The sequence below is a fragment of the Cygnus atratus genome, chromosome 1 (genome assembly GCF_013377495.2).
Source record: "Cygnus atratus isolate AKBS03 ecotype Queensland, Australia chromosome 1, CAtr_DNAZoo_HiC_assembly, whole genome shotgun sequence".
NCBI classification, from domain to species: Eukaryota; Metazoa; Chordata; class Aves; order Anseriformes; family Anatidae; genus Cygnus; species Cygnus atratus.
Window position 1 is genome coordinate 29,835,271 of NC_066362.1, and position 72,089 is coordinate 29,907,359.

A 72,089-nucleotide genomic window follows, 5' to 3' on the forward strand; every position below is an offset into this window, starting at 1 on the left:
ACAAGGATTTGCTGGTCGGAATGTATTTTGTTCTTTATTCAAGAAACATACAATTTTCACAGACAACCAATTAAGCCCCACTAAGTTCAGTTGCTGAATATCAGCTGCCTGTATGCAGTGACCTAGAACTTGTCATTACATGAATAATAGGGGCTAAACAAAGAACACAGGCATTAATTTCTGAAGTGGAAGAAAAGAGCAAATTGTTTTAATTTATCTGTACTTTGAATAGCTTTGCCTGAAGAATTTTCAAGCTCAGGATGAAAAGGAAATTCATTCACTTATCCACTTTTTTCTATTCTTCTGCATGAGCAATCAGATCTACTGAGAGTGGTAAAAGCTAGCAAATAAAAAATGTATTTGACAAAGACAAATCCTCTGTGCTATGTAATAACCTGTGAATAATTATGTTGTCTGGAAAAATAATAGTTTAAAAATTCAGGTGTAATTACTTAGGGTGCTGATATCTGATATCTAGTGTTATAATAGCAAAATTAATATTTGGGATTAATAAATGTTGTAGTTATGCACTGTATAGCAATATAAGCTGATTTTATTATCCAGGCTGCACTGAGTAGGATTTAAAGAAAATGGAGACACTGTCCTGAAGGATGAATTTGGTAATATGCTGTCCATTTATTATAAAACAGTCAGGAATGATAACACAGGACAGGACTTCCACATATAGGTAAGCCTTGAATGAGAAAATCTGTAAAAATGTGCCAGATAACTAATTAAAACAAATTAGTGGAAATATGTTTTCAAGAGAACTGTGGAGAAAATTCACTGCTTCAAATGGCATGTGACAGTACCAAGAGACATGTATTTGTGTGAGACAGGGAACCAGAGAGTGCGTTATTGTCTGCCTGTCTCTAACAAGGAACACCAGGACCTATGTGGAGAACGATAACCTTGTTGGAAATGCTTGCTCTCCACTCCCGAAGCAAACACATATTTCAGCCCTGGAAACTGGAGAAATGCAAGGGTGATGCTGAGCTGCTGTGAAACATGCATGTAAATGAGACTTCTAGTGTTGAAATACATCGAGGTGGCTGAGAGTTCAGAGCAGAGACAAGAGAGAGAAAAGGCCACAAGCAAATGCAGGCCTGGCCTGACTGCTTCCCTGCTTTGTTCAGCGTGGGGATGCAGTGTGAGGGGAACTTGCTGGCAGATGTGTAGGCAGGGGAGAAAAAGTGAAAGGGTAAAGGTGGCTACAAGCCCCCTCACCACAGGGGAGACCCTCCCCACTATCAGGAGCATATCAGTCACAGCATTGTTACTCCTGGAAGCAGAGTCCCTTCCCAGAGATCCAAAGAGATGCCACGAGAAAAAAAAACTGGTGAGAGTTACAAAGGAAGCAGAGCCAGTTTAAAGTGTAGTTACAACAGATGCTTGCCTGCATCTTGATGGTCATAACAAGACCAGTGCTCAGAAATCTTTTTAAAATTGAATCACACACATGGCCTTTATGGATACAAAAAACTCTCTGAAATTGCCACTGAAAGGTAACTGTTGAAGTGCTCTGTGTGTGTGCATCTCTAGACAGGCTGGTAAAAATAGCTCTGAGCTGCCTGAGGTGTCTCATTTGGTAGCTTATTCAGGAAATTAAATGAGTTAGGTCACAAGTGAGACCCAACAAAAGGCATTCAGTACTATACTGAAGCTGAAAATGGGAAGAATAGAATAAAACAAATGGAATTTATTAACAAAACAAATACTTTGGAGGCTGCTGTGTTGATGATTTTATTCAATTCCATATCTAATTAAATGGAGTTCTTGAGTATAATTTTAATTTATTTATTTTTTTGAATAAACACCAGACAGTCCACATGAGGCCGTAATATCCAAGGACTGTGCCTGAAACTTTACAGCCAGCTCTCACAGAATGTATGAAGGCTTGCCTGTGGGATGTGGGCCACACACAGACTCAGTAGGGATGCTGCCCACCACCCAGCAATAGAGTAAATTATATTCCCTGTGTGCATGCACACACATGCGACTCCAGACCAGTTCCTCTGGGGATCTGATGGATCCTCACCACTTTATCAGATCAGTGATAAGCCTGGGAGAGGGCACCAGGGGATCTTAACAAAGTGTATTGCTTAAGCTTTTAGGAGAGCCAGATTTCTGTCTCTTGTATCTTGTGATTTTCCTTCAATGAAATACTACATTTAATAAATGTTTTTTTTAAAACCCACTGAAGCAATGAAATCCACAGTAAAAGACTTTCAACATCTAAGCATGCTACGTGTCTATGTAGTATTTCTTTTATAAATTAATTCCCAGCAGCCAAAAATACACTGGATGCAGAGCAGACAAAAAAAAAAAAAAGTATACTGGAGCCCATAAAACTCAAGGATTTATTTAGTGAAACTACCGGATAATACACCAAGGAATAAATTTTCAGTGCAGTAACAGGAGTTGTATAGCTAAATTCCCATAAGCACTACTGTGAAAATATAAATGCAAGAACACATAAAAACAAGAATTTAATAATTTAATCACTTTTGTGATAAATTGTAATTAATTTAACTGTGATTCCATTTAAATTTAGTATCACTGTACTGAAATCAAAACTTATTTTCATTGCTAAGTGCACACCTGCCAAAAGACAAATTGCTGGCTTTTTTGATTCTAAACGTCTCTGTCTACTTTATGAAACAGTGATCATGAAGGTATCTGAATGCCTTAGAGTTAACAATAAATAAATAAAACCTTTCATACTGAAGTCTTCCTCTGTAGATCCTGTGTCTGAGTCAAGTGATAGCAGCCACAGCTGAATCTGCCTGGGACACCAAATTCTTATTCTGACATGAGGATTGTGTCTGACCAGCAGTGATATCTATTTGAAGCAAGGAACATCATCTTTCCAAGGTGAGTGCATTCAAGCAAAATCTACTATTAACTGGTTTTATTAACTGTGGACTGGTTTAGCTCTACAAGAAAATGTGAATGGGGAATGAAACAGTCAATGAATAATGTAATGTAAATTAAAGGTAGATACAAATCTGCAGTATATGTTCCTGTGATCTCATGCACCAGAAACAAACAAATAAACAAACAAAACAACAACAAAAAGCAAACAATAAAAACCAACCAACCAACCAACCAAATGAAAAAAAAAATCAAACAAACAAGTAAACCCCCTGAAACTCAAGTCTCTTAAGAGAAGTAAGAAACAAAGAAGAGATGCCAATCTGCCATCAAAAGGCATGCACTATTAGATTCTTTGATATGGCCTAGCTGCACAGTATTAGTGTATTTTTGAGACAGGGAAGAAATGTGCAGAGGATTCAACATGCAGAGGAATCCCTAAGTTCGTTCCTCTCACTGTTTTCCTTCCACCTTAATGCAGATCTGATGAACATCTTCACTGACTCAGAAGATCCTATACTGATCTTGTACAACATGAGTTAACAGGAACTGAAGACAGCAAGAGCAGACACTTAAAAAGAGGTCACCAGAGAAAAGGCCTTTGCTTTACACACAGCAATGTTAAGATCTTTATTACAAAAAGATAACCCATTCTTAATATGCAGAATGTTTCTCTTTGGTATTATCTTGATAAAATCTGAATGGCTAGATACTTGCAGAAATGTTAGTCTTCAATCTCTACTTAATTTGACCTACTTCTGTGAAATATGTAATTTGGAAGGTTATTGAATATCTGTAGAAAATGTTCTCTATGATCATAGAAATATAGAGTGACTCACCATGTGTAATGGCTTTTTGTGCCTGTGACGGTAGGGTGAATGTACATGGGAGCAGAATATATCACGGGGCCTTTCTGAAGTATTTAGTATGATACTTCATTATTTCTGACAAGAATACCATTTGATCATATTCTTACACTCAGTAATTTATCTTTTTTTTTTTTTTTTTTTTTTTTCCCCAAAGCAAAATATCAAATTATCTTCAAGCAGATTTAAAACAGATATCACGGAAAAAAATTCTCAGATTATTAACAAAGGGAGTCTCATACTGTTGGCCATGGATTCACAGGGCTGTAAACAAAATCCCATTAACAATTGGCAAGATGTCCTCTGGTACTACTGACCACATATTTTTCATTTGTTGGTTCAAGGGATCCTTAAGCATGAGAATAATGTATCTCCTCAAAATACTAGCCCATAACTTTCAACATCTGGCACAATACTTGATGAATTTGTTATTACTATAACCATAGAAATCATAAATTTAGATACTGTACTGAGTTAATGGAAAGAGAAGTTCTGGCTGCCTATTGGATAGGAGAATCTGTTCTCAAGACCACAGAAAATTTTCTCTAAGCAAACATGACTGAAGCTTAGGAACAAAAATATATAAACCTGAGAAAGGCTTCAAAATTTTCTTACTGATTCCCTGCCCTAGCTAGATGCAGAAATCCCAGATACTGGTTAGTTCAGTCAGAATCTAACTGCTCACTACCTTCAGAATCAGGCTGTTTTAATTTTAAAGACTATTTATAGACACACTAGCTAACTTCTAGTGAACCAGTTTAGAAACTGCCAGCCTCTCCAATCTTTCTGTCCCATTCTCCTTGGGTGTTACTACTGTCTCACAGGTCTACACTTTTTTCCCCATCAAAAGTAACCCATTTATTAATCCTGATATCTCTGCCTTAAAACATTCTCTTGTACTTGTTCTCTAGGGTGAATATCTTCTTTATCTGTCATTATGACTCATGTCACTCTGACTGTAGTTCATCAATTTAAACAGTTTATTCAAGCCCATATATAATTGTCCTCATGCTTAGACATTTTTTTCATATCTGTTTCCCTTGTTCTTTGTTCAGCCAGCACAACCAACCCTAACATGTTCTTCATGCATGTTTTAAATGAAGATATGTTTTGTTTTCTGTATTGCTTTTGAAACTCTTTCTTCATTTCAGTTTTCTTAGTGTGGCTGACCATAATCTCCCGTGGTTTAAAATTTTTCTTGATATTGCTCTCTTAGCTATGCAAATACAAACATAATGACAGAATCTGGGACTGTCTATATAAATTTATAAAAATCAGGAAACAGCATATATAAGGAACTTCATCATGGTTGCCATGGTGATGCCTTAAAAGTTAGAGGGTACCACAACTAAGGTTGTCTGCAAAAATATTCACTTGCCTCTATCTGTTCCCAGGTCATGAGAAAGTTGATTATCTTATCTTATATTTTTTTCCCTAAAAAAAAAAAAAAGAGATCTGCTTCATTCAGGATACAGGATGGACTGTACTAACTAGAAAAAGCAAGTACCCACTACTTTGCTTTTTCCTATTTTTGCCCACGTTTGGACATCTTATTTACAGCAAAGCATAAAAATTATGCACTGAGGACAGAACCATTAATTTCCTCTTGGGTTTTTCAAAGAATCCATCTCTACAGTGTTACTAAATGCTTTAAAAAAGTTAACTAAGTTTCAGCTCCCACTTCTCCATGGATGGATTATCTGGGTTGCAGATTAAGCATTGCATGGCTGTGGAGATGTGTAAGAGCCAGCATGGGTCCAAGCAGGCTCTGTCTGGAGCATGCAGAGCACCCCACGGCCAGAGCTGACTCTATGGCAAGCTCAGGCTTGGCAGCACAGTTGTTCTAGCACAGTGAAAAAAAAAGAAAAAAAAAGAAAAAAAAAAAAAGCCTTTCACTTGCAGAGCGAAAAACATGAAAGCCAACCCTGCATTATGTGTGCTAGTGATGCGGGATATTGGTGCGGGTGTCTCTGAACTGTCTCCTTAGAAGCAGGAGCACTGGTGCACTGGTGGGCGTGAAGGAGAAGTGGCTGACCTGGCTCCACATCTGACTGCTTGGAGCCCAGCAGGGCTAATTGGCTTCAGTGTCAATAACAGCCCTGCCAGAGCTGGGCTGTGAGGTGTCTCTAAGCTGTGCAGTTTCTCTAGTGGCTAAACTATTACACCAGTTTGCCTCCCTCCCCAGTGCAGTCAGTCAATCCCAGCCCCCGACCCTACCCTCAGCATTTTGTGAAGCTGCACTGTAAGCTTGCTGATGGAAATGAGCAGGGTGAGAAACAAAGAGATAAAACTGAATGCCCGCCAAAAAGGTGTTATTATTATTTAATACCCATGATTTCACTGGTCTGGCTCACAGCATGAATACACAGGCACAGCTGAATCAGCTTAACTGAGTGGGTAGTAAAACGTGTTATGGGGGAGGTTTCAAACAGTCAGAGTGAGGGAAGGTCAGGGACCTCAATTAACCAGCTTTGTTATTGCACACAGGACAACTTCAAACTCTTCCCTAAGCAAGTCATCCCAGATACCAAATAGGACCTGACTTGTTAGAGCTCTTTACACAAAGCAGGGTTGCCTTTGACTTTGTCAGAGTTGTGAGAGCTGAGCACTTTGGATCCAATTTTCAAGTCAAACCACTGGTATAGAGGACCTGATAATTACTACTTGCCTATTACAAGTCTAACAAGAACTATTTGGCTGCCCTAATTGTCAAGGCATCTTTCCTATCACCACAGGCTTCTGCCTCTATTGCAAAGTTATGATTTTGTGATAAAACAGGAAAGGATCCTACAAATAAACATTTATCTCCCACTTTTTTTTCCTATTTTTTCTATTATTTTAGAAAAAACAAGATGTGTAAATAAGTAAAACTCACTATAACATTGTAAATATCATCATGTTTGAATGTTTACCTCTGTATTCTTAATAATGTTATTTCAGCATCTCTCTCTCTCTCTCTGTATCTCTGTAAGTGTGTATGCATGTGGGGGGTGTATGTAAGGACTTTTGACCCACAAGCCATGACATTATAACTCTGTCATCATGGAGGAACTCAGCTTCTCCTGTTCATTTCACTTAATTTTGTTCCCTTTTTCCATGTTATCCCATAATCTTTTTTTCTTATTCTATGGTATTTATCTCCTTCTGTGACAAGGTGACCTATGTAGCGAATGAGGGAAAGACTGTGGATGATGCCTACTTAGACTTTAGTAAAACTTTGACACTGTTTCCAACATCATTCTCCTGGAGGAACTGGCTGCTCATGGCTTGGACATGCATATGCTTCACTGGGTAAAAAAAATGGCTGGGTGACTGAGCCCAAAGAGTTGCGGTGAAGGGAGTTAAATCCAGTTGGAAGATCGCCACCAGTAGTGCCCCCCAGGGCTCAGTACTGGGGCCACTTGTCTTTAATATCTTTCTCAATGATCTGGATGAGGGGATTGAGTGTACCCTCAGTAAGTTTGCAGACAACACCACATTAGGCAGGAGTATTGATCTGCTTGAGGGTACGAAGGCTCTACAGAGGGATCTGGGTAGGCTGGAGGCCAAGGCCAACTGTATGAGGTTCAACAAGGCTAAATGCTGGGTCCTGCACATGGGGCACAACAACCCTATGCAATGCTACAGGCTGGGGGATGAGTGGCTGGAAAGCTGCCAGGTTGAAAAGAACACGGGATTATTGGTCAATAGTTGGCTGAATGTGAGCCAGCAGTGTGCTCAGGTGGCCAAGAAGGCCAACAGTATCCTGACTTGTATCAGAATAGCATGGCCAGCAGGTCTAGAGAAGTGTTTGTCCCTCTGTACTCAGCTCTGGTGAGGCCACACCTTGAATACTGTGTTCATTTTGGGCCCCTTACTACAAGAAGGACATTGAGGTACTTAAGCATATCCAAAGAAGGGCAACAAAGCTGGTGAAGGGTGTAAAGAACAAATTTTATGAGAAGCGGCTGAGGGAACTGAAGGAACTAGAGAAAAGGAGGCTCAGGGGAAACCTTATCACTCCCTACAACTGCCTCAAAGGAGGTTGCAGCAGCGTGGGGGTTGGTCTCTTCTCCAGAGCAACAAGTGATAGGACAAGAGGAAATGGCCTCAAATTGTGCCACGGGGGGTTTAGGTTGGATATTAGTAAAAGTTGCTTCACTGAAAGGGTTGTGAGGCAGGTTGGAACAGGCTGCCCAGGGTAGTTGTTGAGTCACCATTGCTGGAGGTATTTAACAGCTGTATATATGTAGTGCTTAGGGACATGGCCTAGTGGTAGACTTGGCAGTGCTAGGTTAATGGTTGGACTCGATGATCTTAGAAGTCTTTTCCAATGTAAATGATCTCTGGGATAAAGATCTTTCATTTAGTGACTATGCTCGATATATTTTTTTAATTTTTTTTTTGGGGGGGGTGAGGGGGGTGGAGGAAATTACTACTATTACTGTAGGATTTTTTAAAATAACTTCAAATGAACCAATTTTTCCTTCTGTCACCATATGATGAATTAATAAAGACAATGAATAGTTATTTTACATTGTGCAAGCAGCATAAAATGTTAGGTTAAGTTGTGTGTAATCTGTTATGCAACTAAAAATTTAACAAACATTTTGGAATTGGAAAAGGCAATTGAAAAATTTCCCTTTACTGTTGGTATTACTCTGAGGCCTTTTTCTTTTAAAATGACTTACTATATGCAGTAACTTACTATATTATTTCCCCCCGATTCAGGATCCCTTTAGTCTCTGCAGAAGTTTGGAAACATGACATTATCATATTATGCACAAGCTGCAATGGTGAAAGTATTTGATTCAACCCCCTAAAGAGTTAGTTCATGGGAAAAAAAAATCCATCAATGCCTGTTGACATAAACATACACAGAAAAAAAGATACAAGGATGGACCCAGGAAGCCCCTAAGCTTTAAATTGCTGAAAATGAGGAATTGTCATTTATTTGTGCTGTTTTCATACTTACTTTGCAAAAGCAACCATAATTTGTCTACTACTAAAGTCTATATAAAATATCTACATTTTAAAATATCTACATCTACAGATATTTTGTTTGGCCCAGCACGGATGTTCTGCTGTTTTGGTAAGTGCATTACATTGTTGCATATTATCATTTTCTTTTTCAAGGCACTGCAGTGGAAATTGAATTATTTCACTGTTAAAAGATTTACAGTGGAGTCTGATTATCTGAAACATATTTCCATAAAAGTCATTGCTTTGTTAAAGCATTAGCTTGTTTTCTTTATTACCTTTTGCAAATGCAATTAACTCATGTACCATAGTAATAGCATCAATGGATGAGGTTATACTTTAGTACAGTTGAATAAATTCTCAGTATCTCCTATATTATAGTTTATCCTGTATTTTCTTTTAGCTGCCATAAAGCCTGAACTAGAAGTTTAATGGAAATAAAACACACAACAGGAATACAAACTGGAGTTCTCTGCTCCATATAGTAGAGTAGTTTGAGATCCTCTGCAAACAGAAATACATTATACAATATACATATACAACACAATACAGACTATGTATTGTTCACATGTAATTCCATACCTAGTGTTTGAATTCATTAGTGCTATGGCTAACATAACTGAATGGATTGTAGAAAAACACTGGACACAGTTTAAGAAAGTGATGGGTATGACATTAGCAGTGAAAACCTGACAAAAGATACAAGTAGTGCCATGACGTTGTATGCTGGGGAGCTATGGGAGACAAACTTCACAGATAACTGGGGGGACTAGCGGTGATCTTTTGGGAATTAAAATCCTCAGAAGAAAGAAGTTCCTAATAAAATGGTATCAATGTAAGTATGGCATCAGTGTAATGGTATCATGTAAGGTGGAGATTGCCAAAGTAACAGACATACTGAAACTGGGAACAATGGAGATAAAGTAGTCATCAGTATCAGTATCAGTATCTTTGGGATCAGGGGTGGAAAAATGGAAGTACAAGGGTGGTAAAAAGGATCTGCAAGAAAACAAGAAGAGAGATAATACAGTTTGAGAATCATGCAATTTGTGCTGTTGAGGGTACTTGCTGGGAAGCCCTGTGTATTGGGTTTAAGTGGCAAAGTTTTGGTAGCAGGGGTGTTGCCAGAGTGGCCTCTGCGAGCAGAGCTCAGCAGCTGCCCCATGTCAGATCACAGCCAGCTCCAGATGGCTCCAAATAGACCCTCCACTTGCCAGAGCTGAGCCAACGAGCGATGTTTGTGCCTTTCTGGGAGCACATTTAAGAAAAGGAAAAAGAAAACAAACAAACAAACAAACAAAAACAAAACCGAAAAACTTGCTGCACAACAGAAGCTGGGAGAGCAAGGAGTGAGAAGCAGCCCTGCAGCCCCCAAGGTCAGTGCAGAAGGAGGGCAGGAGGTGCTCCACGCATGCAGCACAAGTTCCCCTGTGGCCTGTGGAGAGGCCCCTGGTGGAGCAGGCTGTCCCCCTGCAGCCCATGGGTCCCACATGGAGCAGATCTCCACGCTGCAGCCCGTGGAGGAGCCCCCGGTGGAGCAGGTGGATGTGGCCTGGAGGAGGCTGCGGCCCATGGAGAGCCCCCGCAGGAGCAGGCCCTGGGCTGGAGCTGCAGCCTGTGGAGAGGAGACCACGCAGGAGCAGGGGGTCTGGGGGGAGCTGCCGCCCGTGGGGGACCCGTGCTGGAGCAGTTTGCTCCTGGGGGATGGACCCCGTGGTACAGAGCCATGTGGGAGCAGTCCTTGAAGAGCTGCTGCCTGTGGGCAGCCCCCGCAGCTCATTTCGGGAAGGACGGCATCCCATGGGAGGGATGACTGCAGCCCCCATTCTCCTGCACTGCTCAGGGGGAGAAGGTGGGATGAAGGTGGATGGGGCGAAGGTGTTTTTAGTTTGTTTTTAGTTTCTCACTGCTCCAGCTTGTTAGTAATAGGTAATAAATTATATTAATCTCCCTATGGTGAGACTGTTTTGCCCATGAGTGAATTTTTGAGTGATCTCCTTATCTCAACCCTTGTGCTCTTTTCATTGCATTTTCTCCCCCTTTCCCTTTGAGCAGGGGGAGTGAGAGGGTGATTGTGGTGGAGCTCATCTGCCCAGATGAGTAAAACTACCATACCCTGCATTTGGCCACTGTAGTCTACATCAGAAAAGCAAAACCTGTTGTTATGGCCACACCACAAGCGTGAAACCTGTTTCTGCAGTCAGAAGGATGGGAAAGGTGTCCTTGGCTTGCAGAAGAAAACCTGGACTTTACAGATCACCCACCCTAATATCACTGCATCAGCGCCTGTTCCAGGCCTCGCAGCATTAGTATCTTTCCAATAACTGCCTGACAGAAGTAAGCACACAGGAAGGACAACTTTGGGGCTGGTGAGAAGCTGAAAGTGAAAGGAACAGTAGGTCTACTTCCACTTACTACATAATTGATCTTGTTAAATTGCCTTTTTATTTACTACTTGCTTAATGATGCTTTCAGCTCATTTTTTCTTGCATTATGCTCTGCAGAGCTTCAGTACAATAAATAATATTTTTCTGGGTTCTAAGTTATAAACCTTGACATTTTCTAAAGTTTATATGTCATAGGTTGAAGTCAGACAAAATAGTATGATTACATGCCTGCAATTTTCATATAATTTTTCATACTTGGTATGCACACAGAAAACACAGATGAGCATCAACTGCAATAGAACTAGTTCTCAGATTGGGGATCTTCTACTATAATACATTTGCATATAATGACCTGAGAAAGCGTGGATTTGCCTGTGTTCTCCAGGTCTTATTACCTTAAAATAATACAGAATTGAATCCCTTCCTTGATTTCAAATTGAGAAATAGGCAAGTACCTGTATTTTCCCATCTTTGTCTGGACTCTCACTGGTTTCTTTGTTCATCAATCCTGTAACAAAATCACTCTCTCAATCTGCAGGAGCTACATGGCAATCACCACTTGCAAGATTACTAAAATATATTCATATATAATCATATCCCTACTAGATATTTGCTACTTTATGTCATTTAACAAATAAAGATTAAATATATTTGCATAGGTAAATAGAGTAGACTGGTAGCCCTGTGCTACTGAATAGAGAAATAGACTCTTAAAAGCATCAGTACACATGAATGCCTTTTTCCACAGGCAGTTGGCTTATCTTTCCTGGTTTAATTGAAAAGGCTCAGAGAAAGTTTGTTGTGTATGCAAATTGTAGTGGTAGTGATAGAGTATCAGTGACATTTTATGCTGAGCACTGCAGTGATTTTTCAACTGACCAGCTGCAAGGCATTTTTTTATCTGGGTGCTGTAGAGCGCCTGTGAAGCACAGCTGGTAGCCTTTTCAGTTCCATCTGGGATCTGTTCTTTGTCACACTTTAGGGGCTATACATAGCAAAACCATGGCCTAAAATGGTCTTATTGTCACTCAGTACCTCTTCTTAACACTCTGTTTCTCCTCTTCCTGCCTTCTCTCTTTACCATGGGAATGCTTGACATCCTTTCTGGAGGAATTGCTCTTTTTGTGCCAACAGAGCAAATAGACTTGGCAGGTAGTTTGGCAATAATTGATCATACCCAAACAGTAATTGAATTTTGTTTGCTGTCAACACAGAAGAAGCCAACATCATGCTGTCTCTTCTGTGACAATAAGCACCAAATTACATTACTTATTTCATTGCTCATTCTCCAATCCATTTCTCTGGGTGTGAAACTTCACAATCTACCTGGATGGGAAAGGGAGAGAGAAGGAAACGGCTGAAGAGACAGTTTGGCTGTGACTGTACCAAGTGGCTTGGTGCAGTCAGATTAACGAATGAAGCTGTGGCCCCCTTTCTGATATCTTCTCCTGAGAAAATCCACTGTGCTTTGGTTTCAGCCAAGCATTTTTTGCTCGCTTCACATTATCATCTCCAAAATTTTCAAGGCAATAATTTCAGATTACTGTGAGGGGACCTATCAGCAATATTTATTTTTCAATGGGCCAGACACTGAACTTTGGCAACTCTGTCAAACACCAGCTGCAGCTTGGGCTCAGTTTTTCTTAATCACAAACAGTACAATGTAACACAAGAGACAATTTTTCTGTCTGTTACAATACAGTGCTTGCCACCAAATTTTGTGCTTTATTTTCTGACACTTTTGGATGTGAGTAAGGATAAAGTAAGGAGCCTGGCAGTCCCCCCTTCAAAGTATACTTAATTCCTGTTAGGTTTGCCATCTGTTTCAATATATTAACAGGGACTAAAGAAGACACGATTTCTTTTATGGGACCCTTCTGGTAGAGGGAGGAGAGTAGACTGAAGTCAGAATGAAAATGCATATGTTCATGTATCTTGAAGTCCCCTTCTGTGTGAACAAGTGTGAATATGTCCTACCTATATCTATGGATGAGAAAGAGCTGGCTAAAGAGAGGAAAAGCATGAGATGAAGGGAAATGTGTGAAAGTGTACTGGAGACTTGTGGTGCTGTTACATCTGCAAGAAAGGGAAGAAGACCCAGAGTTTCCTGAGTGTGTATGCAACCACCGTCACATGCTAGCACTGGCAAAGAGCTGTGCAGGTCAGACCACATCCATGGTGACAGTGGTGGCTCTGTGCAGTCAGAGGCAAAAGGACTGTGCGTGCCACGGAGGAGCAAGGCACCGTGTGAGAGATTTTCTGAACACCCACCTTGCATCCACTGGCATGCCACTGCAGCCCTGCACTGCTGAGCAAACATCAGGGCTGTGAGTGACGCATGTGACAGAGAGTGCATGTGTGAGAGCAGTGGGAGGGAATAATCAGATGTACCCTGTGAATACTCATCTGCTTATTACAACACTGACTTAATAAAATATATTCCAATAAATATTACTGTGGTCTGTATATCCTCCAACTCAATCCCCAGTCAAGAAAAAGAGAATTTTCAACACATACCCACTCACTATTGTATGTGTAAAAAGGTCAAGAGGTATTTACTGCAGTAGGTACAACAGCCAGAAAAGATCTTCATGGATTCTGTAGAGCTTTCCAATGCTTTGCAGAATCAACTACCCTCCTGAAAGCAAAAATCTTGGGTTAGCATTATAACTGACCTAATGTTGTGAGTTAGATTTTAACTGTCTTGACTGAGATTGAAAGGAAGTAATTTAGGACAGGAATTGTTGGTAAGTGTAATGGGTACATTACAAGCTGGTTTCAATTTCTGCTGTTGAAGAAGTTGTAGAAGTAAAGTCATTTCAAAGCAAACCTTTTGCATTTGGACCACATGAAGAGGCCATCCTGTATTTTCTTCTAATGCATCTGTGCTTTGTAGCTCTTAAAATCATTTGGCATTGCAACTGCCAATGATAAAACAAAAAGAGCAGTTACTAGTGAATAAAACAGTGGACTTATTTTGGAAAGCATGATATACTGTACCTCTCTTCCTTTTGAAAGAAAATTACCTAGTTATGTCTGAACATGAAACTGTGATTTCTGTATGATATGACAGGATTAAAGAGTTCTGTTTTTCTTTTTCTTGAGTCTTCAGGGTTTCTAAACTGTGGAGGTGAATGGAATTGACTTGTGAGGTCAATGTATTATCCCTGTTAAGACAAGGAAACCTCTGAGAAAACCCGATAAACACTGGTACTCCTGATTCTCTTTGAGCCATAGAAGAGGGAAAGGCCTCAAACAGCTCTTTTTTGTTTTTGAAATATGTACGGCAGTAAAATTAACAGAATCTTAGTGAAAATTGGTGCAAAATTAAAAAATCAATTTAAGAGAACTTGCCAACATTCTTCAAATGAATCAGAGCTCCTTGTGACTGTAGAAACTTCGGAATGATTTGTGAAGTTTTGTAAAGTATGTACCTGGTTTTATGAATTTATTTTGCCTTTCTTTCTCTCAGGAAGCTTTCATTTTGCTTTCTTCCTTAGACAAGCTCTGTTTGATCATGTTCTGGAGAGAGTCAGAGTCACTTACCTTTTCCCTTAAAGTCTGCTGCTCTGCAGTGTTTGACAGCTCCAGAGGGAGGGAATATTCCAGAATTTTGTGTCTTCTCAAAAGGAAGCATAAATGCCAGAAGATGAGATTACCCATAGGACAGAAAACTGACAATACAATGGACAAGCCAACTGAAAGTAGGCAGGAATACAACACCTCAAAACACTGTAGGTGTAAAGTGCTCTTACTGAAATGAGTGCTGGAAACTTAATGGGAGAACTTAAGGAATATACTTTTATTCTGTGCATTAAGATTAGACACACACAGCTGGAGGTCTTACTCTCATGTTGTTAGAGATATGACCTTCTTTGGTGGGAGTTCACTCTCTCCCTTCTCCTAAATTCTTCTTGTCTCTCTCCCCCCAGCAATAGCTACTGGCCTGACCTCTGTGGTCCCAGGAGTGTCTTCGCTTCCTGTATGCACACTGCCATGCAGTTACTCATTTCCAGTGTAGCATTTTGCCTACATATCCTTTAGCCATTTTCTGAAACTAGACAAAAACTGTTTACTTTATCCTGATTTCTAACATATTTCTGGCAAATTGGGAAAATAATGTATATTACAAGAAAACTGCACTGTTCTGCCTTTGGAAAAAGTCTGTTTGTGTAAGAGCTCAAAATGGATTGACCATGCTGTGACCTTTGGCAAATTGCTCAGCCTCTCCATCTCTGTTACATGCTTCAGAGAAGGCATTTAGACAACTGATATTGCAGCAACCCTTGAAAGTGTGCCTTCAGCTTGGTAAATATGAATATATTGCAGCATTTAGTACAAACATTTAGTCAATCTAATCATGCCCAGAAAAATGGCTAACTGCAAAATGGCTAACACTTTTTATTGTTTTCAATGCAATGCATTACAGTTAGATAAGTAACACATTGCTAATTATTAAGTTACTTTTCTGCTGAACATGTCTAAAAAATAACTTGGACCTTTTTCCTCAAAGGAAGCTCTGTCTGATTCAGGATGCATTACACCTTTAAATACTTCTGGGGACCTGGGCTTGAATGGTTTTTTAGATTGAACTCACTAAAATGGAAAAAAAATAAAAAAAGAATTTTTTGTTATCCTCTTAAAGACTGTTCAAATTACTGAAGACTGAAAAGGCTTTTTATTTTAATTTAGGAAATGCAGACAGACTTATTGATAGAGAATGGCTTGTTACTATCTGTCTGTCTCCACTTACCATATCTATCTGAGTTTTTCTTTCTTGATGACATTGCTTTCTTTACAATATTTATACAGACAAGGTTCCTGAAAGGTAGAGAAGTGCATCATGACTGTTTTACAGATCACAAACTGAGAAGTATGGAAACAAAGGAGCATTTTAACAGCAATGTTTTAACCACCTGCCTTTATGATGCAAAGCTGCTTTGTCATTTCAGTCCTACATTCAGCATCTTTGTTGCCTGTCTTTGTGCTTATTTTGTCACTAAAGAGTAATGCCTTCAACAGATGCATACTGAACAGGAAACTGCTTAAGGTAGGCAGCAAAAGCATTAAGAGATGATGGTGCCTGTTACTTACCTGCTTACTAAGTGTAACTGGCCCTAGTTAGTTAGACATCCTATGCTAGTCGCTGGACAGAAACAGACACTTCCAACTTTTCCACTTTAGTCCACTTGCTGGACTAAAAGAGGTCTGAGAGTGACTAGTTCAGATGTAAACTACTCTGAAAAGACCTAGGTGTAGTCTGATGAAGTCCACATCAGTTAAGCTGGTCTGTTAAGGATATCAAGGTCTGAACTGTGGGCCTACAAGGGAAGACAGGCAGAGCTCAGATACCTGCATTGTTTTGTGCTTTTACCTCAAATGAACCACCTAAAGCTTTGCTAAGTATGCAGCTGAGTAAGGTTTTAAGACTGGATTTCCTGAGTCCTTGTGCTAAATGGCAAGTTTGAGTCTACACATTTTCCACAATAATGGAGGGAGACGCTGCCAGTTTAGCAACATGTAATCCATTATAGTGATGGATTAGACCCTTCTGATTCCTTAATCTTGGTTCCAGTCTCCTGTGAGCAATAAACTGGGATTTTCTTCTGGTATTTTGGCTTTGGGTCCCTGTTGACTTAGGGATAAAAGAGTTCTCTTAAGCCTTTTGTGGACTGAGACACTTAGTCCAGCTGTTGTCGACCTTATCTGTGTTTCACCTGCTCTTCTGTCATGAAACAGTTTTCTGGATATCACAGCAGGCAGCTACTCAAGCACAATCAGTGCAGTCACTGACACACAATCTAAACTTGATCTGCTTGGCAGGACAAATACAGCATGTGGATGACGACTCCTGTCCTGCAAACACAGACGAGGCACAAATCACAGCTCAGCCACTGTGGTGTGCTTTACACCAGCCTGTCCAGATGACCCCTGCGAACAGGAGGCTCACCCTGACTGTGGCTGACAGCTCAGTTTCTACACGGGGCAATTCCTCTCCTCAGACCACAGCATCAACATGGTCTTAGAGATCAGAGTAACGTCTTTCTTCTGAGGGGCTCTTCATTGCTTTCTGAATTAAGTGTTAACTTATTATCTAGCTTCTAATCAATTCATCTAATCAGTTCCAGCTGGGCACATACAGTGAGGTATCCTTTATCCAGGTGGGTAGGCTTTTGGGTACTGTCACCAGGATTTGTTGACAGCCTGTGTGGTGGCTGCAGTTCCTCAGTTGGGAAAAAAAAAATTAGTGGATGCATCATGAGTGACTTTCCTGAAAGTGATGCTTTTGCTGTTCAGCACTGTCTGTTCACTACACTTATATAGGCTGAATACTATAGAGTGATTGGCATAACAATAAAGGATCCAAATCTAGGTTTTCTCTATGTGTGTTCAGAATAACAAACTGACTTTTATAATAGAATGCTAAAAGTCTTCCCATGAATATTTCACCTAGTACAATTTATTTATTCAGACCTTGGATAGGAAACACATTGATCTACAAAGAATTTCTAACCTGCAGCAAACTTCATTGCTAGAATATTAATAGGAAGCATGCTTGAAAAGGATATGAAACTATGTAGATTAATTTTAAAAATCAATTAATATTCAGAGATAACATTTTGCAATACTTAACGAGCCCTATTCCTGACTTTGTGATAATGCTTGTATACCCTTTTGCCATGCAAATTGACATAATATAGTGTAACTTTTATGTTTACAACAATTCTCCTGACTTTGGTTTATAATTTTTTTGTCTGGATACAGCTGTTGGTTTGAAATATAGAAAGGCAAAGTGATGAATGTCAAGAAGTGCTAGGATGTCACAAGTTGCTACAATCAAAATTCAGTAGAATTTAGGTAATCTTTTCTTGAATCTTCATTAAACTCCCTAACACCACTGAAGAGAATAATAATAATAAAAAATATCAGATCTAAGCAAAGTGATACTCCAATAAAACTTGCACAACAGTGTAAATAGTAGTACTTTAGCCAAATAGATCTTTACCTCTTTTAAGTTCTCAAGGTAGCCTTAAGTTTGGGAAGAATTTTCAGAAATCAGATGTTGAAAACATGGCTCCCTTGAATGTCTGGCTTCTTATAAACCTTTAGAAATGATTAAAAAGCTTTTAGAAGGGCTGTACTGTAATTGTCAGTACAAATAACTTCTGTGTATGAATGGAAAATACACTTCAAGTGCAGATGGTTAATAATGACATCATTTTTGTCTATGTGACAGGAATAGATGCTGTTATCACTGGGTGTGTATGTTCTTGTGCATGAGTGCATATGCTGATATACATTTACATAAAAGCAATTGTTAAATGAGTGGTTTGCTGGTTTTGTGCTTCTCTTTTTCTTTTTACACATGAGAGGTGAATCCTGCTTAGATGTTGACAATATAAAGGATGCATAACTGATTCCTTTAGGAAGGTTAATTTTAACTTTTGACACTTTGATTTAATCTTACTTTTGATTGCCAATCACAAATGAGGTGATATAAAATTTATTTCTTGCACCTACCTGCACACACTAGATATTAATAGATTTATTTTTGTCAAGCTTCATTTCAGATAGCCTTTTTTATTCAGTAACATAATTTATTAATATGGAACACTTTAGGGTATTTTCAATAGAACATTAACTTAGTGAGAACATTAGGTTTTTTCATATGCTTTGTAAGAGATATAGGTTTCACAGAATTACAGAATGGTTGAGGTTGGAAGGGACCTTTGGAGATCATCTGGTCCAACCTTCCTGCTCTAACAGGGTCAGCTAGAGCACAGGATTGTGTCCAGACAGCTTTTGAATATCTCCAGGAAAGGAGATTCCAAAACCTGTCTGAGAAACTTGATCCAGTGTTCAGTCACACTCATAGTAAAGAATTTTTTCCTCATGTTCACACAGAACTTCCTGTGCTGCAGTTTGTGCCTGTTGCCTCTCATCCTATTGCTGGGCATCACTGAGAACAGTATGTCCCCATCCACTTGACACCCTCCCTTCAGATACCTGTACACATTGATCAGATCCCTCCTGACCCTTCTCTTTTCCAGGCTAAACAGACCCAGCTCCCTCAGCCTCTCCTCACATGAGAGAGGCTTCAGTACCTTAACCATTCTAGTAGCCCTTTGCTGGACTGGCTGTAGGAGTTCTGTGTCTCCTGTACTGGGGACCCCAGAACTGGACACAGCACTCCGGGTGAGGCCTCACCGTGGTTGAGTAGAGTGGGTGGATTACCTCCCTCAACCTGCTAGTAATACTCTTTCTCGTGCAGCCCAGGGTACCGTTGCCCTTCTTGGCCACAAGGGCACATTGCTAGCTCATGGTCAACCCGTTGTCCATCAGGACCCCTGGGTTCTTCTCTGCAGAGCTACTTTCCAGCAGGTCAGCCCCCAGCCTCTGCTGGCACATGGGGTTATTACTCCCAAGGTGCAGGACCCTGCACTTACCTTCATTGAATTTCAAGTGTGTCCACTCTGTCCATCTCTCTAGCTTGTTGAGATTCTTCTGAATGGTAGCACAGCACTCTGGGGTATCTAACACTCTTTCCAGTTGTGTATCATCATCAAACTTGCTGAGGAGGCACTCTATCCCTTCATCCAAGTCACTGATGAGTAAGTTAAACAATACTGGACCTCGTATTGACCTCTGGGGGTCACTGCTATTTACAAGTCTCCCATTAGATTCTGTGATCACAACCCTCTGAGACCTGCCATTCAGCCAGTTCTCAGTCCACCTCACCATCTGTTGTCCGGTCCATACTTCCTGAGCTTCATTGACTCCAAGTCTTCAAGAGGAACAAAAGCCTTTCTCCTTGTACAAGGAGTGACACATTCCAGTCTTCATCATCTATAGACTTGACTTTGTTTCACATGCCACAGAGCCCACCTGCATCTCCACCACAATGTGTGTGTATGTGTGTGTGTGAGACTCCTGAAGCTGTAAGGTCTCTGGGAACATCCTATCTATCTCTCGCTCATCTTCATGAATGCTACACAGCCTGCTTATTTCCTCCCATAACTCTTTGACCTGGTGACATAACTCATCCATCAGCAGCAATACACCTTCTGCAGAAGAGATGACTGTCAACTCAAGCTTCATGGGAAGCCCCAGGCACTCGCTGCAACCTGAGACCTGCAGAGCTACATCCACTGTCAGAACAGAAATTCACTGTTTAGAACAGAAGTTCCTGTAATACAGTGGGAGAAAGACTAATTGCTCATGACAGGTTGAACAATCCTTATTTCATGGTTTCTTGACAGGAAGCCAGGATATTTATGGATAGTGAGTGTCTTTCGTAAGCATCAAAAATAAGGATAGAACAACCATCATCAGTGGTTCCCATAGCAGCCATTCTCAGGAGTCTCTGGTGGGAGTAGAACCATGAACTGGTTTCTCCCTTCAAGCTGTCTTCTGTAGGAAAATAAACTTGGAAGAAAGGAAAAAGCAACTGTGCTAAAGAGAAAGGATGAGTAAAGTTGTGATCCATGCATGGAGATAAAGTTATGTTTTATGCAACTTCTGCATTAGATATCTAATTCGAAAAAATGATTTTCAAAAATTTTGCACAGCTGCCATACATTCTCTGAAGACTATAAATTCTCTCCCTCCCCCCCCCCCCCCATATATATATATATTTATCTACAGTATTTGGTTTGTTCAAAACTTCACAAGCAGAAAAATTCCACCTTTTCTCCACAACACAAAATAATTTTGTAACGTGCTCTTCTCTGCCTGTAATGTCCATGATGTTTGACCTTGCATTTTTTAATTCATGTGAAATGAAATTCACTATAGGAATTGAGACTAGACAATAGGTCTTTGGTTTACTCATTTTTTCCTTCATGGCTAGATGTTCCTTCTAATTTTGTCTGATGAGTAGCTCTGTTTCCTCTTAGTAGCTAATACGGACTTGAAACACTTGACTGCTTTCTCCCTTTTCAAGCAAGCATAAGCTGCATCAGCATTTCTGCTTCTTGATCAGTTATGCTCAGGCTGCAAGGAGAATGAAAACTGAAGGTGGGAACACCTCCAGTTCACACTATTAATTCCTAATGTGTCTGGGGAGGTGTCTACATAAAGAGAGAGCGGGACATAAGACCCAGGGAAGTAGTGAATGTGAAAATCACATGGAAAAAAAAAATCACATGGAAAATGGGAGTCTGGGGAATGGATAGTTACAGCTGCCAGTGTTGGCAGAAATATGGGTCCTGGCCATTTGCCCCCCACCCCCCCCCTTTTTTATTTTTTATTTTTTATTTTTTTAAAGATATCTAGAAATCTGCTTAGAGCTACAATTTACCAACAAGAACAGTGGTATTATCAGAAGTAGGAAGGAGTTGGTTGCTGGAGAATGCGAGAGAACACAAAGGACTGGCATCATTTAGGACTCAACAGGAGATGGAAATTGTGTACACAATGTGAGAAAGGCCAAGATATTTTCTTGGTATTGCCAGGTGTCTATTCTGTCTGTAGAAATTCTTTCATGTGCAAGGTTATGGTCTAGCATCGCCCTTGAGCAGGTGTAAATGCATGCACTGGTGGTGTAGGACAGCAATGAAGCAAACACCATGAGACTATTGCACATGTGAAAGAAATTACTTATTGTCCCTGTCATTCATTTTTCAGCAGCAAGGTATTTCTCTTTCATGTGTTATTTCAGATATTCTTTGTGTAAACTTCAGATAGTGTTTTTTTTATTTTATTTTTTACTTTTAGAAGTGAACACTTTTTGTTTAATAAGAGTAAACACAAATACATTTTGTTTAATATATTACAGAGGCATAAAAATATATACTTTTTAAATGCAGTATGATTGGTAATGCTTTTATTTTTTTTAATTTCATTTTGGTTTGTTTTGTGTTCTTAGCAAACAAAGTCAGTAACACTCAATGTTTTTCTGGTGATCTGACCTATGAACGTCAGATTTCAGCAACTGCTGCATGTCTCAGACTAAAAGTAGACTTTACATTATTTTCAGTGAAGGACATTGGAAGCATGAGAGCATAATGGCAAAGTCCTAATGTAGAGACATCACTGAAGTTTGTTATATGTGCAGCCCATTATATTTTTTAATAAACTAAACAAACATCCTATTGGTAATATCTCTTGGTACCCTCATGTTACAATTTAATGAAATACTTACTGAAAGAGGTTTTCTGAAGTACTTCTAATGAAATATTCTAGCAAGTGGCAGATGGCAACACCCAGTAGACTATAGCCTAGGAAATCTTGAAGGACTTCATTATGTTGAATTGTGAAGAAAATTTCAACTTGGAAAAGTTTTGTTTCATTTTTTGTACAGTATGCCATGGGCTATCCTTCAGTCCCAGTTCCCACTCTTACTATAAATTGCTTGCTTTGACTGTATCATGTCTGAAAATGCTTTCAGAAACATTTAATTAATCTCTTTTTCTGTTCAGAAAAAAATAATTTTGTAAAAGGTTACATTAAAAAATATATATATATATTTTTTTTTCCTCTCCATATTTCAGTAAAAGCATGTAGTAGGGTAAGTGATCCCATTAGGATTAGGGTGAAAAATCTTAACTGAAAATTATTCGATCTCGACTGGTCAGAATCATCAGACTCAGCCAGTTGATAGCTCTCATCTCTAAGGCAAAGTCTAGGCTGAGCAGTCCTTGTTACCTCCCAATACAAGAGTAAGTCTAGGCTTCTGTTCTTTCTGCAAATATTTTCTTCTGTTTTAATTCATTCATACCCCTAGGCATTTTTTATTTTCAGTTTCAATCTTCAAAAAAATTTCAAGGATGCATTTGTATTCCACTGAATCTATTAGGTTTTGGCACTGACTTGAATGATTGTGAAGACCTCCCCTTGGATTGAAGGGCCTCCAATTGGGCACATTTTACGCCTATTTAGGAGGCCATTTCACATTGTTAGAGCAGTGATCATTAAGGGACCTAAGCTATACAGCACACAGTGCTCCTAAGCTTGTCATTAAATAACAGGACAGCCAATGTTTAAATCCTAGCATGTCCCTTACAGGCATTTACCCTTATAATCTTTGATTCTAGTGGTATGATAAATATGATTAAGTACTCCCTGCAGTGAAGGCACATTAAATGCAGACAAAGATAAGTTTAAAAACAGAATTATCAGCATAAAACAGAGAACAATAAGGGGACAATGAGTACAGAGGGGGAAATCTAGGGAAATGTTGATTTAGAAGCTGGAATTGCCTCTGCCTGGGACTGAAAACCTGTAATATCTCTATTCAGAACAAAACAGAAACAACGAAATAGGGGGAAAAAACAAAAACAAACAAACAAACACTTCTGAATGCCCAGAATGCTTCAGGAAATACATTTTTGGAAAAAAAAAAAAAAAGTCCATCATTCTTTTAAATGGATTAATTATATCTCCTGTATTTTCATATTTCATATAGCTGATCTATGTTGGTTTGGACCATTTCCTTCTTGTCTAGTAACATAATGCTGAGAGTAACTAATAATGAATGGAGAGGCGGTAAGATATATAAATTCTACAGAAGGAACCTTCCATTTGTTTTCATATGCTTTGCAATAATCACAAAACTCTTATCACCTGCTTTACTGGGAATATGGATCTCACATAAGCCTGATTATTGCTTAAGACTCTTTCCTCCTACCTAGTAGGAATGTATGCTTACTGGGAGGTCTTTAGTGCAGAGCAGAATTCAAGTTTGCATAAGATTACATTTAAATGTTATTGTCTGATTTGCTACATTTTCCTCTGTCTGTATTTATTGCTGTATTAAGTCATCTCATGAAAGGTCTGTTTGAAGGGCTTTTGCTTTTCCTTGCTACCAGAAAATGATTAGTGTGCCATTGGCTGTAATAACAAGTTGCTATCTCTGATGTATGGACAATTATACACAGCCAACACTTTAAAAGTATCTCTCTTAAAGAAATGTCTCTCTTCATTTGATAAAATGTTAAGTAGCTGGAATTGCTTGTTGCCTCTCAAAAATGCCATGAAGCCTATAATCTGCCAAGCAGAGATTTACAGGTTGAGGGAGATATACTTTAGCTGTGTCTGTTATTATCTGAGCAAGTGTGCTCACTTTGCCAGACCTGGTGGCTGAACAATCCCCCAGTACTACTACTATTTTTCTTCTCCATAGCAGCAATGGTGCAAGGTGAGAGCTGCTGTTCACATTGTGGTCTCTTTCAGTTTCTGTGAAACAATTTTTCCTGTGAGTCACAGGAACACAAGGCAGAGGATTAGAAGGACTCTCCTGGATTGCCAAACCCAGTCTTCTAGTAACAGAAGCATTTTCATGATCTTAGTCATATACTCAACTTTAAAATTCAGCAGGAATATTTTTGTTCCCATAGCTACTACTGTCAAGTTGTTTCAGAAGAAAACCTCTTCCCTCTGAGGTTTAGAACCTTTCTTTTAAATTGCATATGGTCATTTTGTTCCCAGCTTCCCACACTGTTGTTTAATTTACACGGTGATTACACTGTAATGTGCATAACATACTTCATGTCTCTATATTTGGCTAAGCAAAACAAACATTTTTTTTTTTAGTCTTCTCTCAGAGGGCTTTTTGGTCCCTTGAACATCTTAATAACCCTACTTTATGTCTTTTCCAGTTTGGATTTATATTTCGGGTTAACCAGTATTTTACATAGCTTTCACTGGAGGCAGCTGATGTTCCTTAGCTGATGACAGGTGTCAGAAAGGATTGCTAAAAGAGAGAAAACAGACTACCTCCAAATACCATCTCTTCAAGGCCTCTGTTTTAGTGCTAGACAGGGACAAAATGGGCAACTGTCTGAAAGATGTGATCTCCATGCATCTAACTAGTTAACCCAGCCCCCTTTCTCACCTTTTTTTTTTTTTTTTTAAAAAAAAAAAGCCATATGGATGTGCAAAGTAGTAAAATGGCACTAAAGGCTCTGTCCAGTGTCTGTTATGGAGCTCAAGGAACTGAGGAAGGAAAATTCATCCTGCAACACTCCTCCCTTTCCTGGTATTTGCAGTGGCTGGACCTGATTCAAGTCCAACCTTGTAGAAAACCAGTGCTAGAAGCAAAGCCTCTATTTTGCACTTTGCCATGGAGTTGTGACACTGACTGTTCATAGGCTTTAAAACAAAACCAAAGTATGACTCCATCTTTTCCATATCTTTGGGCAGGACCATAAGAAAGAGAAACAATATTGTTCTTTACTTTCTGTTCTCGAATTAAACATATAAGAGTCTTTCCTTCCTGAAACAGAATGTTAGCTTCTTTCATTTAATCTTAGTATACAGTTCTCTAGGGTTTCTATGCCAGTAATATTTACAAAAGAAGGGGTTCCAGCCTTTTGTCTTCAAAAATTAAGGCAACAAGGAACAATAAGACATTTCCTTAGTCTAAAACATTTCTGTAGCTTAAACACAAAATTTAAGATTTAAGTCACAAAGAGCTTGAATATGAATACAATGGTGTCTGAATGAACACTGCTGGGAAGTAGCCAAGCAAGCACTGAGAAGCTTAAGCATCTTTTCCATTGAAATTATTGCATAAAGTCAGCCATCACACAGAAAAGTACTTCCTCCAAAGAGGAAGTTTGCAATTCAAAGGAAGTAACACCAGACTCCAGTCCTTTGCTTAGTTCCATGTAAAACTAAACTAGCCTGTAAAGCCCTGACAAATTGCCTCTTTTTTTTTTTTTTTTCCTTTGACATAAGCCCATTGATTTAAAACAAACATTGGAATATTACCAGTAAATCTCTTGGTAATAAGTATTAACAGTAAATCAGCTTGGAACTTAAAGCTAAACCTATTAGAAGTGTGGCATTTAATGCAAATGATACACATTAGTTTGAATGTCTGATGAACCACTAAGTGCTTTATATATTCATTTTGTATCACCTATACTATTTAATTACCAGTTTCTTATCAATAGCCTGCTCATGGTATGCATTTAGCTGCTTGCCAGGCAAGTTGCTTTGATTTCTCAGTACAGAAATACTTTAAAAGAAGAATTTCCAGATGTGCCTAAGGGAACCAGACATACAAGTTGGAATGGATATAAATCGTAAAGAAATTAAAGGTTTCTGTATAGGATTGCAAGATATTCCTTTTTACTTTCATTCTTATTCTGATAGTGCTTAGAATCCCCACCTGTTGTGCTGGTTAATAAGCACATAAATAAAATACTAAAACCTTCAAATTCAACATATAAAGAAAGAAGCCAAAATAAGGAAGGCAAGAAAATGTGATGAATAGAGTGACTGAACCTTATATTATGTGAGTGAGTACAAGGATTTTCACCCAGAAGAGCAGAAATTGCAAGGATGCATAGTAGTTAATCTGCTCAGGGAAGCACAGATCTGTTTTAAGAATAGGTACTGTGTAGACGTATAGCTAGTACAGTTTTACCAGACACACTCACCAGAAATAGTAGACTTTTGGAAGAGCAGAAATGCCATGAACTATCATCCCAGAACTGCGTTAAAGTCCCATATAGGTCCATGTACCTCTATGTTCAGAGGCTTTGTGCTATTTCAGTACAAAAATATACATATTAACTCTACAGGTCACAGCTCAGTAGATCAATCAGTACACAGCTACAAATCACAGTGCAGGGGACAGCATCAGACCCAGGTGATAAACACAATCAGTCTTAACTACCACAGTTGCAATTAAATGCTACCTTTTTTTTTCTTTTTCTTTAAAAAAAAAAAAAAGAGATACATGAGAAGACTATACCTCTAGTTCAGGAGTTTTATCTCTTGGGGGAAAGTGAATTATCTTAATAATGCTTTGTGAATCACTACTAATCATGCGTACTCTAGGGAGTAACACAAAGGGCATCTTAAGGACGGAGGAGACAATCCAGAGGGTAAAGAAGGAAGTGGTACAAGGTAAGGCATCAGTGGAGGGAAACTAATTTGCAGAAATTCAGTTGCCAACAGCAAGCTATAGTTTCCGTTTGTGGGTGGCAGTTGTGGAGGGAATGTAGGATCCTAAAATGAGCTTGGATTGTCCCTGCTGCTCTGGATAGTTTCAGCTACTGTTGGAAACTGTCTCCCAATCCTAAAATGCTGGCTTCACCTGTGCTAGCTTCTGCCTGTCCTACCCCATGTAGTTGGGTGAAAATGTGAAAGAGGAAATTTGCATCTTACTGCCTTTTGAGGAAGAGTCTTGTTATCCTCATAGGAGTCTATTTACACTGGAAGAGTTTATCATTTTATACAGGCCATGCTGATTATTTTAATGTAGATTTTGAATAATTAAATAAAGTTCTTGCAATTTTGAAGGCATGAACCACAGACAGAAAGGATTAATGCATGTTGTGATTTTTACTTCCTAAAGCAAATATTGTCTACTATAAATTAATATATATTTGTTCACTTAATATTCTAAAAATCTTTATAGTCTGGAATATATTATGTAAAGTTAATTTAGTAATTGTTAGAAAAGTGCCCATGAAAGATTAGTATTTTCAAACTAACATGGATAAAATTGTGTTGTAGAAGCAATTTACACTTTTTAATAAGTATATTGTTCTTGTTGAAAGAGATTATTGTATTCACTGACAACCAATTTTCTAGTGATGAATTGTCTCAAAACCCTTCTCTGATATTTTTAGCGAGTAGTTGAATAAGTTGCTAGCTAATTTTTATGTTTTTCTTTACAGATCAAAGCTTTCTTTTAATAGTATTTCCTACCTGTTACAGATAAACATGACTGTAAGAAACAGTGTCCACGTTACATTGTTAGAATTATTAGTCTGTTTTGTCATTTAGATCACTAATTCCTTTCTACATTTTTTGTTGTTGTTGTGTTTGTTTGTTTGTTTGTTTTTAATTCTGTTTTGTTTGTCCGGGGCTTGAACTAATGATCAGGGAAATCACTGAAAAAATCCCTGCCAACTTCATAGATTTTTGATTATGTTTTAACGCCACCCCCCTTTTCCTATTTATAAATGTATTTCCATATTCTTATTTTAAAATACTTTCTGTTTTCCCTCTTCTCACAGTACAAAACAATCATAAAAACATTGTTGACACGAAAGTACTTTCTTTCAGAAAAAAACACAAATTCTTATCTTTGTCTGTGGACCTGATCTCAAACTCTGCTGATATATTCTGTGCACAATAATTCCTATTTCAGTAAAACTCTGTAAGTAGAGCAACTGCAGCGATGATATACAACACATAACAAGTATGTATGACATTGATTTGTATCCCTGAAAGAGGTAAACTGAAAGTGTGATGGGAAAAATTGTTTTCTTTTTTTTTTTCTCTCTCCTAGAAATACAATAATTATGAAAGTATAAAATTCTCTGCAGTCCTTGTATGTTGAAAAGACCAAATCTCATTTTCTTAGGTACTGCACACTTGCTGTAATACAAAGGAATCAAGCATATACCATCTTGATAACTCTTTTTAAAATATTGGGATTAATTGTGCATCTCTTGGTACACAAGTCGCCTGCTGAGGAGAGACAGACCCTTTCCGGTACTCACACTTCTGTGTATTTGCACATCATTTCTGATGTGTCTTTTCTACCAGGCTTTTCTGGGCAAGATGGGGAGGTCCCTTTTATCTTCTCACTCTAGCTAGTGGGCTGAAGGTAATCCATACCCCATTGGTCAAAGAAGATAAAACCTGTGCAGACAGCAAACCTGATTCCATTATCTGGTAATTTAGAAAAACATTACTTCCTTCTGGTTACCTTGAACACTTTCAAACAACACAACACAGGAATGATGGAAAGGATAGCCTATGGTCTGAACATTGAGCAGTAATGGTGAACTTTGGTGAATGGTGAAGTACTTTGTTATGAAGGGCTCCATTTAGCATGAGATCAAAATGCTGAAAATTATAACTAAGCAGCTATTGAGTGGTAATATTCGGAATGTATTAATAGGCATTATACTATGATATTAAGCACTTTTTCAAAAGTAACAAATTGTTTACATTCCTAAAATTTCAATAAGGGACACTGTAAAAATTCAGTCAACAGCATATTCACAACATGTAGATATATAGATGTTGTAATATCTACATACGTGTGTATCAGGATCATAAACCCTGATATATATGCAGAATATAAGACCTCAAATACTGGGTTTGTCTAGAAGTCTGTTAACATCACATAATAACTCATGGAGATACCTGAACTTCCTCATTAAAGACAGTTTAAGCACCAGAATCCTTCTGTGAGTAATAAAGAGCTATTTATGGGTTGTTGGCTTCAAAGAAGTTTCTGTTCCACAAATAAATCTGTCCGGAGCTATTTCTATATCAGAGTCAAAGCACTTGGAAACCTCTGTGGTATTTCAACACTACACAGCATTCCACCATGTAGATGATACGGTTTAGATACATATCAAAGCTAAAGCTTCTGGTTTTTCTCTTTTTTCTTTTTCTTTTTAAAAACTTATTTAGTGTTCTTATGTTCTTGTTTGTTTGGAGTGTTACAGGTTTCATTGGCCAGAAGATCAGTATGTGGTTTTGGAAAAGGCCTGTGTCAACAGCCACCTTTCACAAAACTTCAAATAGTCAGAATTTACTGTATATAAAGCTGCATTAGGAAACTACCTCTGTTCCAAGCAAAGAGAAATCAAGAGTACTTCCAAAATTTTGACTTATACTGGTATTTTTTACACTGTTTGGCTTGATCTGATTACTCCTGACTGTAGTTCAGTTCTTGAACATTTTCATAATCATTCTCTTCTCCCTTAAGTGATGAACACTAAGTGATAGTTTTGCCTATTAGACCATAGCTTTGACTGTTGTGTGCTAGCATAAGACAATGGTTTCTGGGGCCATCCACTCTAGAAATAATAAAGATCTCAATCATTATGAATGCAAGCAAAAGAAAAATACATAATTATTTCTCCAAGTAGAGATTTTTTTATTTTTATTTTTTAAAGTCATTAATGATCACTGTGGCCACATAGTTACCCATGGGAGGCATTGACTTGAAGAGCTCTCCATGGCTGTGCATCCTACCATCAGTCAATGGAATCCCTCACTAGAATAATAATATTTCACACTAACAGTATATTGTATACTTCCAAGGATTATAACATGCCACACATGTCAATTAGTTAATTCCCTGATCTGTTCTGAAGCACTATGCCTTGGAATATATTATTTTACTTGTTTAGAGGTAGATAATCTGAACCAAAGCAAATGGCGTATCATAAAATGTCAGTGACCAAGCCAAGAGCTGAAATTTGAAATCTAGATTTTTAATCATATCTTACTAACCATTACATAACAATGCCAGCTACTGGTCTTGTTTACCAGCACATTTAATTAGTTATTTATCTTTTCACAAACACTGAAAAAGAGCTGAGAAACCATGTGTAGATGACTTTCAAATACCTCATAAAGCATAAAATGCATATTTTGAATGTTTCAGCTGTATTTATTTCTATTGCTGTACAATGTTAATTGTCCTAAAGTGTGTGCTAAAAGCCTTTGCTTCAATCTGTAATCACTGAGAAGTGCCAGATTTCCATTGTATTTGCCAGCATCCTGTATTCTTTCGATATGTCCTGTAGCCCATGTCTCAGCTAAGAACTTTGACAATGTTGTTTAAATAATTTTTGAACACTTGTGTTTAATATGAACTGATATGCAGTAGTGTTTAAGGTTTATGACATACTCTTTAACTTTAGCAGTCACTATGCTATATAATTCTTAAAACTGAAAGGATATGCACACGATGAAGACATTTGGGTGTCAAGAGATTACAAAACAAAACAAAGGGAAGGAAAATAATTTTAAAAAGAAAAAAATCAGAGTTAGAGATTCATTCATCTTTTCTCTTATTTCCTTGGCCTGATCCAAAGCTGCGTGTGGATTCTGACTCTGCTTATTGGCATGATGCACCGGGCATGAAGCTACGGACAACAGTGAGAGTGTGAAAGTTTGGAGAAATGAAAAAAGGTTCGCAAATTTGGAGAAATGTCAGTTTTCTGCTTATGGGTTCTGTTTGATGTTAAATTTCTGAATGTATTGAAGCCAACTGAATGTTGCACAGAGAATCCAAGACCTAGACAGGAAGATGTCGAGGAAGCTATGTATAAGCTCAATTTTGTAGATAATAGGCTTCTTACATGATCATATCATGTAGATGGATGTGTTGATTGGGGAGAATGTTTTTTTGTTTGTTTGGTTTTTTTGGTCCTAAATGCAGAAATGATGGATCACCATAGCACCAAAGTTTATTATTATTATTATTATTATTATTATTATTATTAGCGTAGAATAACGTATCTCTAGATGCCTGTATGTTTCTAAAAATAACATATGCTTATTTTATCATATTCAGAAAGCTGGAATAAACATATTTTTAGTGCAGTTCAGTGTCTGGCTGAATATGTGGGCTGTTATAGAGTGATTTAGATATTTCTTTATGAACATGAAGAGGATGGTGACAGGTCGTAGAAATAGGTCATGGAAGTCAAAAGCTGTGTTTTCATGAGAACAGCGAGAACAACTTAATTACTCCAATTACTTAATTACTTAATTGCCACCTTAAAGAATGAAGATTTTGCATCTTCTTTTTTCACAAGCTCTACCTCCTTGCAACCCCATCATGTCCCATTCACACTGTCCTGTTAGCTCAGTGAAATCAGCTTTGGAAAATATAAGAAGCCTCCATGAGCTAATTCATTTCTGGCCCTTGGAGTGCATTTCCCTTTCCCTCTCCTTTTGCCTCTCCCTTTCCCTTTTCCATTACCTTTTCCATTAACTTTCCCTTTCCCATTCCCTTTCTCTTTCCCTTTCCTTTTCCCTCTCCCTTTCCTGTCTTCTCCTTATCACTATATTAACTTTTAGGGCAGTCTGACAAGCACCATACTCATAAAATAAGAACAGGGAGGAGAAAAGGAATGGAATGAGTAAAATCTCCTCATTTTCGTGGTGGCAAGCTCTTAAATCACCTTGTTGTCCAAGTGCTGCTGCTAGTAATCGTGGACTTCTACTTTCAGATGAAACAGCTGGGAAAGTGGGAGAATGAGAGGAATACGCTTACAGAGTATTGGAAAGAATTGCATCTTGGAAAAGCAGTTCTTTACATGAGGAGTTGTGGACAGATCATTATTTTAAGTGCTGTAAAAGTCTGTCATACTGAACTGGGAGAAGCCCACATTTAAATAGTAAAAATGAACAAAATTAACGTAAATGCTATTTTTACTTTCAGGCTAATATTTGAAAGACACTAGGTATTTCTCTACTGAGCATTATGACAGTATTTGACCAAGGGCAATAACACTCAAACCGTTTTCAATCTCTGGTTGTACTTTAATAGGACTCTTGCAATCAGTAGAACATAGCCATGGTGAACAGTTATCTTCCAAGAACTTCACAGATATTAAAAGCCTAATCCTGCCACTTTTAATTGTGTTCTGTGATCATTTACTTACATTGGGCGTCAGGATAGCAAAACCATGGCCTGGGTCCAATGCTATTACTCATGCTGAAGAGTCATTCTTCACCTACTGACATAGTCAGTGCACTATCACAAGGAGCTGGGTGCAAAGTGCATTAGAAATACTCTGGTATAATAACTAATGTTCTTCTTTTGTTGTGATGTTGAAGAAGATGGTTCTTTCTTTTTTTTTTTTAATCTCAAAAAATATATATAAAAATTCAAAACATTTTTGACCCTTCTGGACTGCAACTAGCAAATAAAGATCGGGGCATTTAACTGCTAACAGTTTTGTAAAATGAAAGCATATAAATCCAGTATAGAATGGGGATGAGAAAGGTACAACTAAAGAAATTTATGTAATACTCCCTACAGTTCAGGACAATATAATATAACAAACAATGTAACCCCCACAACCACTCTTACGAAAGCTCATGACAGATTGCTGAGTTTTAACTTCAGTACTGTTTGTTCTAGCATACAATTTATGGTGTTCAAAGTCAATGCAATTAGACTTATTGCTCTCATCAGCTTATGTTCAAAATTAGTAGAGTATATTCCCTGCAAAACCTACAAGTCTCATGTTTGAAACCAAGCCTTTATCTTGTTTATGGATTTACTCAAAAAACAGAAGTTCAGGGAGACAGTGAGTTAAGTGCTTTATCTTCATGCAGCATATATTATATGCCAATAACTCCAGTAAAGGATTTTTGGAATTAAGAGAGCTTATCTCTGTGCTTATTTGTTAAAGGGGTTATTTATTTATTTAATGAGCATTTGTGTAGTATGCTGTTGTGGATGGGATAAAGTTTGGGTTCTTATCTATTATTGCATTTATCTGTGCTGAGTTAGCAAGTGGTAGGACAGTGCCTGCTGCCTTATCACCAATATATTTATTTTTGTTATTGAAATTAAGGTTGTTATACAATTTATTAAAATTTTCATACAGGTGTATGTAGTTGGTGTGGAGAAAAGGATTTATGTGTAGGAAAGGTGTAACTGAAATACGGAATAAAGGCAAAAGAATTCAGAGCCTAATACTATTCCATTGTTTTTGAATTTTGGAATGAGGAAAGAGAAACAATGAATTTAGTGCATTGTTTTTCCTTCATTTATTGTCTGCTTCTGGGCAGAAAAAAAAATGCTATCTGCAAAAAGAGAGAGTGAGAAAAAGAATGACTTCACGGTAGTAGATTCACATATTTATCATAAAAAACAACCATAGATATATCTAAGAAGAAGAAGAATTTGCACAACTGAATGAAAAATGCTATGAAAACAAAACCATTAATTTGGAAAAGCAGAGGCCCTGAGAAGTTACAGTTTATTGTGTTGAGTGGTAGGTAGTACTACCATTTTTATTGTTTTCAGTAATAAAATTATAGTAAGGCTTCAAAGTTTATCATATGTGGTTATCTCAGCTTCTAATGAATATTCATATTTAAAAATCCTGAGGCTCTCATATTAACTTAACTAAAATACCAGCAGTATCACATTTACCAATTGCTATGGTTAGAAAGAAGATTGGATACCCAAGACTGAAAAAGCATTGGCAAGCAATAGGGTTTTAATTCTGTAGGTTTTCTAGCTCACATCCTCAACTTTCTCTTAAACCCCTGGGTATGTGGGTTTCAAAGGAAGTAAAATCAGATTGATTACATTAAGTTTTTGATACTCAGACGTTGTTAGGGAAATAAACATGTAACATGGATTAGGCTAGGGTCATCAATATAGTGTGTAGGTGAAAATGGTAATTCTGTGTGTTGCTTTTCAGCAATAGTGAGGGGCTTTGTATTACTTCAGTCAGCAGCCTTGGGAACCTTCTGTATTTAGCAAAGGAAATTAGTTCATTATGCTGAACTGTTGAAGAAGTACCTTTACTTGCAAAGAATAAATATCATTTTGTGTTACATCAACAGGAACCTACCTTTCTTTGTTGATGTTGATATTTATTTTATTAGTTCTCACTTGTAGCAATTTAACACATGGTAGTTATAAAACTATCTCTTTAAGCCCATGAAAGAGTTGTGTGCATAATGCAAAAGTTACCTGGAGCAGTTTTACAATACAGTTCTCTTGCTGGCTTAGCTAATGTAAATATTGAAAATGTTTTGGTACTACATCTTCCCTAGAAAATCTAAAAAGCCTATTTCTGTATTAGAGTCTCATCACCTTCAATATTCTAGAGCTATAACAAAAAGAAAGTCCTTTCCAAAAATATTAGAAATGTGATTCTTTTTCTGTTGATAGTTCCCTGTACTTTTCACTAGGTTTCACGTTGCTCTGAACATAATAGTACAGCCTTTCTCTACATGTTTTCTCTACTGATTTCTGGAGAGATGAGTGCAACTCCTGCTTAATCAGTTCAATAGCATACAGCTGATGCTCTGATCAAGTCCACTAGATCTAGCATTAAATTTCTAGCCTGGCATATATTCTTTATTCAAATTATCAAATCCGCACCTTCTCAGTATTTTCTAACACAAAAACAGTTCACGTATAGGAATCTGAGGAAGAGGCAGACAGTTCTGAAATATCTTACAAACATATTTACACGAATGTAGACACTATTAAATTCATTATAACACACAAAGAACCAGTGCAAAGCAAAAAATCAAAAATCAAAAATATATAGCTTTTAATGCAGAAATCTTCAGTTAAATGAACTCTTGCAGCTTGACAGTTTTGGCTCAAGGTAGGTCTGTGGTTCAGACAAGTTGATACATCAATATTTATGACAGAAAGGGAAGGGGTAAAGATGGAAAGTTTCACAGAATATTTGATGCAAATTTACTGCATCATTTAGTATGAAGCAAATACATTACCTAGATGTATTAGTTGAAAATGGAGTGTATATGTTTGTGACTGTAGAGACAGACAGAAATTATCTTTTGCCTGATATGAAAGCTCTCTTCCACCCCTTCTGAGGAGATATCTCACTCTCATACAACCAATTTATTAAACATACATAGGATCATAGCACATCATAGGGAATGTGAGAATGAAATGAATGAGACTGTTTGACAGGTTTCTAACAGGAAGACATGATAGAGAGGAAACCATGGAAGCAAAGATTAAAGCATTAGCAGAACCACATAAATCTCTATTAAAGAAATCTCTATGCCTAGCTTATATCAATAGCCATAGAGTTAAAAAATGTGGTTGCATGAAGAAAAAATATGACACATCCTGAGAAATGATTGTATATTTTTGCCAACTTTTAGAACAGTTGACAAGATTTAGATTTGGAAGTATGACATAGCCTTGTGCTAGAACCTTATATAATTTCATCAAGGCTTTTACAGACAACTCTGCATTCACTTCTTTGATATGGTTAGTGGTCCAGCAGGGAACCAGCAGAAGACAGTTACTTTATAACAAGAAACATAGATACTGAGATTACTGACTTTGAAGGACCCAAAAGATTTAACATGCTAGCTAGAATAATCATGCAAACCTCTTTGTAAAAGACACTACTTGACATTTTGAATTATTTCTTCTAATGAACCAAGGGAAGTCTTTCACATCTCTAAGTGTCTGAGATTAAGCTATAGTTTGTTTTCCTGTTTGGTGTGTGGTTTGGTTGTTTTTGGGAGGGTATTCTTTTCGGGGGTGAGGGGAATTTTGTATTGATGGAAGCCATCAATAGACAGAGCCATCAATGAGACAGAGCAGTTGTTTGATAGATTTTGATTCAGAGACAGACTATCTGGGACAAAACAAAACAAAATCACAAAGAAACAAAAAACAAACAACCAAACAAAAAAAAACCAAAAACAAAACAAAACAAAACAAAATATCTGTCTGACTGTCCTAGGAAGCATACTAAAAGAAGAGCAGATGACGCCTGCACTCTCAGGGTTTCATCATAGTTTTTCATCTTAATAACAATAAATTGCACCAGGAGACTTCCCAATAAACTACAGAAGAATGAGGATATGCTAATTAAGTGGAAGTGGATTTCTTGTTTGATCAAAGTCTATCTGGTTGATCTTTGATGGCAATGACAGCAATGATAATCTAATCTAATCTACCCACCCATCTGTTATTCTTAATATGTTTATTGTACTGTTGTATCTAAATCATCAGTCATGGATGTAAAACATGTAAAGACTGCATGCATAAATAAGGGATGACACTGTAATTGAGCAACATGTAAATTGCTGCATTTACAATGCTGGGAAGTGGGTACTCTAGGGAACTTTTCATTACAGATCAGCTGCTGATATGCTGCTATTAACACCCAGCTGTTTGCTTCTGCCACATAGAGGCTTGTGGTGATACCTACTGCCACTTAATACTACACCGTGAAAAAAATCTTTGCTGGGCATTTAAATGTAATTCTGTGAAACAGTCATGAGGAGAGGGAAAGAAGAGAGCACACCAGTATTTCATGCACATTAAATTTATTTACTGTCTTGAAACTTCCTTAGAAATAGAGCCCTCCTCTGCAAAGCTGGCCAGTGCTATCTTTTCTCACTTTCTTCATTCTTACTGCCTGCTTTGATGTTGCTGGATTCCCATTCCATCTTTCTTTTGAGTTAATTAATCCTCCATATAAGCATGTCTAGTTAATGACTAATGTCACCTAGGCATTAAGTTTTAGTTTTTGCTTTTCAGTCACTACTATGTCTTACTCAGCTTTATGCAAGTATCTCCTTGGTCCAGTCTTGTCAGGCATTCCTTCTGGGACATGAATTTGGGGAAGCTCCATAGCATCGTTACTATTTTCTCCCTCTACATATTGCCACCAACAGTTTTTACTCAGTTTTTGGCTGGACTGCAGAATTTGATACTTTTTTTTCAGATGATTTTTTAATATACTCTCAATTTCTTTAATTTCCTAGATGAAGGTGGTTGTTTTCCACCTTGCTTCAACTTCCATCTTTAGTTTAAGTGTATTGTATTACCTGTAAACCACTCTGATGAGTTTCATTTTTGTATTTCCTTTAAATTTTTAAGATGAAATCAACACTTTAAAGCTAAATTTTATGCACAGAAATGATGGCATGCACTATCTTTTATTTATTTATTTATTTATTGGGTGCGATTTGTGTCTTAATAACATGTAAGAACTTTACTAAGTCTAAAAGACATAATGTTCTTAAATGAAGGCTCTGTTCAAGGGAGATAAAAAGTAACTGATTTGTGTAACCAGTCAAACATGCACGTATACAGATAAACACACATGCAAATGCATACATTAACTTCATGTCTCCCCACTTTTTCTCAGATTTCTTGTATATGGTGAAAAATGTAGTAAAAATACAAATGTAAATTTCTGTGCCTCGTATTCTATTACCTAAGTGGGTGATATAATTTCCTAGCTTTTAAAAGACAGAGAAACATGCTAAAAACCTTACCTGAAAAATTTGAATACAGATTTGTTTAAACCCCAGACACACATTTTCCTCTGTGGTTGGACATAAGTTCCAAGAAGAAAAGGATAATGAAGAAAATAGTTGGCATTCAGCCTTCAATTGCTTTAAACAGAAGAGCCAAGAATGTCAAAGATCTGGTGCTGGAAGGCTTTTGTTCTTGGTCTCCTAAGATCATATTCTATATGGCAATCAACGGTTTCTTTTGGCTAGACTAGCTGTACTTCAGACACGTTTTGTGATCAAAGCATTTGGTATGTACATCAGCTCCAAGAACCAGAGTGGTCCCTACAAATACTGCATAACTCCAATTAATTTCACTGAAAATAACATACAAAAAACATAACTAAATAACACCTACTTCGCATCTGAGTTACTGAATTAATTTCCACTACATCTTCCTAATGTCTGAGCTTTTGGGTACACAACATCCAAATGGAAAACAATTCTGAACTTACGCTGAGTACCGATACCTTCATGTGATATAAGTAAACCTAAACCAATTAGTTGCCAAAATGAATCCATTCAACAGCTAATGACAGTAAAATTCATTGCTATAAAGAATGTATTAATATTTACAGTACCAGTGAGACAGAATTATTTAGGTTTATTTATGTCATAAAATTAAGGCACAAAATTGGAATGCAAAATTTAACTTTTCACATGAACAATCTGAACAAGTGCAGTGGGTGTTTCCGTATGTCAAGTATATGTTTTTGTTGTTATTGTTGTTGTTTTTTTTTAATACTGAATATGTTCTACGATGCCTCTATTTAACAAGAAAAGAGCTAAGTGATAGCTTCAGAGGACATACAAACATTCATGCATGTAAGTACTTGAAATATTTGAGCACAAAGAGGCTAAAATAAATCTGAAAAATACACTTTTGCTTAAAGGAACAAAGTTGGACACAGTTTGACAACTGTTGCAATGAGAACTGGACCAAAAGACCTCGTGTTACTTCTGCAACATAAAGACATTTTATCAATTTAATGTACATAATGCCCAGACTGTACTACACTCACTGTTTCCTTAAAAAATAAATTGATTACCATAACAACTGTGTGGAACTTGAACAAATATCTGAATAATTCTAATAGGAGTAAAACTGTAATGGTTCTAAAACAGAGTTCTTACACAAAAATATGCTTCAGCAGAAATAAAAAAATGCAAAATATTATGTTTAATTAGATTATTTAAAGACATTTTATATATATATATATATATATATATATAAAAACATTAAGAGAAGTCTTGAAAGAGGCCCTAGTTAAATATTTTTTAAAACATGTCAATACCATTTTTGCCAGCTCTGCACATCTGTAAAAACTGAGCATTTGCTTTGGAGATTTGATAGCTAGCAGGATAAATTATTGTAACATGGGGAATTTGTATGAAATATTCATTCAATTAAGTGTTCAAAACCCTCTGAGCCATTCAACTACTCAGTAATCAGTCAAAATGAGCATATTCTAGGAACAGAAGCATTGTTTTTTATTGTAATGGACACAAACTGATTTCTTAAGCAAGAAGTGATTTCTTGGAAATCAATCTAATGACTGTATGATGATAAAGGCTAGTTCCCAACCCAGGAATTCCAGAAAATGTTTTGTTGGCTCTAGTGTGCTATAAACACAATTTGTTGTGTTCTCAGTACAGTTATTAAGATTCTATAGTACTAGTGATACTTTTCTGAGTTAGGGTGCTTTAGTTTGCTGAGTGCTCAAGCTGGTGCTGAGTTGTACAGCTTTTTGATTTGTCTGTTTCTCACCCTGATTATCATCTTCCCTTCCCTTCCCTTCCCTTCCCTTCCCTTCCCTTCCCTTCCCTTCCCTTCCCTTCCCTTCCCTTCCCTTCCCTTCCCTTCCCTTCCCTTCCCTTCCCTTCCCTTCCCTTCCCTTCCCTTCCCTTCCCTTCCCTTCCCTTCCCTTCCCTTCCCTTCCCTTCCCTTCCCTTCCCTCCCCTCCCCTCCCCTCCCCTCCCCTCCCCTCCCCTCCCCTCCCCTCCACTTCCATTAATATTGACATACTCTGAGTTTTCAGTCTGCTTGCTTTGTTTTTCTTGATTCAAATGGGAAATAGAGATATTGTTTTTCTTCTGGTGCAGAAGGTGTTTTCTTCTGTTTTCAGGAGGTGTTGAGGGCTTTACCACATAATGGTCTTACCTAAGATTCAAAAACTACCACAGTGGGCCTGGCTAGAGGTCCACTTAATCTGATTTTGTTTTGTATACACAAATGCTTAGTTAAAAATGAGCCAGATATGAAATGACCTTTACTAAGATCTCATTTTATCCCTCAGTCATTTTATTTTAAAAGCATACTTTATTTTAAAAGTGTATTGGGTAATCTTTTGCTTTTAGTTGCTTCTCAAATCATTTTTGCCATGCTTTAGTGTTTTGTTTGCCTTATTGTGCATAACAATTTCTATTTTTCTCATTTGAATGGGAAAAAGATATTTTTTTCTTTGCCAGTATTTGTGTGCTTTAGTCTATTTTTTAAAACGGTGCTGGATTTTTTTGTTGAACCTCTGCAAAGTGTTGTGAAACTGAACATCTTTGCCCTTCTTTTCCACCTTGAGATGTTTAAACAGTCTCTCTGCTGACATATTTACTGTGATTACTCTATTATATAGTAACTATTTTGGAAGAATGATATGTGAACTACTGACGACTAATTCAAAAATTTTATTTTTCATTTTGTAGATCTCCAATTGCTCCAAGAAAGAAAGAAAAAGGAAATGTTAAAATAAAAAGAAGTCAATGCTAATTATTAAGACAAAGACCATAATGTTAAATTATTCACCTAACTTTATTTGAAAGTGTAACAATAAATTAATAGACCATTAATATTTGCACTTCACTACAGTGCAGTAAAAAGAAAAGCACTGAGCACTTCAATTATGTGGTTAACTCAGTGGGTACATCTATACTAGTGATTGCTCTGGCTGTAAAAACTGGGGTTTAATTTCTGTGCTTCTGTGTGGTCCCAGGTCCATGGATGTACATTGTGTCTTAGCCAGCTGTATTAGGTTTACATGGCAAGGTTTTGGTAGCAGGGGTGCTGCTGGAGTGGCCTCTGTGAGCAGAGCTCAGCAGCTGCCCCATGTCAGATCACAGCCAGCTCCAGGTGGCTCCAAATAAACCCTCCACTTGCCAGAGCTGAGCCAACAAGCGATGTTTGCACCTTTCTGGGAGCATATTTAAGAAAAGGAAAAACAAACAAACAAACAACAACAACAAAACCTGCTGCACAACAGAAGCTGGGAGAGCAAGGAGTAAGAAGCAGCCCTGCAGCCCGCAAGGTCAGTGCAGCAGGAGGGCAGGAGGTGCTCCAGGCACGCGGCAGCAGTTCCCCTGCGGCCTGTGGAGAGGCCCCTGGTGGAGCAGGCTGTCCCCCTGCAGCCCATGGGTCCCACATGGAGCAGATCTCCACGCTGCAGCCCGTGGAGGAGCCCCCGGTGGAGCAGGTGGATGTGGCCTGGAGGAGGCTGCGGCCCATGGAGAGCCCCCGCAGGAGCAGGCCCTGGGCCGGAGCTGCAGCCCGTGAAGAGGAGCCCCCGCAGGAGCAGGGAGTCTGGGGGGAGCTGCCGCCCGTGGGGCACCCGTGCTGGAGCAGTTTGCTCCTAGGGGATGGACCCCGTGGTATGGAGCCATGTGGGAGCAGTTCTTGAAGAGCTGCTGCCTGTGGTCAGCCCCTGCAGATCATTTCGGGAAGGATGGCATCCCGTGGGAGGGACCCCACGTGGAGCAGGGGCAGAGAGTGACCGTGAAGGAGTGGCGGAGATGAAATGTTGATGAAACGATGATGGGGACTGACTGCAGCCCCCATTCCGCATTTCCCTATGCCACTCAGGGGGAGGAGGTAGAGGAGGGTGGGTGGCTGGGAGGTGATTTTAGTTTGCTTTTAGTTTCTCTCTGCTCCAGTCTGCTAGTGATAGGTAACAGATTATATTAATTTTGCTATGCTGAGACAGTTTTCCTCGTGAAGGTAACTGGTAAGTGATCTCCCTGTCCTTACCACCCCTTGAGCCTCTTTCCATTATATTTTCTCCCCCTGTTCCTTTAAGGCGGGGGGAATGAGAGAGCGGTTGTGGTGGAATTTAGCTGTCCATCAGAGTGAAACCACAAAACCAGTAAGGAAGCTCACACTAGTTGCTGGCACTAACCACACACTGCATGTCCATTAGGCAAAACTGCAGAGTCTGGCATAGGGAATGCTGCACCTGGGTCTGTCTTGGTGTTTTCACGGTATGTTACTTCCACCATGGACCTACCAAGAGGAAAAACATTTTGAGAGCACCAGTGGTGATCCTGTATGTGCACTTCTATTCCAGTCTGATTTGATCAGGACAAACCAAAAAATGACCTGTAAGTGTTCAAAATGATTTCAAACACAGTACAGTCTCCCAGCTGGCCTTCCTTTTAGCAAAAAATCATCCAGCTTTCTTTCCATCTTTCACAACATCAAGCCAACTTTTTTTTTTTTTTTTTTTTTTTTTTTTTACAAAATAGGATCTGAACATTCTGAAGTGGTTTGTCTTATGTCAAAATATTTAGTGAGCTAGAATTTACATTGGAAATATTTAGCATTTTTTTTCATATCTGTATGTCCCTAAATAGTTATGAAAATCAAAAGACAAACCCAATATCTGGGAACTGGGTTACTGATTCCAAACAGACTACAAGTATTAATGCAAGGGGAGGTGCTGATATCTTCTCTCTGGTGAACAGCAATAGGACCCGACAAATGTCTTGAAACTGCGTCAGGGAAGGTTCAGGTTGGATATCAGGAAAAGGCTCTTCAATGAGAGGGTGGTTGGACATTGGAACAGGCTCGCCAGGGCAGTGGTCATGGCATTGAGCCGGCTGGAGTTCAAGAAGCATTTGGGCAACACTCTCAGACATATGGTCTGATTTTTGCGTAGTCCTGTGTGGAGCCAGGAGTTGGACTTGATGGTCCTTGTGTGTCCCTTCCAAGTTGGAATATTCAGTGATTCTATGAAAAACTGCAGAGAAACAGGGCTTGTGCAACAATATCTATTATTTTAAAACTTCCTTCAGCAACACACCTTGGGTATGACAATTCTTCATTGTTCATTCTGCTGTTGCATCGCAACTGCTAATTTTTTTTTATAATATTTTATGCCTTACTAGTTCAATATAGTTTAATGTAAGACTATATGTGTATATATTCTGAGATGCGAGCTCCACAAATCTACAAAGATGCTATTCTTGCCATATTTTGAACCTTACTTGAACTCTGAGGGCAGGACCTTAGGGACATATTCTGTTCCTGTTCCTGAGAGGGACACTCCTACTGCACAACTTCAGCCCCATTCCAGTTTCCTGGTTGTAGCAATTGAAACAGTCACTGGATAAGCAAAGTAAGTGATCCGGCACTGTGGTACTTTGATGCTGTATATTTCTGTGCACTGTCTTGAGGAAATGCTAAACAGAGTTCAGTTACTGACTTTCTGCTGCCAACTGAGATTTCAGATGTTTACATTTGTATAATTATTTTTTCATCATATGTAAGGGAGAATATTTTGTGATGAACTCTCAAGTGGTGTCCCCCAGGGCTCAGTATAGGGGCCATTTCTCTTTAAAATATTTATTAATGATCTGGATGAGGAGATCGAGTGTACCCTTAGTAAGTTTGCAGATAATACCAAGTTGGGTGGGAGTATTGATCTGCTTGAGGGTAGGAAGGCTCTACAGAGGGGTCTAGATAGGCTGGACCAATGGGCTGAGGCGAACTGTATGAGGTTCAACAAGCTAAGTGCTGGGTCCTGCACTTGGGGCACAACAACGCTACAGGCTGGGGGAAGAGTGGATGAAAAGCTACATGATGGAAAAGAACCCAGGAGTATTGGTCAATAGTTGGCTGAATATGAGCCAGCAGTGTGGTCAGGTGGCCAAGAAGGCCAACAGCATCCTGTATCAGAAATAGCCTGGCCAGCAGGACTAGGGAATTGATTGTCGCTCTGTATTCAGAGTCTGCACCTTGAATACTTTGTTCAGTTTTGGGCCCCTCACTACAAGAAGGACATTGAGGTGCTGGAGCATGTCCAAAGAAGGGCAATGAAGCTGGTGAAGGGTGTAAAGAAAAGTTTTATGAGGAGCGGCTGAGGGAACTGAAACAACTGGAGAAAAGGAGTCTCAGGGGAGACCTTATCAGTCTCTACAACTACCTCAAAGGAGGTTGCAGTGGGTTGGGGTTGGTCTCTTCTCCACAGCAACAAGTGATAGGACAAGAGGAAATGGCCTCAAGTTGTACCAGGAGAGGTTTAGGTTGGATATTAGTAAAAGATTCTTCACTGAAAGGGTTGTGAGGCATTAGAATAGGCTGCCCAGTGTAGTTGTTGGTAGTCACCATCGCTGGAGGTATTTAACAGCTGTGTATATGTAGTGCTTAGGGACATGGCCTAGTGGTAGACTTGGCAGTGCTAGGTTAATGGTTGGACTTGATGATCTTAGAAGTATTTTCTAACCTAAATGATTCTATGCTTCTGTGTGTTCTAGTCCTTGTTGGAATTAGGAGTTTGAATTTTTTCAATGACAAGGCAATTTGGGTGAGAATACTTGTTGAAGTTCAGATTATTTGAAGATACTACAAGTAGTCTTATATTAAAGAGCCTTATATCAAGCTACAGGTGACTGTCATGACAATATTTCAGATAGAGCTTGGCTTGTAGATTGTTATTACAGTAGCTTGAAAGCTCTCAGTGTAATTATGAGCATCTTTATTAAAAAAGAGATTTTACAGCTATCTGAAAGTACATGTATATTAAACATGGAGGTGGATATGCACGCTGTAACTATTCGATATATATATATATATATTTCTGGCACTCAGACAAATATTTTTGCTTGCCTTTTTTTCACAGTTGAAGACATAAATAATAATTCTTTGATGTTTATTTTTCTATATGTAGGAATATTCATTTCTTGGAAGTTATTGGAAGCTACAGAAATTAATCATTTTCATGGTATCACTGACTCTGTGGACCTGTCACTATATCCATTCATAGAAAATGAAACATGAAACAACATTTGATCTAATGTGTCATTAGCTTTTGATTATTTCCTTTCCATTGAGCCTATCTCATTTCCTCATTTAAAGTAGTCTTAGGGAAGACAAAGCCTTACATGAAGAATCACTACCTCCTAATTATGAAACCCAGACAGCAAAAAGTCTAAGATAACCTGTGACTGTAACAGCTTTGGGTGTGACTTATGATGTATAATATCAGACTCTATCAGATTACTATTCACACTACTTCTCTTCCATGTCTTAGCTTTATGCTTGTTACCCACCCACTGTTAGTTTCTTTGAGGAGAATGCTCTCTATGCAAGAAATGCCATAACTTGCTGAAATCAATTGCAATGTCACAGCTGTCAATGAAAATTTTTTAATTTTGGCAATAATCTTCTGGGCCAAAAGGCTAGTTGTTTACTGTGACAGAAAACTTGTCCTGAAACGTTCAGCACTTACTAGCATCCAGAAAGATCATCAGTCAGTTTAGATCAGCATAACTGTTGGCAGAGAGTTGTCCTCACTGAGGAAGTGGCTTCTTCAGAATGAAAACTAAAAAATCTCAGTAACAAAGTTCTTAGCTAAGAAAGAATCCTATTCTTCAGTCTTAAAGTATTGTTTTTCTCTTGTATTGCAAGAGCTTCTTGAAAATGACTCCACAGTTTGGCATTGCTAGATTTGTTTAAAAATAATGAGACTTCACGTTTAGCGTGGCTACTTGCTTTTGTTGCCATCTGTCATATTTGCTTCTGAGATGTTGCTTGCAAACTAGAAATATATCATTTAAAGAAAGGACAGGTCTGTATATCTATCATATGTTATATTTCACACTGAGATAATCAGTAGTGCCTCTACGTTGGCACTACGTTGGGGTAAAGCAAATGATCATTTGCATCAGAAGTATGAATTTAGACTCTTAAGGCAGCCCTCCTAGGAAACAAATGCTGTATGTGAATAAGTGGAAAACTAATGGTAGGATTCATCTTGCCTTATTTTAGTTACGTACAAGTTAGACATATAGGCTTCCTCTACAATCAATGAGACAATGACCAGTGAGGCAGTCCCCCCAAGGAGGCAAGCTGTCTCCTCTGCAGACAGGTAGTTGTTGTGAGGGAGTTCTAGAGGGCATTCTGTCCCTTCCTGTCCCTATTTCCCTATAACTGGACATATACATAGAACTATATATACATATCATGTACAATGTAAGGTAAGTAATATATAAAACGTAATATATTTTTCATTTGTTGTATATATTATGCATTATAGAAAGTGATAAATAAACAGATTAATTAACAATCACCACAATATAAGAAAGATATAAATTTATTAGTGTGTGTCCAAAGGAGGACTACAAAGATGGTGAAGGGTCTGGAGGGCAAGACCTATGAGGAGCAGCTGAGGCCCCTTGGTTTGCTCAGCCCAGAGCAGAGCAGGCTGAGGGGAGGCCTCATGGCAGCCTCAGCTCCTTCACAAGGGGAGTGGAGGGGCAGGCGCTGAGCTCTGCTCTCTGGGGACAGCGACAGGACCTGAGGGAACGGCATGGATCTGGAACAGGGGAGGGGCAGGATGGGTGTTAGGGAAAGGTTCTGCACCCAGAGGGTGATTGGGCACAGGGACAGGCTACCCAGGGCAGTGGCCACAGCACCAAGCCTGTTGCAGTTCAAGAAGTGTTTGTACAATGCTCTCAGACATAAGGTCTGGTTTTTTTTGGGTGGTCTTGTATGGAGCCAGGAATTGGACTTGGTCACTGTGGGTCAAACTCAGGATACTCTAATTCTATTCTATTCTATTCTATTCTGTTCTGTTCTGTTCTGTTCTGTTCTGTTCTATTCTATTCTATTCTATTCTATTCTATCGAATAGAAAACTGTCACCAAAACTTCAGCCCTGGATATGGGCAAGGCAGACTTCAGGCTGCTCAGGGAACTAGTCAGCAAGGTCCCCTGGGAAACTGCTTTCGAAGGCATTGGCGTCCATCAGTGCTGGTCAGTCTTTAAGCACTGCCTCCTAAAAGCACAAGATCAGGTGATTCCAAAATATCGGAAGTCAGGCAAGCGGAGCAGAAGGCCGGCCTGGCTGACCAGGGAACTTCTACTGGAGCTTAGGCGAAAAAAGAAAGTGTACGGCTGCTGGAAGGAGGGTCAGGCAATGAGGAAAGAATACAGGGATGCTGTTTGTGTTTGTAGGGAGAAAATTCGTGTGGCCAAAGCCCAGCTAGAGTTGAATCTGGCCATGTCTGTGGGAGACAATAAAAAAGGTTTTTTTAGATATGTGAACAGAAGAAGGAGAACCAAAGAAAACATAGGTCCGCTACTAGATGGGGAAGGTCTCCTCACAGACAATGACACAGGCAAAGCAGAGATGTTTAATGCGTTCTTCGCCTCTGTCTTCAGCACTGATGATGGGCTTCAGGACCCAGGGTGCCCTGAGCTGGAGGACTATGATGGTGGGAATGACAAACTCCCAACCAACCCTGAACGTGTGCAGGATTTGCTGCTCCACCTGGATCCATACAAATCCATGGGTCCGGATGGGATTCATCCCAGGGTGCTTAAAGAGCTGGCTGACATCATCGCGGGACCTCTCTCAATTATTTTTCAATGATCTTGGGAATCTGGAGAGGTCCCATTGGAGTGGAAGCTGGCAAATGTTGTGCCAATTTTCAAGAAGGGTAAGAAAGAAGACCCTAGCAATTACAGGCCTGTCAGTCTCACGTCAGTGCCTGGTAAAATTATGGAGAGGATGATCCTTGAAGTTACTGAAGCACACCTGGGGGACAATGCAGTCATTGGTCCCAGCCAACATAGGTTCATGAGGGGTAGGTCCTGTCTAACAAATTTGATTTCTTTTTATGATAAGATCACCCATCTAGTCAATCAAGGGAAACCAGCTGATGTGATCTTTTTGGACTTCAGCAAAGCTTTTGACACGGTTTCCCATAGGATCCTACTGGACAAAATGTCCAGCATACAGCTAAACAAAAACATCATGCGATGGGTGAGCAATTGGCTGACGGGCAGGGCTCAAAGGGTTGTGGTAAATGGGGCCACATCTGGCTGGCGGATGGTCACTAGTGGAGTCCCTCAAGGCTCCATTTTAGGGCCAGTCCTCTTCAATGTTTTTATAAATGATTTAGATGTAGGACTAGAAGGTGTTTTGAGCAAATTTGCCGACGACACCAAACTTGGAGGAGTTGTGGACTCGGATGAGGGTGGAAAGGCCTTGCAGAGAGATCTGGACAGATTGGAGAGATGGGCGATCACCAGCCACATGAAGTTTAACAAAAGCAAGTGCCGGGTCCTGCACCTGGGATGGGGCAACCCTGGCTATACATACAGACTGGGCAATGAGATGCTGGAGAGCAGCCCTGCCGAGAGGGATCTGGGGGTTTTGGTTGACAGCAAGCTGAATATGAGCCAGCAGTGTGCCCTGGCAGCCAGGAGGACCAACCGTATCGTGGGATGCATCAAGCACAGCATTGCTAGTCGGTTGAGGGAAGTGATTGTCCCGCTCTACTCTGCGCTGGTCCGGCCTCACCTCGAGTACTGTGTACAGTTCTGGGCACCACAGTACAAAAAGGACATTAAACTGTTGGAGAGTGTCCAGAGGAGGGCGACGAAGATGGTGAAGGGCCTAGAGGGGAAGACGTATGAGGAGCGGCTGAGGTCACTTAGCCTGTTCAGCCTGGAGAAGAGGAGGCTGACGGGGGACCTCAGGTCAGGACCTGAGGGTGGAAGTCTACAACTTCCTCGCGAGGGGGAGTGGAGAGGCAGGTGACCTATTCTCCGTTATCACCAGTGACAGGACCCGCAGGAATGGTGTTAAGCTGAGGCAGGGGAAGTTTAGGCTGGACATCAGGAAGAGGTTCTTCACTGAAAGGGTGGTTGCACACTGGAACAGGCTCCCCAGTGAAGTAATCACTGCACCAAGCCTGTCTGAATTTAAGAAGAGATTGGACTGTGCACTTAGTCACATGGTCTAAACTTTTGGGCAGACCTGTGCGGTGCCAGGAGTTGGACTTGCTGATCTTTATGGGTCCCTTCCAACTCGGGATATTCTATGATTCTATGATTCTATGATTCTATTCTGTTCTGTTCTGTTCTGTTCTATTCTATTCTATTCTATTCATCTTCTTTCTATCTCCTGCTGTTAAGTTGTTGTCAATTGAGTCTTTGAGATTAGCTTAGACTAGATGCTTAATTACACGACTTAGTTTATATAAGGTAACTCCAAAAAAAACTAAATCCATTATCTTGAACAGGGGTCAGTTAAACACAGGGGAAAAACTACTTCCATATACTTCATATTAAAAATGAGCATATATACTTATTTATTTATTTTTTATAGCCATTCATCGCTCTTCATCATATAGCTCTTCATCTCTGGCATTGTGATACATGAAAGCTGAATTATCAGAAAAAAAAAAAGAAAATGTACAATATGTGGCTTCAGACAGAAAAAAGTTAATTTAAATACTAAGAGGACCTTACACCAAAAGTAAAAGGTAAGGCAAACGGTCTGCTTGAGTGTGTCAAAGAAAATAAGCTCTGATGCACAGTTTAATTCCTGGCAAGACTCGTAAGGTAATGGACATGTGTATTGAAGCAGTGAAACTGCAAGAAAACTGCTTTTCTCTTAGTTTCAGGAAAACAATGTGTTCTCTTCTCTAACTATACTCCTGGCTTAGGGAACCTTATAGCTGTTTTCTAAAGGAATATTTTATTGGTAATAATTCCCTAGCGCAAATGCAGGAGCAGAAAGGAGGACACAAAGCCACTCTAGTTGACCCTTATGAATACACAGGAGAGAAAAATATTATAGGTCATTATACCTTTGTTAGGATATAGTAGAGCCCAGTGACATTCAATTCTTTGAGGTGTATCTTCCTGTGATTTCTTGAAATGATCACAATGAAACCATCAAAAGGGTGTTCAGTCTTTAATGATAAATTTTATTGGAACATGAACTTAAATAAAGAAACAAACAAAAAAGACAACCAATGAACCAAGCAAACAAAACAAACAAATAAAAACAGCCAAACAAACAAATAAAAGCCTTTTAAAGAGAAAACTCAGGTTTGAAAAGTGAGAGAAGTTAATAAAATAATAATAATAATAATAAAAAGTATTGCTCGTTTCCAATTCACTGAAGTCTTGCTGATCCAGTTTTGCTTTTCTACACAGTGGTTTTGAGTGGCTCCTTGTATTTTGACTGTCTCTATAGAATAGCAAGATTACCAGTTAATTCAGGCTGGAAGGGTCCTCAGGAGATCTCAAGTCCAACATCCTGCTCAAAACAAGGTTAGTTACCAAGTTGCTCAGAGTTTCATGCAGTCAGGTCTTTGCAATCTCAAAGGATAGAGACTGCATAACCTCTCCAGGCATCCTGTTCTACTGCCTGACTGTCCTCATGGGGAGAGAGTTTCTACCTGCATCCAATCTGAATGTCTCTTTTTTTAACGTCAGTATGGACATATGTTAAACAAACATATACATGGACAGTAGTTGCAAATACAGGAGGCTGCTTTAAAAGATCTTTAAAATCCAGACGCCTGTAGCTTAAATCATTCATGACAGCAGTCCAGCCATGCAAGAGGTCCCACCACAGCTCAGTTACTGCAATGATGGTGCAGTTTTGAGACAATAAATGAAGCTGTTGTTTCTCAGGTTGTGTGTATCTGTGTATATGCCTTTTGAGGCTGGGTCCTTTCAGCCTGTGTTTCATTGTTCTTGGTGTCTGTCTTGATCCCACCACCCTGTACCTTTCTTTTGCTTTACAGTGTCTTTTTATCTATACAGGAAAATCTTCTTTCCACTGGTTCTGTATCTGTTCCTAGAACTATGAATCTCCTCAAGATTCATGCTGCATGTTCCCTGCTTTCCATCTCCATGTACTGGGTATCATTGGTATGGAGTAAATTTTCTTCACGGCACCTCATACCTTACTGCATTTTAGATTTGTGACCAATTTTGATAACATCAATATTTTAGCTACTGCTGAACAGTGTTTGCACAGCATCAAGGCATTCGCTTTTTCTCACTCATACCACCTAGAAAGTGGGCTGAACTGAGTAAGAGGTTAGAAGAGAACATAGATGAAACAACTGACTCAAAGTGGGTCTGCTGGTAGGAGGTGGTGATTGTTTGCCTTTTCCCTTTACTTATTAACCCATTTATATTTATCTCAGCCCATGATTTTCTTGTTGCTTTTGGCATTCCAATTTTCCCCCCATCCCATCAGGGGATAGTGAGTAAGTGACTGGGTGGGGGTTTAGCTGCTGGCTGGAGTCAACCCACCACATTCCAACCATCACATAGGATGCAGAGTTACATGGCTTATAATATGTTGACTTTGAGAATACTCACGGGGCATTTGTGTATTTCTTTTTGCATGTCTGCTGTGCTAATCTGGGCTTGGTATCTAATTCTCAAAATGGAGAAGAAGGAGGGGAGACTATCTTAACATACAGCAAACTGCTACCAGGTACTGCTGTTATTATTAATTTCTGTGAGTGTACAGAATTTAGTACAATTGATACTGTTTTAGAAGTATGGGTCTCTAGCTGCTAACACAATACAACTGTTACATAATATCTCTGTGAGCAGATGTAAAGGCAAAGAAGAATCGTATTATAGAATCATAGAATGGCTTGGGTTGGAAGAGACCTTAAAAATTGTCTAGTTCCAACCCCTCAGCCATAAGCAGGGATGCCACCCACTAGATCAGGTTGGCCAGAGCCTCGTCCAGCCTGGTCTTGAACACCTCCAGGGATGGGGCATCCACAGCTTCTCTGGGCAACATGTTCCAGTGCCCCATCACCCTCTGAGTGAAGAATTTCCTCCTAACTACTAATCTAAATCTTCCCTCTTCTAGTTTAAAACCCTCTGCCCTTGCCCTATCATTATCTGCCCTAGCAAAAAGTTGGTCTCCATCTTTTTTATAAGCCTCCTTTAGTTATTGAAAGGCCACTATAAGGTCTTCCCAGAGCCTTCTCTTCTTCAGGCTAAACATCCCCAGCTCTTTCAGCCTTTCTTCATAGCAGAGGTGCTACAGCCCTCTGATCATCTTTATGACTCTGGGCCCGCTCTAATGGATCCACACCCTTCTTGTGTGGGGGCCCCAGACCTGGACTCCAGGTGGGGCCTCACAAGGGCAGAGTACAGAGGGACAATCACCCCCCTCCACCTGCGGGCCACTTCTCTCTTGTTGCAGCCCAGGATGCAGTTGGCCTTGTGGGCTGCAAGTGCACATTGCTGGCTCATTTTGAAATTTCTGTTGAATGGAACCTCCAAGTCTTTCTCTGCAGGGTTGCACCCCAGAGCCTTCTCTTCTGTAGGCTGAACAGCTCCAGCTCTCTCAGCCTGTCTTCATAGGAGAGGTGCTCCACCCCTCTGATCATCTTTGTGGCCCTCCTCTGGACCTGCTCTAACAGCTCCACATCCTTCTTGTGCTGGGGGCTCCAGACCTGGAAGCAGTACTCCAAGTGGGGCCTTACAAAAGCAGAGTAGAAGGGGACAGTCACCTCCCTCGACCTGCTGACCACTTCTCTTTCAATGCAGACCAGGATGCAGTTGGCTGTCTGGGCTGCAAGCGCACACTGCCGACTCATGTCAAGCTTTTCATCCAGCAGAACCCCCAAGTCCTTCTCTGCTGGGCTGCTCTCAATGGGTTCTTCTCCCGCTCCGTACTCATGTCTGGGATTGCCCTGAACCAGGTGAAGCACCTTGCACTTAGACTTGTTAAATCTCGTTAGGTTCACATGGGCCCACTTCTCAAGCTTGTCCAGGTCCCTTTGGATGGCATCCCTTCCTTCACTTTATTGACTGCACCACACAGCTTGGTGTTATCTGCAAACTTGCTGAGGATGCACTCAATCCCATGGTCTATTTAATTGATAAAAATATTAAATTGCACTGGTCCCAAGATGGACCTCTGAGGGACACTACTTGTCACCAGGCTCTACCTGGACGTAGAGCCACTGACTGCAAGTCTCTGGCTCTCGTCATCCACTGAACAATCCACCCTTCAAATCTATACATCTCCAATTTAGAGATAAGGATGTTGTGTGGGACCATGTCAAAGGCCTTGCAGAACTGCAGGTAGATGACATCAGTCAACTGATGCAGCCAATCGATCGTAGGAGACCACTAGATTTGCCTTTGATGAAGCTGTGCTAGCTGTCTAAGATCATCTCCTTGTCTTGCATGTGCCTTAACATTGCTTCCAGGAGGATGTGTTTCACGACCTTCCCAGACACAGATGGCTCACTGGCCTGTAGTTTCCCGAGCCCTCCTTTCCACCCTTTTTAAAAATGGCCAGTGATATTTCCCTATTTTCAGTCACCGGTGACTTTGCTTAACTGCTATGACTTTTCATGACTTTATCTCCAGAGATGGAAAGTGGCTTGGCATCTCCATCAGCCCTCAGGACCCTGGGAAGCATGTCATTGGGCCCTGTAGACTTGTACCTGTTTAGTTCCATTGGGTGTTCCCAGTGGAAAAACAGTCTGAGTAAATCATTCTGTTAAGGAACACAGAGCTCTCTCTGTCATCTCATGCCTCTTAGTCTTTGGAACTTTTGTCCCGTTTTTCATCTTATTAACATTCCAAACAGTAAAATATTCCCTGAATGCAACTCATGTTTATAAATACTTTCAGTATTATTGAAATTTAATCATTTTCAAAATTTCATAAAATGATAGAATAGATACATGGAATTCTATCTTAGGGAAAAAAAATTAAAAATAAAAAATAAAAGGATGATTCCAGGCCTCTCCAGAGCTATATAGAATCAGATTAGAGAGAAACACATTTATCTGGATAGTCAACAGTGCTAGGTGAGTTATGCAGACCTATTGGTCAGGTTCTTGAGATCAGTTTAACAGCACCTGGCAGCGTAGGGATATTCTTAGATCAAAGAGTTGCTTTCTCTAGCTAAGTCATTGTAGCAGAACTTGGAACCCTCCTACTTTCTGACCAAATCACTGATTAAAAAAAAAAAAAGAAAAAAAAAAGGAATAGTATGCCAGTACCTTCAGATAGAAGATAATTCAAAGCAAATTTTATTCAGTAGGGCAACGAATTGGAGCAAGCCTGAAGCAGCCAAACTGCAGGTACTGCATATGGCAGACCCATCAGCAATTTCTGAGCCACCAGCACAGCTGCCTCAGGAACCTGCCAAGAGGCCAGATGTCACTTTTGGAAAGCTACATAACACAGCTTGAGATGTGAATCCTTTGATGGCAAAGCATTTTCACTGGGTCACATTCTGATCTCATTTGCATTGTTTCAAAGCTGAGGTTTCAAACAAAATAAATGAGAACAATGTTTCTTAAATGAAAACATAAATGTAAAGTAGGCTGAATTTCTTAAAAGAGAAATAATGAGAGAGAAGATGCAGAAAGTGTTTAAAATTTGATTCTCATTTTACAGGAATATAGTTTTCCAATAAAAAACAAACATTTATATGTGTAATTTAAATAGTGAAAGTAATGAGGGGAATTAAAGGTATTGCAGACATTTTGCCATTAGAGCTTTAAAAATAATTCTTATTGCAGGTTCTTGTAAATTAACTTTTATTATCATTTGATATGTTAGCAAATAGGTGTGTTACTAAATATCTAATGAGTATGAGGTGCTTAGCCATGAATATTTTTCAAGTATTTTTTTGAAATAGTCTTTTTATTAAGAGCTTATCAAGATGCTACTAAAGGAAATGTATAAAAAGATAAGCCTAGTAAACACAAATTCAGGCTATCAGTAACACAGTTTAATGCCTGTATGTAAGCTTTATGATGTCTCTCATATATGCACAATAAAACATGTAGTGAATTGAACTAGTGAAGTGACCCATCAGCCTCATTACAGTAACAATTTAGACCTGCTCAAGAGTACTGAGAGCAGGTGTGATATTTTACTTCTAGGAGCACAGAGGAACTATAAACTTTTTAAAGGCTATTTTAACATTATAATTATTATTTTTTTAAATGTAGAGAAAGTAAACTTTGCTTTGTAGGAAGCAAAGCTTTACTTTGTGACTATTTTACAATCTGTTTATTGGGGAACATTTCCTTTTTTTTTTTTTTTTTTTCCTGTGGAAGCATGAACAACTTGCTCTGCAAAGTTGCCTTAACCACCTCAATATCCTGCATGATGGTCAAACTACTTTATCTTTATTCTCTCTATATACAGCTTAGCCTACAGATACTCATAAGACTTCAAAGCTTGTATGCAAAACTACAGCCAGTAATAGTAACTACAGCTCAGTTTTGGTTGTGGAGCACTAACAGGCTCTGCTTCTATACCTCTCTCCATGTCTAACAACCAAAGACCTCTAACAAGGCAATGTTATGTTTTCCAGAATGACAAGATTTACAGAGCATGTGAAAGACCCTCTAGACAATCAATCCATGATTGACTTTTATTATTATTTTTTTTTTCCAAGAGAAAAAAGTGTTTTGTGTTGGGTGTTTTAAGTCCAATGGGAAACTCTAAATGCTATTGCCAATATCTACATTTTGTCAGTTAAGACCAATTCTTTCCCAGACAAACTATAAATAGAGGTGTTTTCTTGCTCATCTTCATGTTTTAATGCGCCAGTATTTTCTACTCTTTCTAAGACAAAGACAGTAGTATGATCATTATACTATGGCCAATAGTCTGTTCAAAATCCATTCATTTAATTGAATAAAGGGTATTATAGCCACATGTCAGAATGCATTAAGTGTATTGTGTGTAAATGATGCAGTTTAGCACTAAAAGAATATGGAAAAAGGAGAGAAAGAGGCTCTAGTGTTATGTATCTCGTTAAGCAATTAAGAATATTCATCTTCAGATACATAAATTAACAAATATCATAACAAATATTGAAAATCCACATGCTGGAAATACAGGCTGAATAGGTTATTATTGTATGTGAAACTGATCCCTTGCTTCTATTCAGCTTACAGGTGACAATTTAAAGGACTTAACATTTTGTAAAAACTTTTTTTTTTTTTTTTTTGTGATGAAATAGAAAATTCTTTTGAAGTTCTGAATTTTGCAAGATTAAGATTTTTTTTAAAAAAATATTGAAGGAAAAATTAGAAGGGAGCTTTTTATAACTATCAAAATTATAATTCTTGTTGAAATGATATTTGATTTTTTGCTATCTTACTATAAAATCATATTTCAAATGTTGTTTTCTACAGAAGAGCAATTTGGATGAATGTCCTAAAATATCTAAGTTTCAGTTATATTTCTGGTTCAAATACAGACATTTATGTGCCATTTACACCAGTTTGCTGCTGTGTAACATTTTGTTTTTCTTAATCACATCCCAGTAAAGAACTTATTTACATTCCAGTTAAATGATTATTTCGACTGCAGTAAAGAGGATGTATATGAACTAGCAACAATTGGAAGAACCATACAGGCCATTACATGATGATGTCAAAAAGGGCTTCAAAAAGTTCAACCATCTACTCTAATCCTCTGCCCTATGAGAGGTTTCAGTATAATTTAGGCTATACCTAACAAACACTTATCCAACATGACTGACCTTTTCAGGCTAAAAAGGGATGACTGAAAGAAGATGTCAGAGATGGCTGAGAGTGGCACTGGGATGGTGAACAGGGAAACACAGTTAATTGCCTTTTTCAGGAGAGGAACTGAGAGACATTAAATGGCATTGCCAGGGGGCAGGCTCAAAAAGATCATTAAGAGGTTCTTCAACCAACACTCTGAAATGTATTCACACTGGATATTGTATAAGCTGAAAACTATAAAGAGGTTCACACACAAAATCCAGAGAAGAAAAAATCACCCAAGAGTATTAAACATGAGAAAACTGCTCCTGGTTTATGATTCCATGAGTTAGAAATTACTGGAAGTTCATTGTGTGTTTTACAGAAGATACTTGCTTGTTTTCACTGTCTCACACTCACTTCCCCCTGCCTCTTGATGACCATGTGAACACAGTTCCCCACTCAATCCGGGAAAACCATCTCACTAATAATGCTGTCCTCCCTCTCAGGAATCTGGGAAAGCAGGAACTCCGGAATAACCCTTTTCAGCCATTCTTAGATCTATGGATCTATCTCCTAAGTCCTTTCACCCACTGTTAAAAATCTCCAAGGAAGGCAATTTTTAAAATTTCCCCTAGTTTGACAATTTCAGTGCTTATCACAGTATTAGAAAATTTTTGTGGTATCCAGCAATGTCTTTTTACTGATAATCAAAGAGATTATCCTTTTGTCCTTGCCACAAGAGAAATGGAAAACCCTTGATCAAAATCTTGCTTATAACAGAACAGAACAAAAGGCAATTATCAAGTTCACCACATAGTCTTCTACTTTAGAATTAAAAGTCCTGGGCAAAATATAGATCATATCTTCCAAATTTCTTTCTCAGCTTTAGACTGACCAATCTGTCTGCATCAGTTTAGTTTCCCAAATTGGATATAGTATTGCAGATGAAGCTTTCTCAGCACCATGGGAAATAATTTCTTGAGTTGTATACAGAACATTTCTCAGATAATCATTATGAGACAGTATCATAGCTTTGACTCTGACTAGCTTTGACCTACAAATCCTTTTCCTGCCATATGACTGGTTGTAACCTTTTTGTCTCTACCTTACAATGATACTTTTGATTTTTCCTTCCTGTAAATGGTGCTTTTCAGTTTTCTTGACTGAATTGTCTCCTAATGATTTTTGCTATCGCTCCAATCTGCAAAGATCATTTTGAATTCTGATCCTCACCTGAAGTATATTTTTATTTCTTCTGTTTTGGGGTGACTCAAGTGCACATACTTTTTATTACCTTACCTAAGTTAGTGGCATGGAATGAAACACCACTGAAACAGCCCCATAAAAGATTCTCATTTGACTGCCTCCCCCCCCCCCCCCTTTTTACTAAAGAATTGAGAAAAGGCCCTGCTTTTTAAAGAAATATTCTCTTTTAATATGAACAACATTTCCGTCATTTTCTTATGAGAATATCCTATACAGGCAGTGTCAAAAGTCAAACAATAAATCACATACTATTTCACATTGTCCACCAGAGTAGCTTTGTCATTCTGACAAAGATGGAAATGAAACAGTTATTGACATGATTATGTTGGCTGTCTGTTTCAGATCTTATTTTCAGCCAGGAGCTTACAAAATGATTGATATAAAAAAGAATGAAGACTGTTTCTATGTGTTGAAACCAGATTGATATTTATAACTTCTGGTTCTTCTTTCACCTCCCTTTTAAGACTAAATACTATGTTTGGCCTTCTTCAATACCCTGGGACTTTCTCAATGCTCACTGGTTTCTCAAAGAGAATAACTAATGATTACAAGATTGTATTAGCTAGCTCCTTAAGTACTTTGGGGAGAGTTATATCTGAGCCTGTGGATTTGAGTACATCTGATCTATGCACACTTTTAAAGCTATGTTTTACAAATTCTGCCTATGCCAGCCACCATGTTGAAATTAATTTTCCTTGGAGTCTGGTCACAATTAATTTTTTTTTTTCTTTTGGAGAAGAGTGAAGTGAGACAGCATTGAATACGTCAGCTTTCTGTAAACCATTCTGTATATATTTCTCTCAAATAAATAGTAGCAGTAAACTCTGTCTTGCTCTTAGTTCTAATGTGGATGTAGGAATTTCTTCATTGCTTTGTTTGGTCCCATGGTAGTTCTAACTTGTTTTCATTCCTGGCATTAATTAATTAATTAATTAATTTTATTTATTTATTTACTTATTTTCAGACTGCAGTCTTTTCTAATGCATTTGCTTCTTTCCACTTTTTGACCCCTTACTGATTTAAAAGCCTTTGAGACTCAGGAGGTCATGCTAAGGTCACAGTTCTTGATGGCTTATATGACAAATGCCATCTGTGTTTATCTATATCATACATATACATATATACAGTTCCATATGTCCACAAATGTATATTTTTAATATTTTTTATATACTTGTCTGTTTTTGGTAGACATTGTGGAGAACTTAGGTCATTGAAGTAGCACACATTTCAAATACTTCATCCTTGATGTTCTCTCCTATTGAAAAGCTGTGTGGATGTTGGAGACCATTACATAGTAAGGGGATCAACCTCCAACGTGATATAAATAAATGATACTCATTATGTGTGTGATAATGTATGAAAAGAGAAGAAAAAAAAACATAAACACTCATTTCTAACAGGATTTGATTTATGAAACTGAAATTTTTTGAGGATTCCTAGGCATAATAAAATGTTTGAAACTTTTCTTGAGATAAACGACTTGCAGTCTTGCACAAAACAAACAAACAAACAAACAAGCAAACAAAAGCAATCAAAGAACAACCCACTTTAACATAATATTAGAAAGCATGGAGGTTAGTATTATAGTGGATAATATTGTTGGCTGTAACAATGACAACATGCATCTGCTGTGGAGGAAAAAAATCTGAAATAGGCAGCTATAAAATGACCTTCCAGATCCTCAGCTACAAAATCAGCTCCTGATTACTAAATCACCACCTGATTACTAAAATACCACTGACCAAGGAAGTTGAGGGGGTTGATTTTCAAATACAATTGAATATGCATTTGGACTAGTTCTAGAGTACAAAGTTTCCTTTGCCCGTATTCTTGCTGAATCTTTAATTCTTGAATACAGTACATTCAGATAATAGTTTCTGTCATGCAAACATTTTCTTTCTGCTTGTCTCTCTTCTCTCATGAATCATTAGCTGAAGGAAAGAGGTCTCACTCAAAACAAGTAGATGTGTTTTTGAATATTTTGTTATTCATTAGTTATTTAATCAATACAAATTTACTTGTTAAGTATACAATTATGTTAAATTACCTGCTCAGAGGTGTATTAACAGATCTCAGTAAAATGGATTAGCTGAAGATATAATTCTTGAAAACATAACAACAACAACAAAAACCTAGAGATACTATGCCATAGCTTTCTAACTTTTTTCTTCCCATTCTTTTTCCTAGTGACATGTATTTTATTTTATTTTTTTGACAGTCATGCACATAATCAAGTTGCAAACCACTTATGGGAACCTGCCCATTACAGGCTTTCATGTATAATAAAACAATTGCGTACTGTATTGTAATAAATTGCTTAAAGGAGTGACAACTTAATTATCTAGACAGAGCAATGGGCTAGAATCGAAATTCCTCATACCTGCGGATAATGACACAGTTAATCTGATCAGAATAGTATCTGGAAGACCGCAGTTTGTTTTCTGACACCCAAATTAATCACTCCAAAATAACTGCCTGAAAATGCAAACAAATGTTGATATACCATTAGGAATGCAGGAACATAGCTGCAGCCTGGAATAATAATAGAGTTGTAGCAGAGCAGATATGATGTAAAATGAAGAACAAGGGAAGTGATAGATGATTTCTTAACGTAGATTTTGTAGACTCATGTCTCTCTAGATTTTTATATGATGTTCTTCTACATGATGTCTGAGTATCTTGGAAAAATGTATATATATATTTTTTACTGAGTCCACTAAAATTTCCATAAAATGAGCCATCAGGAGTGATGAGTAATTGCATACATAATATGTAGGAGACAAAATTGTTTACCTGTATCTACATCAATAGACCTTGTTCCAAGGGAGGGGCAGAAGGAATACTGTTAATCTCCTTATAACTAGTGAATCCATGACGTTTCAGTCAATAATCTTAAACTTCTAACTTCTACCTTTTAACATTTGAAATTGAATATGAGATTTACAGTATTGGTGGATTGGGGAAGAGCAACTGACATCATCTACCTGGACTTGTGCAAAGCATTTGTCACTGTCCCCCGTTATATCCTTGTTTCTAAATTGAAGAGATGTGGATTTGATGGATAGACCACTCAGTGGGTAAGCAATTGGCTGGACGGTTGCATTCAAAGAGTTTCGGTGAACGACTCAATATCCAGGTGGAGATCAGTATCAAGCGGTGTTCCTCAGGGTTCAGTACTGGGACTGGCACTGTTTAACATCTTTGTCGGTGACATGACAATGAAATTGAGTGTACCCTCAGCAAGTTTGCCAATGACACCAAGTTGTGCGATGCAGTTGACACTCTGGAGGAAAGGGATCCCATCTACAGGGACCTTGACAGGCTTGAGAGGCGGGCCTGTTCAAACCTTATGAGGATCAACAAGTTCAAGTGCAAGGTCCTGCACCTAGGTTGGGGCAATCCCAAGCACAAATACAGGCTGGGTGGAGAATGGATTGAAAGCATCCTGGATGAGAAGGACCTGGGGATATTGGTTGATGAGAAGCTCAACATGATCTGGCAATATGCACCTGAAGCCCAGAAAGCTAACCATATCATGGGCTGCATCAAAAGAAGTGTAGCAGCAGGTCAAGGGAGGTGATTCTCCTCCTCTTCTTAGACCCCACCTACAGTACTGTGTTCAGCTCTGGGGCCCCCAAAAGAAGAAGGACATGGAAGTATTAGGATGAGTCTGGAGGAGAGCCATTAGGATGATCAAGGCACTGGAGCACCTTTCCTATGAAGACAGGCTGAGGGAGTTGGGGTTGTTCAGCCTGGAGAAGAGAAGGCTCTGAGGAGACCTTATAGCAGCCTTCCAGCACATTAAGAGGGCCTACAGAAAAGCTGGGGAGGGACTCTTTGTCAAGGAGGACAAGGGGAAATAGCTTTAAAATAGAAGACGGTAGGTTTAGATTATATACAAAGAAGAAATTCTTTACTATGAGGGTGGTGAGGCACTGGCACAGGCTGCCCAGAGAAGCTGTGGATGCCCCATCCCTGGAAGTATTTAAGGCCAGGCTTGATGGGGCTTTGAGCAACCTGATCTAGTGTGAGGTGTCCCTGCCCATGGCTTGGGGGTTGGTACAGGGTGGTCTTTAAGGTCTCTTCCAACCCAAACCATTCTATGATTCTATAATTTGATGTGTATCCATAAACCTACTTTCTAGAGCTGTGGGGAAACAGTAATTTCTTTGGGTCTGACTATGGATGAAACAATGTTTGTGTATGCATTTTATTTAAGTGAGTAAGGCATGTATTGCACTTTCTCTCTTTCTTACTCTATAGTAGCATACTAAGAGATGTAAATTTTATCAGATGCTTGATCACTGTTAATCTGATACTGTACTCCAATAGGTGTGAGACAGTGAAAGGTAAAGGCATAAAAGATCCCCTGACAAATGAAAAAAAGCCATGGTAGATAAAAAAATATATTGGGTAGAAAGGTAGAAAGTTATCAGGAACTAAGTTTACTCAGACTGATTTATAACAGAACATTTAGACACAGTCAATTTAACGTATATGTTAGTGTAACAAGGATATACAAAACAGAGGTGGTGGTCAGGCGAAGTGGGAACTTGACACTTTGTAGGTTACAGAAACTCCCCTGGTGTTGCACCAGGAAAATTGTCCAGTGTGGTGATGAACAAGTAATGAATATCATTTTGTTGCTCTTCTCCCTTCCCTTCCCTTCCCTTCCCTTCCCTTCCCTTCCCTTCCCTTCCCTTCCCTTCCCTTCCCTTCCCTTCCCTTCCCTTCCCTTCCCTTCCCTTCCCTTCCCTTCCCTTCCCTTCCCTTCCCTTCCCTTCCCTTCCCTTCCCTTCCCTTCCCTTCCCTTCCCTTCCCTTCCCTTCCCTTCCCTTCCCTTCCCTTCCCTTCCCTTCCCATCAGACCAGAATTCTCAGATTCATGTCAAAGTGTGATTAATGAACTGGTCTGTTAGTGAACATATGGCCAAATCTATTCCTGAGATACCTGATCACTGCAGAAGGAATCATTTTCAATGACACTGCTTGAAAATGCTAAGGACTTCTATTCTTTTAAAAAACTAAAGATTCATTTTCTGAAATGTTTAACTTGCTTAGGTGTACTTAAACACAATTATAAGCTTACATTGTTCAGAGCTATTAATCATTAACTATTCTGAATTAGTTGAAAGCAAAATAATTTTTCATGATTTTCAACATAAAACTTGATTGTATGTCCTCTGTAGAGGCAGTGCTTATTCAAGTCAATAAAACCTTTTCTCAGTAAGTTTATAATGAGTCCTTCAGTTGTGGATGCCTTGAAAGTATGTATCAGGAAAGTTCTCACTGTTTGCACCTACAATTCTAAAAAAAAAAATAAAAAAAGTAAAAAAGTGGGGCAGAAACCTACCCTTCAATAAACACTACGATTGTCTTGTAACTGCTCATATTTTTTTCACAGAAACCGAAGAATGATCTCGCTGCTGGTTAAACAGGAGAGAAGTAATTCTTGTGTGAATTCTAGGGTGAGCTTAGTAGAGTACCTGACATGTTAATAATGATTTGTTTAGGATAGGAAGATTATGTTATGACTATTCTTCCTCAGCTGTGACTGAACCTCTGTCACAGACTCTGTATTTAGGCCACTTAATTATTGGGGGGACCAAAAATGTGATCATAATATGACATCAGAACTTTAAAGACCAGCTCCACAGTGTGGAATCACACCAAGAAATTGAAAATTTCACAACAGTCATAGTTCGAAATTGTCTGGAAATTCCCCTCACCTGTCATGAACAGCATTATGCAGCAATGTATTTATCGATATAATGTAGTGATCTAGCAAAGTTTAATCATAAATGAGACAGTGACTTAACTGTATTTGAATGGCAAGGTCATTTGATTATGTACTGCATAAAAGACAAGGTCAGACAAAACTGTAAGGGAGATCCCTCCCATTGAGTCATGAGGTTCAGAATAGACCCCTGGTCAACGGCTTATGTCTAAAGGATTATATGTGCAATCAATCCTTTATATCACTTAGCTAAGATTACAAAGTGTACTGTTAGTCACATACTGAATATCTGTTGCAGGTAAGGGATCTCTTAACATCAAGGAATAACCTTGAGAGGAATCTCTGCTCAAGGCGAAGATCCTAGCATACATCCTGCTGCTATGCAGAAGAGCTCAATGGTCTCTGGGCTGTCCCCTATTAATGGAGTAAGATGACTGAATTATAGTCATATTCGCATACCAGACATATTTAGTGAGCACATGCTCAGTTAGCCCTTGGCTATTGTGTTGTTATATTTCGTGCCTGCATCCACCTTGAGCCTGGACTAGGCGCATCCATCATGGCTGGTTATCACCTGCGAAGGGTCAGGTGAAAGGTTGGGTTGTGTGTATGGGGAGAAGCACACTGTCACAACACCCAGTGAGAAACACCACACTCAGCTTTTTATACCCAATTCATTTTGGAGAACAGCATGTCACAGCTTTTTCAATGTCAAGGGAAACTTCATTTCCATAGTAGGCAACATCAGCTTTGCATCAGCCAGAGTATATAGCTAGGGAACATACAGTAGCTTACAGCTCTCTAGTATTCACCTTGGTTAAGATAACACATTTCTTTCTGCTAACAGACTTACCAGAAACTTTATTTCTCCTAATGCCTGTACTAGCCCTTGTGCATGACATACATTTTTGTCATTATGTAAACATTGGAAATAATGGTCAATTAAGCAATGTCATTGGATTTACAATTAAGATTCCTCTGTAGAAAAGGCTTCAAAATAAAAATAATAGCAAAGAGAAAAACTGATAATCTCTTAATAGTCTGAACTACTTGAGCATGTCAAACTCTGATTTCTTTCCTTGTTTTTGTGTCTGTGCTGTTCAGTGGATAAATCTTTACCTATTTTTGTTGGAGATAATTTAGTGACATCTGTTACACTAAGCCAGCAGGACCTGTGGGAGAGTCTTCTGTAATTCAGTATAAATTTAAACAAGCTATGTTACTACACTTTCAATTATATATATACATATATATTGAGCATGAGCTCAAAAAATTCTCATTCTAAAACACAGAAGCAATTATATACTACTTTTCCAAGTAAAGTATAACCAGTCAACCCATTCAAAAGCTTTTTCTCCATTTAGATCTTTGTTAAAAGTACAATTGGATTAATAAATAGTCTAATACTGTTGCAGAATATATATATATCAAAAAAATGGCTGCAGTATAAATTTGAGACTGCAGCATTTGACTTCGAAGACAAACTATTATAGAAATACAATACCTCTTTAAGTATTGATGTGAGCATGTGTAGTTAGTTGTGAATATACCCTACGAGATTTATAACTTTAACATTTATGTATATAAGAGCAGAATTAGATCAAAACATTATTATTTTTTTTCTTTTAGTTTAGTAATGGAGCCACATGTCACAGGAACTATGACTGAAGAAATATGGATACGCTCATTTAAAATATCCCAAGCCCCATGATTAGCATTCATATAAAAAAGCCTTTGGGTCTAGGCTAAAACATCTGCTTCAGACATCCAGCAATTACTTCTAGATACCACACAGTTTTCCTGCGAGCTGGGCAAATAATTTGCCGTGAATATTCACTTTTCAGTGAATCCTTTCACTTTTACTCACTGCCTTATGTTAATCTTTCCGTGAATATTTTGTCAAATGAGTTGTTGAAAGGAAGCTGTACGAACGAGAATAATTTTCTATAGTAATCACAGAATATTCAAATAAAATGAATAATGAATTCAGAAACTTAAATATTTAGACTATCAATTCTGGGCTTATCTGGCCTTGGAAATTCTTTGTGTTTCAGAGAATTTTTTGTGTGTTCAGTTGCTTCAGTTGCTTCAGTCTTCCACTCCCTGGTACAAGATTTTTTTTCTGTAGTTTTATACCCATTCAAACCAGAACATTTATTTTAGCTATAAAATACAATGACAATAAATTACAATCACAAATTTGTGAACATGCTATTCACCAGGATCTGCACAAAATAGTCCCTGAATAATGACAATACTTGAGAAAAATGATTGTGAATAATTTATACACAAGAAGGAAGACAAATTAGCCCATATGTCTAACACAAATAATTAATCCCAGACTCAGAGTTTTCTGCCTGATTTGTTAAAGTATCTAAGGCAGCATGATCATAATTGTTTGTCAATTAGAACCATTTAAGGAGAATTACAGTAGGTGTGAACTGTGTGGTTGTATTTGCACAGGTATATTTTAATGTGTTTATGATTATCCCAAACCTTCTAAATGAAAGAATGCACATTTTAGCATTATATTCAGGTTCATTGCTTTTTGAGTATCTTTTGTTTAGAGCAGAGTTTTTGTTTGTTTACAGTAGCACTAATAATAATAAACTAACAATTGTTAGGTTGAGTTTAAGAAAAATGTTAATCACTTATTAAGGTCACCTTTTTGAAAAATTACTTGCAGTGATTACAAGATTAAAGAAAGAAAACAAAAGCAGGGAATATGCAAGTGAAGTTTACATTAATTACATTTCTCTGCATGACAAGAACTAATGATATTATTTTAAAATGAGAGAGTTACTCCTGAACTGGTGTTTCACAGCTGACTTTAATTGTCATGGTAATTTCATAATGAATCTTAATAATATTATATTCACAATAACAGCATGCCTTTCAAGTATGAGTGCAAAAATAATTTGCTATTAGTCTCAAGTCTATGGTACTTTGTTTGCATTCAAATACGATAGAAAACAAAACAGAAAACAAAAAAAACCCTCATTTTTCTCAGAAAACAGAACACAAGCCAGTAGCTAAATCAAATTATGTAGAGATACTAATTCATTTAGGTAAGAAACCTTTCATGAAGCAGAGGTGTTTCTTAAATGTTGCATTCTGTCTTTCGCAATCTTGCATGTTTCACACGGACAATAAGGATGCTCTCACAAAACCTTCCCTAAAGATAATGCAAAATCATAATCCCATTTTTCCTTTATTTCTTATGATTTGAATAATGACATAACCAAAATTAGAAATGTGTCCCATAGCACCAGACTTACATATAAAATAAACTTTAAAATACTAAAATAACAGTAAAAGAAGTATCTAATCTGAAATTTACCAATCAGAAACAAACTATTAATTTAAATTCAGCCTTTGTTATTCAGGAGTATTGTACAACTTGCCTAAGTGCAGACCAGTAAACCCCATTTCAAAGGATATGGACAAAAGTTTTTTTGAGTCTCCTAAAAGTGAAACAGTGTTTTTTGACTGGAACAAAATACTAAAGTGGGTGCATTGCAAGCCAAAGAAACCTTGTGGAAAGCAAACTTTCAGTATGTCGTTTTTTAAACTGAGATGCTCACACATGGCAAGTTATCAGTAATTTTATATGTGTTTACCTTACATTTTAACACAAACACTGGTATTTGCAGACTTTTGCATGAGAGAAGTTTTCACAACTTCAAAGTTCAATATATTGAACACTATCATCATGGCTAATGATATGAATGGAATGTTTGACTCATTCTGAGGTCCAGCTCTGGCAGCAGAAGTCAGACACATGCCCATGTCCAAGAGGCAGTTATATACACCTGTTGGTATTTTCTGCCTCCTTTTATGGAATCATTCTGAATGACAAAGTTTAAATTGCAACAAGCTTCAATTTCAGCTCAGCAGAGTGATTTTTTGCACTGTGATACCCAATTTGCAAATATTTACAAACTACCTATTGCATACTATTAAACACAGAAGGATGTGGAACCTCAGAGAAATCTGCGGAAAAGACAAAATACCATTTAAGAATACAGAGAAAAAAATATAATAATTTTATTGCCACTAACTAGACTAGGTCAGTAATGTCATCAACAATGCTAAGGGCATCTGATAATACGAAAAGCTCATAACAATAGCTGCCATAGACTCTTGACCTTATCGTATGGTATTGCATGGAACAGAATACAACCATCAAAATCTTGGAAAAAATGCAGGTCTTAGTAGGATATAAAGAACTGCCAGACTAGTTATTTTGTACTATCATGTCTTGTCCAGACTTGGCCACATACTTCTCACTTAATTATAATCTCTTAGCTGAGGCATCTGAAGTTTCTCTGTATTGTCAGTGGAGGAGGATCTTTGAAGAATGAGTCCTATTTGGTCCCTTGTGATAATCAGAAGGCTAGTAACCATGTTGCCTGAATGACCATGAAAGATGGGCTTTTTCAACTTGATTCAGATGGCATTACTCTAGACATTTGGGAAAAATAGCAATTGATAACTTTGAAACTCGAACTTCCGTTAGAAGAGAGAAAATAATTGCCCCTTTATACTTAGTGTTACATTATACTTAGTGTTAGATTAGTTTGTCTTTTGGTGATATTTCATATGAATGGTCAATATTGAAAATCCAGTCTTATAACTCAGGTAGGCATGTGACCGTTCTTTAGAAAAAAATATTTAGATGATACAAAAGGAACTATCACAAAAGGTATAAAATAAGACATTCTAATAATCTCTGTCTTATTAAAAACATAAGCATAAACAAATATAAATATCTATTAATAGCTCAGGTGAACCAAGGCTTCCTATACACTATAATTCACAGAATCATAGAATGATTTGGGTTGAAAGAGACCTTAAAGATCATCTTGTTCCAACCCCTCTGCCATGGGCAGGGACATTTTCCATTAGATCAGGTTGCTCAAAGCCCTGTCCAACCTGGCCTTGAACACTTCCAGAGCTGGGACATCCACAGCTTCTCTGGGCAACCTGTTCCAGTGACTGTGAAGTTGCTCTTCAAATTATTTTTTTTTCCCTTGAATATTGTATTCTGACTTTTGCAGAATAAATTTGATTGGCAGACATGTTAAATGCTGTCAGATTGATGGATTAAGGTTAAAGGCATCCACTTTCTCCCTCTGTTTTGATTCACATGATATTAGAAATGTTCTATCTGCTGGCAGTAACAGTGTCAAAGGCAGTAACAGGGCCTCAAACTGTTAAAGTTTCATCATGAAATAGGTAGAGGAGGGCTTATTTCTTTACTTCTTTTTTTTCTCTTTTTCTTTCTCCTCCCCCCCCCCTTTTATTTGTTTGTTTGTTTGTTTAATTTATGTCTAACATTACTTCCAGTCTTTGGGCTGATATCTCTTTGCAGGAATGAGGAAGTCATCTTATTCATGCTCTCTTTTCATATATGTGTCTTGTTGAAACAAGATAAGAAGCCAGACTAAAAGAAAGCTGTTAACCATAAAAGATGAATATGGACTGAACATTTGGAACAGCTTCCCCTGTAAGCATCGGCATTATCTACAGAACTTTGAATGTTAGGTTCTCCTTCTGTTTTAGACACTGCTGACAGCAACACTCTTCTGACCTAAAACAGTGTGATCATAAAAAATGTATGGGTCTGAAAAACTGCATGATTTTTTTACTTTGGACCCAATTTTAGTGCAAAAGATGAGCATCTATGGAGTGATTCATCAAGCAGAAGGAACAAAATTCTATATTCTTACAAACTGATCAGCTTACATACTCATCAAATCATTGGTACGCTTTGAGACTTATACTCCTGTCATGTGGGAAAAGAAAACATGGAAATTACTGTAGGCAGACATGAGAATTACTCTCTGGAGAGAAGTAATAAGTCATAGATTCTCACTCCTTATAAACACTGGTTCATCACTGCAGGATCATTCCAATTTCATCTATTTAAGCCATTTCCACATCAGTCAGGTTGACACAGATATCAAATATCTGGCAGCAGGAAAGGCTGGACTGCTCCACTCATGGAAGAGCCAAGAAGCCAAGGGTCACCTCCGTGCTGGCACTGCTTCCACCAAAACGCATAGTACCACAGGGACTGAACCCTGCTGCAGTAATGGGGTGCATCATGAGTCACAGCCACAGCAATGGATGCACTGTGTCCAGAGCCCAGGACCATGTCTAGGTACCCCTCAGAGGACCAGAAAGGAGATGGTGTCAGAAACAGGACCGGAGACAAGGCTAAAATGACTGAGATCCAAGGAAAAGACAAGGCCAGAGACATGCTTCTTGATGACTTCTTAAAAAGGCTTCCTGGCCCAGTTGTCTGGGGACAATGTGCTCCGTCCACACAATTTTCAGGTGTGACTTGGGAGTTGCTGTTCATTTCAATAAGCAAGCTGAATGTTGCTGATATGTTTTAGAAACTAAGCCTGTTCAGCTGTATCATTGTGGTCAGAGATTCCCAAAGACGTCCAGTTCATACAAAGGTCTGCGGCAATGTTAAGTTTTGGTATAGCTAAAGACTATCAGAAAAAATGCTTTTGTGTTCTTGTGTGGAACTAGAAACAGACCTGTTATTAACAGTGAGCCAGAAAAGCATCTTGTGTTTGGTGATAAACATTGAAGGTGTGCAACTAAACCTGAAATGGAGACAAATCAGATCTAGAATTTGGCCTCTCAGAGAGAAGAATCTTTTGATAGAAGTTATTTATTTATTTAGGCAAATAAAAATCCCCAGATTCTTTCTTCCTATTAAACAGAGAGGAAGAAACATCTGCAGATGTGATCTATTTCACTTCTGAGATGCAAGTCTGTAGTGGGTTTACGTGGCAAGGTTTTGGTAGCAGGGGGCCATAGGGGTAGTTTCTGTGAGAAGAATCCAGAAGATGCTCCACGTTAGATAAGGGCACCACTGCTGATCAGAGCCAAGCCAATAAACAATGTTGTTTGTGCCTCTGTGAGAACATATTTAAGAAAGGGAAAGAAAAAACAAACAAAAAAACAAACAAACAAACCTGCTGTCACACAGCAGCTGGGAGAGAGAGAGGAGTGAGAAACAGCCTTGCAGGTGCTAAGGTCAGTGAAGAAGGAGGGGGAGAGGTGCTTCAGTTACCAGAACAGAAGTCCTCTGTGACGTGTGGTAAAGACCATGGTGAAGCAGGCTGTCCCCCTGCAGCCCATGGAGTACCACGGTGGAGTAGGGTTCCACGCTGCAGTCCGCGCAGCCCCCACTGGAACAGGTGGACCTGCACTGACGGAGGCTGAGGCCTCTGGAAGGCCCCCACAGGAGCATATTCTGGGCCGGAGCTGCAGCCCGTGGAGAGGAGCCCACGCAAGAGCAGGGGGTCTGGGGGGAGCTGCTGCCCATGGGGGACCTATGTTGGAGCAGTTTGCTCCTGAAGGATGGACCCTGTGGTATGGACCCATATCTGGAGCAGTTCTTGAAGAGCTGCTGCCTGTGGAAAGCCCCTGCAGGATCAGTTTGGGAAGGACTGCATCCCGTGGGAGGGACCCCACGGTGCAGCGGAAGAGAAGGAGTGGTGGAGACGAAGTGCTATGGACTGACCACAATCCCCATTCCCCCGTTCCCTTCGCCGCTCAGGAGGTAGAGTAGGGTGGATGAGGGGAAGGCATTTTTGGTTTCTTTCCTTTGTTTCTCACTTCTCTAGCTTGTTAGTAATAGGCAGTAAATCTTACTGTCTCCCTACTCTGAGTCTGTTTTGCCTGTCACGATAATTACTGTGCGATCTTCCTGTCCTTATCTCAACCCTTGAGCCCTTTGCATCGTATTTTCTCCCCCTTTCCCTTTGAGGAGGGGGGAATGAGAGAGCGGTTGTGGTGGAGCTCGGCCGCCCACCCAAGTAAAACCACCACAATGTCAAATGTTGCTGACTTTCTAGAGGTGTCTGCTTTTGTCAAGTGGTTAGAATAGAAGCTGGATGAAATTAGCTTAGATTTAATAGAGTTTTATTAGGTCTTTTAAGGCCTTCAAAGCCTCCGCTCTGCTTACCTCTCTGGGTTTCTCTACTTAGCACTGCAGCCTCTTCTCTTTAGATTATTCAGACTGGCAATTGAGGAGTTTCCCTTAAACTCAGGTAACAGATATTTAACAACAGCTTCTACAATGCTTTTCTTTTCCCTCTATTCTACTGGAGCATTTGTATTGTCCTTGAATTTTGACAGCATTAAATTTCCTTATCTGATAAAAAATTGGTCTTCATCATATCCACTAAGGAAATGTTTTCCAATATTAACTACTTTTTGATTGTCTAGTACATCCAAAGGTGTGTAATACCTGTCACAATCCTCATTTATTTATCCATTACATGTTAATGGTAGCATCAACAAAATTAACCAGAAATCACATTTAGCATGAACAGGCTCCACTAAGTACTGTATTTTAAACCAATAAATTCAAGATCTCATGATGGGCAAAACCTGCATATCATTGTGCAATTTTTTGTTTAATGGAATGTAAAGTATCTTTTCATCCTTGCTGATGTGAACATGCTTCTGATCCTTTTAGCAATGTTTGGATATCTTAACAATGCTTTTCTCCTCTTCTTGTCACATTTTTTGTGTATTCAAAAGATAAAATTGTGTAAATAGATACAACAGTAAATGCCAAATAACGCAATCTGGTATTCTGTTGTGCCAGACTGTAATAAAAAAGACTTGCGACATTTACATTTTTGTGAAAGGACATGCTT